Source organism: Papaver somniferum, chromosome 11, assembly GCF_003573695.1.
Source record: "Papaver somniferum cultivar HN1 chromosome 11, ASM357369v1, whole genome shotgun sequence".
Classification (NCBI taxonomy): Eukaryota; Viridiplantae; Streptophyta; class Magnoliopsida; order Ranunculales; family Papaveraceae; genus Papaver; species Papaver somniferum.
The window spans coordinates 13,557,614-13,629,702 of NC_039368.1; the positions used below are offsets into that span (position 1 = coordinate 13,557,614).

The 72,089-nt window shown below is 37.3% G+C and overlaps 1 protein-coding gene and 1 long non-coding RNA gene across 3 annotated transcripts; one reads left to right on the plus strand and one right to left on the minus strand.

Moving 5' to 3' along the window:
• Positions 1–12,251: 12,251 nt before the first annotated feature.
• LOC113323842 lies at positions 12,252–14,114 on the plus strand. The gene is made up of 2 exons (XR_003347878.1): positions 12,252–12,639; positions 12,763–14,114. It is a non-coding gene; the product is annotated as an uncharacterized LOC113323842 (long non-coding RNA).
• Positions 14,115–15,620: 1,506 nt separating this feature from the next.
• On the minus strand, positions 15,621–22,523 carry LOC113320730 (protein SCAR2-like). 2 transcript variants are annotated; one of them, XM_026568623.1, is made up of 10 exons: positions 22,133–22,523; positions 21,424–21,587; positions 20,861–20,984; positions 20,636–20,765; positions 20,449–20,510; positions 18,883–20,327; positions 16,565–18,840; positions 16,381–16,467; positions 16,162–16,266; positions 15,621–15,990 (listed from the first exon to the last, which is right to left on the minus strand). In XM_026568623.1, exons 1-10 carry the CDS (start codon positions 22,285–22,287, stop codon positions 15,937–15,939), a joined length of 4,602 nt encoding a protein of 1,533 aa, XP_026424408.1. In that variant the 5' UTR covers positions 22,288–22,523; the 3' UTR covers positions 15,621–15,936. The 2 variants fall into 2 exon arrangements, with proteins under 2 accessions (XP_026424408.1, XP_026424407.1); XM_026568622.1 differs by having other exon boundaries at positions 16,565–20,327.
• Positions 22,524–72,089: the final 49,566 nt, after the last annotated feature.

The window sequence follows — 72,089 nt, forward strand, 5'->3', positions numbered from 1 at the left end:
TAACTATTTGTGAACCAACTAGGTGTACACGTTTAGGTACGATTACTCAAACCTAAATTAATGCATTTAATTTGTTTGTGTGACAAGCTAAGTTTCGATATAACGGTTGAATGATATTAGCCTGGTTGAATCAGGTTTTTCATCTAACAATGAATATTGAATGCTTTGTTACCAAGGTAACTTAGATTGCAAACTCTGATTTGAAAACTATATAAAGGAGAAATCTAGCATCTGGAAAAACTAATCCCCACACCTCCTGTGTGATACTAGTTGGTTTGCTAGAGTCGATTATCCTTTAACCTTAGGTTTCTTCTCGAGACCCTGTAGATTAACGACTGAAAGACTTCATTGAGATTGTGAAGCCAGACGAAACTACTTTTCTTGTAGTTGAGCGATAAAATCTTGCCATTTTCTATCGTACGAGTTCAATTGAATAATTGGCTTGAGATTATATCTCCGATAGGGCAAGATAAAAAGAAATCACAAACATCTCCGTCTCATCGTTTTTGATTCCACAATATCTAGTTTCGCTACCATACGATTTAGATTATTATGAAGTGATTGATAATACTAGGTTGTTCTTCGAGAATATAAGACTGGTTTATCAATTAGTTCCTGTTAACCTTGATTTATCAAAAGACGGAACAAAAACTCTTGGGTATTTCTGTGGGAGACAAATTTATTCAACTCTATAGACTTTTCTGTGTGAGACATATTTGTCTACCAAGTCTTCGAATTTGGATTGTAGCAACTGTTAGTTGTGGGTGAGATCAGCTAAGGGAATCAAGTGTGTAGTATCCTGCTGGGATCAGAGAAGTAAGGAGCGCAACTGTACCTTGAATCAGTGTGAGATTGATTAGGGTTCAACTACAATCCAGACCGAAGTTAGTTTGTAGTAGGCTAGTGTTTGTAGCGGCTTAATACAGTGTGGTGTTCAATATGGACTAGGTCCCGGGGTTTTTCTGCATTTGCGGTTTCCTCGTTAACAAAATTTCTAGTGTCTGTGTTATTTCTATTCCGCATTATATTTTGTTATATAATTGAAATATCGCAGGTTGTGTGTTGGATCGATCAATTGTGAAATCCAACCTTTGGTTGTTGATTGGAAATTTATTGATCCTTGGATATTGGTCTTCGGTACCATCCAAGTTTATATCTCTTGTATTTAATCAAGACTCGCAGATTTTCTTGAGTAAAAATTAAATCAAGAGATAGAGATATAACATTCTTTGATATACTTTTCTATTGATTGAGTCTAACTGTCTAGTTGATTCTCATAAAAGTATATTGGAGTTTGTCGATACAGATTTCTAATCGAAATATTGGATGAGGTTGTTAGACCCCCGCTTTTTCAATCAAGCTAATGAATGTTTAACCCTAAAAGACCTAACCGTTTTATCTTAATGGGAGAGTGGAGTGAAAACTACTATATATAGATATGGTAGACTATTTTCTTGTTGCGCCCACACTAGCATTGAAAATATATTCTCTTCCTTCTGATAAATCTGTTAAGACTTTTAGGTATAAGAAAACCCAAGTAGTAAAATTATTTTCCAGTATTAGTATATTATTCTTGTTTGAAGTTTTGGTGAAAAAACATAGGAGCAAGAAGTCAAGGTTGGAATATTTGGGTCTTCTCAATTACTGCTAAAAAGGTAAGTTATTCAACCATGTTCTTTGTTTCATATGTATAACCAAAGTGGATGTATCTTCTGGTTTTAGGTAAAAGTTTTGAATCAAGTCTTCCACTGTATCTTTGATGTGCTTGTTTCCTAACAGCAACGACCCAAGAACTCGCACCACTCAGAAATTGGAACATCTGATCTTTTTCACTCATGCCACATACATCTTGATCCAATGCAAGGAAGTTTTCAGTATAGGTCTGTGGTACACCCGTCATCTTTAGCCGACGTAAACTTTCCTTGGAATACCAAGCACCATTGATTGGTCAGAACTGACATCTCAGTCCTTCTTTCATGTCATTCCAAGACACAGGATTGGTATAACCAGCAGCTTCACCTTCTTATAGCATACTTCTCTACCAAACCTTGGTATCACCACCTAGGTAATTGCCTGCGAGAGTTACCTTTTGTCCTACCCCAGTTCCATTTGCTTCAAAGTATGCTTCAACATCAAACAAGTAATTCTCAATTTCTCTAGCATTTTTGGAACCAACATAAATCCTTGGCTCGGAGACCCGGTTAGAGTTTTCTGCATTCATGTTTTCACTTGCAAACATGCCGTCACTGATTAACTTACGAAGACTTTCCATCTCCTCAGACATTTTCTTCGCATAACCTGTTAGTATGATCTTCATGTCACTGAATTTCCCCTACAATCCAGTCACTTCAGCATTGGTTTCGCAATTCAACAAGGTTGCATCAGACACCTTTTCCTTGACTACACCCACTCTTTCGTCAAATTCTTTGAACCAATTTGATGTTCTTTCTTCAAGTAATTCTATCCTGCCTTTACCTTCAGAAACAATAGGAATATCAAGGCCATCACAACCCATGTCAATGGTCATATTGCCAAGATTACCATACTCCTCTAATTGATCAAACATACCAGGTATTCTTCGTCGATCAAAGGGCCATTATAACCCATTTATAATGCGAATTCTCTGAATAGAACGCAACAATCACTTGCTCACAGGAAAATAACTTAAGAGAGAAAGAAGTACCAGCGTATTATCCAAAAAATACACTTGAACTGTGTACTAAACACAGCTCTGATACCCGAATTGTCACATCTTCAAATTCCCTAGATAAATTTATGCGAAAGTGTAACCCGACAGCACAGTGGTTTAGTGAATCAACCTTCACCCACCTGCACCTCAGCCTTATAAGTTTGCACCAATCCAAACAGCCAACTCTTCAATTCTACAATGGAAGTCTTTAAGCCTTCTTTATCTTTTCTAAACTTCTCAAATGCATCCCATAATACATTCAAACATTGTCATAAATTCTCAACAACAATCAGCCAACCAAGAACACTTAGAACATGACACGATTACTCACTTTTTATTGCATCAAAGGGAAGATATATAAAATTTTCCCACTTGGGACTTACACAGACTTGTTCCTCTTGAACCAAGCCTTAATCTTACGAAAACTCTCTCAATTTGAGTCTCACAATCTCCTATGTAAGCCTACTGATTTTCCCATGCCTTAGGACTATTTATACAGCAGCTTTCTTACCCAAAAACCGTGCACAACTGTTGCACATGCATGAGACAGCCATCTGTCCCATGGAGCAGTTCCATAACCGGCAATAAAGTGCCAACTAAGCCAATTTCTTATCTAACTCGCCTTAGCCTTCAACACCTGTTCCAACGCAGTTAGGAACACGCTCCCACGCTTATAAATTTCATTTATAACTGTCCTTTCTCTTCTTACACCTTTGGCACACTTGTGAATCCCGTAACCAACTCATGACCGTCACTTGAGCTGTATTGCACAATTGTTAAGCTTTATTGAATTGGTCCTTGATTCGATGCATAACCATCTTGGCCCTACATTCTTTTTGCTCTAAGCTAATACACATTCAATCCTTGTGCTTCAGTCATCAATGAAACTCTTTAATCTCACTTTAGTTATTCATGCGTCATATGCTTCACTTAGTCAATTTGCTTGGCAATAACAATGCCACTCTTGCATTACTAGCTTGTTTGCACTGTTCAAGCTTTGACCCTACCTTGAACTAATGCATAGACCAATTCTTGGTCTATTCTTCCTTCTTGCATCATCCTTGAGTTTGGGCCAACTCAATTCCATGGAAATGCTTTAATGCCAACATCGCATGTTGCATCTTGTCGCTTTGGCTTTGCCTTGCCTTTCCCTCAATGAAGCTTCATTGTGTTGGCCAATAAGCTTCATTACTTAGCCAAATGTCTTTATAGTGTAATGATACATTTGCGCTTCACTGGTCCTGTAGGGTTATGCTATTCTTAGCACTTGACAATCTATGTAGTGTCGCACAATCATTCTCAGACACTGACTTGGCCTACAACACATTAACGCGCAATCAATGTGCGACACTTGCCTGGCCGGTCGTAATCAGCCATCGACAGTCCAAGGTCATCGTAGTGGGGCAACGACCTCTCATAAATACATTTGGAACTGAAAATCAATTAATTCTTCCCACTAAATTTTCACAGCTGCATAAAACAATCATGTAAGATAGAAAACACTGTTCTGTATTTAATTGTGTTTGTCACCATTGATAAAGCCTAACAAAGCGTTGGAATAGCAGACAAGAAAGACTTTAAACAGTAGTATCTAAGTCAACGTGAAGTATCGCAAACTTCAATTCACTCTGCAAGTTACATATCTAACTATTAAATTCACTATACAATAGCAAATAGAATTTCCCTATATAGTATGAGTGACTGTATAGAACATACTAATAACTTATCTAGTAAGCTTTCTCTAGCTTGGGTTTATTCTTCCGCGTCACAAACAAACATTCTGTTGTTAATTTACTTGTAATCTGTAAATGGATATTGTGAGTCCAGTTCTCGACATATTCTCTCGTCTATGGACTTGTGGTGCTCATAATACAGATTATGTTCGCAAACTCAAACAAAATCTAAAGAAATTCGAGACTTCATTTAACTCACTGAGATGTCAAAGAGATGATACCATTAGAAGAATAGAGATGGCAGAGTCGAACCCACCTGAACCAGCAAAGCGTACAAATCTGGTTAATGACTGGCTCCAAAGAGTACAAGCCTTGGAGACAGAAGTACACAAGATTTTAGACGACAACGAAGCTATGAAGAATGTCGACCATGGATGCTACTTTTGTTGTTGGTCTCAACAAAATTGTTTCACAGCTTACGGACTTGGAAAATTAGTAGCAAAAAAAAAAAAACGAAAATGATATATGGCACCCATATATCGTGCACCCAGTGCACCCAACATTAGATGTCATCCACTTTGGAAGCCATCTCATCATCCCTTCATTTACTCGTTCTTTTGTTCTTCTTATTTACTTATCTCAATAGAAAACCTAAACGAAGATCATAAAAAATCTGAAGAATTTTTTATTGTGGCCTGAAATCATCAATATATGATCAGACTTGATTAATCAATTCCTTTAAATAGTGTTCAATAAAATATAATGGAAGATTCCTTTAGTTTTCTGTTTTAGGCTTATATGAAAGACGAATGTAGGGCTAGTTTTCTTTTCTTTTTTTTGGCTCGTTTGTATCATGTAATAGACAATCATCCTGATGAAGGAATCATACTTTGCATTTTAAAAACAGAAAACCAAACGAGATCAACATGAACCAGTCTTGATGAAGAAATCAACACCTTGCAAAATTGCGAGATATTCCTTATGTCTTTGAGAAAAAAATTGCCTATTCGATTAGACTTTATGATGACTGATTGATTGGTAGAAAGAAGAAGCAAATTTTAGAAAACGAGTTAATGATTTAATCATGATATATACAGCTTTTTAGAAAAGGAGTTACTGATTTAATCATGATATATTCCTTATGTCTTTGAGAAAAAAATTGTCCATTCGATTAGACTTTATGATGACTGATTGATTGGTAGAAAGAAGAAGCAAATTTTAGAAAAGGAGTTACCGATTTAATCATGATATATACAGCTTTTAAATGTATTTCACTAGGTGATATGATAGGATCAATAATAAGATTTTGCAAATTTGGAGATTGGAGTGATTAGCTTTCTCTAGTTAACAATATTAGTTTATCTCGTGCAGATTGGATAATCACTCCGATGACGAAAACGAAAACGAAAAGACAATCTCGAAAACCAGGTGTTTTCTATGAAATTAATTATTTATTCCGTATCAACGACACCTAATGTTGGGTGCACTGGGTGCACGATATATGAGTGCCATATATCAAGGTTGGAAAAAAAATGAAGGCCGTAGAGAATTTGTTGGATTGCGATTTCCTAGACGTCACTTATAGATGTCAACCGGATCCTCTTAACAGAATTTGTGGTTTCAGGTATGGCCGATAAAGTATTATCTATTATGAAGTTCATCTATGACAATCTAGAAAACCAAAAGTTGAAGTCATGTTTCTTGTATTGCTTGTTATACCAGAAGACTATTCAGTTTATAAACATGAACTTATTAGACTTTGGATAGGTGAAGGGTTGTTGGATAACGTCAATGATTTGGCCAAAGATCAAAATGAAGGTCACGATGTGATAAGATGTCTCAAGGATGCAGGTCTGTTAGAAACAGGTCTTATAGTTGAGTTAAAGATGGAAGCTCCGGTAAAAATGCACGACATAGTTCGTGATTTAGCAATTTGGGTGAATTCAGATCTTGGGAGGTACAAAAACACCTACTTAACATTACAATCAGAAAGCACACTGAAGCTCCATGAATGGGAGAAAGCGGAGAGGATCTCTTTGATAGATAATAGTAGGATCTCAAAACTTTGTTCCTTCAAAATAGTAGTATCTCCGTTATATCTGACTAGTTCTTCCGGTGCATCCCCATGATTAAAGTTTTGCATATGAATAACGTGAAGCTCAAGAAACTCCCAACAAGCATTTTTTCACTGTCCAAGTTACAATCACTGAATATGCCAGAATGTGATGAGGATGTCGTTCTAATACCCGGAAGTTTATCATCTCTTTCAAAATTGAAGATCTTATACTTATCTGAGTCGTGTTGTCACTGGGAAGTTGAAGGTGGAACAAGCATTTGTGAACTAGAAAGCTTGCAACATTTGATGAGAATTGTTAAGCTCTCATGATTATCAAGATATTAGAGAAACAAAGAAGATTCAGAAGAAGATGAATTGTATAATTGAAGAATGTTATCAAAAACTGAAAAGCAAAAACTAACCAGACAGCTATGTTCAGACACATTAAATACAGAAGAATTATAGTTGTCTTATTCAGACAGGACACAACATCTGACTGAGCTGACCAATAATACTCAAGTCAAGATTGTCTTGACTTGAGTTGACTACTAACATTCCTATTAGCCCACCTCAAACTGATAATGGAAACAATAATCAGTTTGAAGAGACAACAACACTAAGGAACAAAAAAAGAAACATGTTTAACAGCTGCCAAACCACAATTATTTCTTGAAGTAGAAGTAGTGAAACCAGTAAGTAATCATGCTGAAGCAGAAGTATTTGCTGATGTTGTTGAAGCAGAGACAGAAGATGCATGTGCATAATTAGATGAAGAAGGAATATTCTTTGAAGAATAAATCTGAGAACTTACTGAGGACACAACATCTGATCCAAGTAACTGATGCAGTAAAGAAGTAAATACAGGAGCACACAACCCTTTTGTAAAAATATCAGCCAACTGATTTTCTGATGGTATATGTTGTACATTGAGAAATCCACTATGTACCAATTCTCTGACAACATGATACTGGATTTTTATGTGCTTTGTCCTGTAATATGAGACTGGATTAGCAGACAAGTAGATTGCACTAGTATTATCACAATACAGTGAAATAGGTAATTGTAAAGAAATATGCAGTTCTGACAATAAAGATGAAAGTCATTCTAATTCAGCTGTAGCTACAGATAAACATTTATATTCAGCTTCAGCTGTTGATCTTGAAACTGTGGGTTTCTTTTTACTGGACCAGGAAATCAAAGAATTCCCAAGAAAACTGCATATCCACACGTACACCTGGAAGTTTCAGGACAGTTACCCCAATCTGAATCTGTGTAAGCTTTTAACTTATCAATATCTCCTTTTCTCAATGTTATACCATAACCAATAGTTCCCTTTCAGTACCTAAGAATTCTCTTAACCAATAAAAAGTGAACATCAGTGGGAGCATGCATAAATTGACTCACATAATTAACTCCAAAACATATGTCAGGTCTAGTTAAACAAAGATATTGCAGCATTCCAACTATGGTTCTGTAAATAAAAGCATTTTATAATAATTGACCTTCATGCACAGCTACTCTAGGACCTTTAGCAACTGGAGTAGAACAAGTATTACACTCTGTCATATGTGCCTTTTCAAGCAATTCAAGGGTATACTTTTTCTGTGTTCAATAAAATTTCATTTTGTGTTCTAGTTGCTTCAATGCCTAGAAAGTAACGTAAATCACCCAATTCTTTCATGGCAAAAGAAGAGCTCACATATTGCACAAGATGATCAAGCAAAGCATTAGAAGACCCAGTAAGTATAATATCATCAACATTTAGAAGCAACACCATCATGTCTGAACCAGCAACATATACAAACATAGAAAAATCTGATACTGTCCTAACAAACCCATAAGAGATTAAGGAAGAACTAAATTTTTGAAACCAAGCTGTTGGTGCTTGTTTCAAACCATACAAGCTTTTCTTTAGATGACACACTTTATTAGGAAACTCCTTACTCTCAAAACCTGGTGGCTGCTTCATATAAACATTCTCAATCAAATCACCATGAAGAAAAGCATTGGAAACATCCAATTTCCTAATTGACCAATTTCTAGATACTGCTAAACATAAAACCACTCTTATTGTTGTGGATTTAACCACATGACTGAAAGTTTCACCATAATCAATACCATCCTGCTGATTATATCCCTGAGCAACTAATCTGGATTTTAACTTATCAACTGTTCCATCTGACTTGAGCTTAACACGAAAAACCCACTTGCAGCCTAAAATATTCATATGAGGCTCAGGATCAACCAAATCCCAAGTACCATTTCTCAGTAATGCAGAATTCTCATCTCCCATAGACACAACCCATTTAGGATCTTTCATAGCTTCTTTAAAAAAAATTGGTTCAGAAGGAGTATTTTGAATAGAAGTAAAAGCAGAGGACAAAGGATGTTTGATAGAATGATGTAAAACATGATCTGGAAAAGATTTTGGCTTAGAAATACCTCTTTGAGATCTTGTGACAACTGTAGAACAAGGAGCAGTAGCTAATGGAACAGAAATAATATCTTCTAAAATAGGGGCAGAAGCAGAAGAAGTAGAAAAATAAAACTCATTTTCTGAAAACACAACATGTCTGGAAATATAAAGCTTTTTAGAAAGGGGATTATAACATTTATAACCCTTATGTAAGGTACTATAACCCACAAAAATACATTTAACAGATTTTGGAGACAACTTATCAGCTCTAGAGTGTCCCAAAAAAGGATAACAAACACACCCAAAAACTCTAAGAAAATAATAATCTGGAGAATCATTATATAAGACATGAAATGGAGATTTATCAAGAAGAATTGGAGTAGGAGTTCTGTTTATAAGATAAGTTGCTGCCAAAAAAGCATAATACCAATATTCCTTAGGACAAGAAGCATTAAACAACAAAGTATTCCCCATTTCAGTAATGTGTCTATGCTTTCTTTCAGCAAGACCATTCTGATCTGGAGTCTTTGGACAAGAGATTCTTAACAAAATACCAAAGTTATCCAAAAAACTTTTAAAAGGACCCTTAACTAATTCACTTGCACCATCAGTTTGAAAAGCAAGAATTTTATTATGAAATAAATTTTCAGTTAAACACTTGAAGTGTTGAAAACATTGTAAAGCTTCTGTTTTCACCTGCATTAGATAAATCCAATGAAAACGACTGAAATCATCAATGAAAAGAATGTAATATCTATGACCAGCAATAGAAGGAAATGGTGCAGGACCCCACTCATCACAATGAACTAGCACAAGTGGAGAAGAAGCATGAGAAGAAGATAGATGAAATGGAAGTCTTTTGCTTTTTGCTAACTGACAAGGTGAACACAGAGTAAGAGAAGCAGATGGCTTGACAATAATATTTTTATGATTATGAAGTTGTTGAACAATTTTTGAAGAGGGATGACCTAACCTATTGTGCCAAATATCAGTAGAAGCAACAAGAGAAGAAAAGGCATATTGGAGCACAATAGAGTTTATAGGATACAGATTATTTATCATTTTACCATGTGCCAACAGTTCATGACTATGAAGACTTCTTATCTCATATCCATTAGGATCAAAAGTAATATAGCAAGAATTGTCTCTAGTAAATCTAGCTACAAACAATAAATTGTGTCTCATATCTGGAACATGCAACACATCTTCTAATCTAAAGCTAGTTTTTGGTGTATTAATATTTGCACGACCAGTAAGAGATATGGACAAAGTCTTACCATTGCCAAGCATAACATGATCCCTGCCTTTGTAATTTGAAGTATTTTGAAGAATGGACTTGTCACCAGTCATGTGAGTAGAAGCTCCACTATCAGAAACCCAGATACTATTTGATGAAGAAGGATCATCATTTAATGCAGCATCATTAATATGCAATCCCGTAAAGGCATGCTGTGAAGTACCAGAAGAAGAAGCTGCAGTGTGAGAATTTGCTTGACCCTCAGAAGTAACAAAGTTTGACTGAGATCTCTGTCCACTTGAAGTACCAATATGAGGAGGATGATACCTAAAAAAGCATCTTGTTGCAATATGCCCATTCTTTTTACAAATTTGACAGAACATCTTTGAGTAATCCATAAAAGGACTTCTATCTCCAGTTGAGCTAGAGATGCTGACCAGTAGAAACATTTGAAGAAGAACCATCTTGATACTGACTGTTTTTATAGTTACCACTACTAGGATTCGTAATAGGACCACCGTTTCTCCTATTATTAGTACCATTTCTTGCATATAATGTTGTAGAACTACCGTCATCATATATTGAAGCATTATGTTGTTGTCTGTCAGCTAAGAACTGCTCATGAGAAAGCAATTTAGCTTTCACTTCTCCAAAAGTATATGGTACTTCCCTATTTTGTGAAGAGATGACAAACATATCATACTCATTGCCTAGCCCATTGAAAACAAACATTAACAAATATGTATCACTTACTCTTTATCCAATTGCTGCCAATGAATCAGTTATAGTTTTTATTTTCTGAAGATACTGAACAATAGACAGATTTCCCTTTTTAATACTATGCAATTGGTTTCTTAGCATGCTTTTCCTAGCAAGAAACTGTGTTCTAAAACTCATCTGTAGAAAATCTCATATTTCTTTGGCAGTAGAAAGTCCAAGAACATCACCACTTACTGTGGGTGTGAAGGTTACCTTAAGACATGTAGAGACAAATCTATCTAGTCTTTTCCAAGAAATCCATTCCGGATTAACAATCTCAATACCATCAACTGTAACTTTCTGAGATGGTTCAACTATTTCACCACTAACATACCCATACAAATCACAAGAAAATAGGAAACCCTCAAATTGATCTTTCCAGAGAAGATAATTTGAATGATCTAATTTCATCGAAACGAAATTTGAGATATTATTAAAAGGCAGAGGAGTATAATTACCAGGGGAAGACATTGTAGTATGATTGTGATGATTCTGTAAAATTTCCGGATCTGAAAAGATTCGTTCTTGAACTGTTGATGTTGAGATTCAAATTTGTGCTTCGATTACGTGTATTTTTATGATTGTTGTTGTTGTTGTAGGTTGTTCTTCGAGTTGCAACCATAAAATTCTTGCAAGAACCCTAAATTTTTGAACTTTGGGAAAAATTATTTGAAGATGATATTACCCAATTTGAGCAGAAAATTTGTTGATAAAAATTGTTATGCTCTGAAAGTGTGGAGAGAATCGTTACTTATCTGATACCATGAGAATTGTTAAGCTCTCATGATTATCAAGATATTAGAGAAACAAAGAAGATTCAAAAGAAAATGAATTGTATAACTGAAGAATGTTATCAAAAACTGAAAAACAAAAACTAACCAGACAGCTATGTTCAGACACATTAAATACAGAAGAATTATAGTTGTCTTATTCAGACAGGACACAACATCTGACTGAGCTGACCAATAATACTCAAGTCAAGATTGTCTTGACTTGAGTTGACTACTAACATTCCTATTATTTGATATCTTTAATTACAAATCGTAATTGGTAGTCTTGCTCTTCAAAGGTTGGTAACAAGCACAAAACTACAGTTGTGCACGGAATTCTTAATCATTAAATATTGTCCAGGCATTACATCTCTCACGTTTTTACCATCGTCGCCGCTTAGTCTTGTACACAAGATTCATCGTCGGCGCTTAGTTTTCAAAAGTTCTGCGATTTCAGCTAGGTAGGAGTGTTATCTGCCATTGAAAGGTAAAGTAGGGTTGTGAATTTGTGTTTTGCGGAAGCTGTGAAGGATCGGTTTCTAGATAGAAATCTAAAAACTCTGTAACTGATACCAACTAGTGTAGTACGATAAGAGAAGAAGGCAATACAGAGATTGCAGGTGTTGAGAATAGAAAAAAAATGATAAAAAACAGACGAACAATAAGGTTAAAAGATGAGAAAGATAAGTTTACTCTGGAAGAGTTGTTTTGATAATCTTACTATAATAAAGAAAAGGTGGAGTTTCAACGGACCGACAGGAAATGACCAGCTTACTCCTCCGTGGTGTTCTTATGCCGCTCACATTTTCAATGGAACGAGGAATGAATACGTATCTGGTGTTCATCTTCATATCTCTTTTCTTGACTTTCTCCCTTCCCAAATCGAGTGAAAGATAAAGATCGAAATCTAACTACAGCACAGTCCCAAATTTTGATTTTCATGGTCACACTAAACCCATCGGATTTCGATCTATTCAACTCTGGATTACTATTCAGCCATATAATGATCTTTACAATTGGTGATGTTTATCATGCAAATGTATTTTCTTTCATGTTTAACCCTTTTTCTCTCGATGTCAAGTTTTATATTCCATTGTGCTTTGTCATTTCAATTGTTGTGCAGTATAAATTCATAACAATTCTTTATGATTTTCTTAATCAGTGACCAAAGACGGGGGAAGAGAAGAGAAGCGAAGGGTTATGTACTGGTTTGTCCGCTTGAGTTGAGATTGTTGAGTTCAGTTTCAATTGTGTTTTTTGAATGGGTTTTCCTGGTATTCAATATTCCCTTCGTAATAGTTAATGTGGGAACTCAGTTGAATGCGGATATGTGTTAAGAATCTAATATTAGATTGCCATCCACGTATTTGTGGAAATGCCTAGCATAAAATGTAGTGATGTCTGATAAGTTAGGTGCAGAAATTGGCAACTCTAGGTACAAGTTCTTGTACTGTATTTTCTTCTAGGAAATTCACGACTTCTACATAGCTCTCTAATTTTGGATAATATATCTGATATAGCTTCGATTGTAGAGAGTCAAAATTAGTGCCTAAGTTTTCACAACTTGGAATTCAGGGATTACATAGAGGTCTTATACCAGCTATACTCGGTTAATTTCAAGGTTAAAGCTTTTTAGGCACTTTGTAATACAATATATGGGTAGTAGACTTGCATCGTACATCTGTGTGTTTAGGGTATTGGCTTTATTCCTTGGGATGGTTTCTATAACTGTTTTTTCTTTCGTTCTTTATCTTTTTTGAATGCTTACGGATTTTCTTCTTTATCTGCTAATTCTTCCGAATTTTGCAACACTGTATTCTTATATTCATCCTATAAGAAAGATGAGTAGGGCCAACTACATTGAGCACAGTTTGGTACTTTGATTCTCCGCTCTCAATTTTGGTTAACTATACGATTAAACTTCATGTATTGGTCTAAATTTATTTAGTTGTTCAATTATTTCAGTATCTTTATTAACTAAATTTTGTTTATTAACTAAATTCTTAAGATTTGATTGTAGATTTGTGTCCTTTCGTATTTGATCGTGGATTGTTAACTGTTTGATATTTCAGATCCCTGCACAGGTCCCTTGAGAGGAAAGGACAAAGAAACATTTTTCTTTGGTTTGTGACTCCCTCAACGACAGAGGTACAAAGGACTGTCCATGGGTATCCATAACGGAGGACATACAGTTCGAGCTACTAGCTTCTTTGAAAGTGCATTAGATTTTTGAGTTGCAGGACCAACATTCATAGTCAGAAGTCTCTTTCATTAGAACTGTTCACTCAATATAAGTTGTAGGTCGGATGCTAAAACTACTTTAGCTCACATCAGAAAATTATTCAGTACAGACCTTTTTTCTGGTTCATTTATGGAAACCCATTTCTGGTGGAGTTGTTCCTACGATTGAAGACGTAGATGACTTCTACCAACTGAAAGAATACTACCATTGGCGTGTGAATGTTCTGAAAAATGAGATCTGAAATCATCTATATGTCATCAAAATTTCAAATACCAATTTATATGTGGAGAGTTGAAAAATACTGAAGATCGAGAAGAACCAGGTAGTAGTTGGTGATTCTTACAATATGATCTGGTGAACTATTGTGGACTTTTTTGCCTATGTAAAAGGTGGCTTGAGATGGCCTTAAGAGAGTACTCTTTTGAGGGTAAATACTTAGTCCTAGGGGGGTTTATTTGACACTTGGAAATTTTTCTTTTTCTTTTCTGCAGACCAAAATATCTACCTTGGCCGTTTCGGGCAGCAAGCGCATCGCGTGCGATTTTATTAGTAATTGATAATAATAATGTGTGTTACAAGAACTTAATAAGCCTATTTATATAGGCATGATAAGAACCTAAAAATAGAAAAACTCTAAAAGAAGAAATAAGGAAACTCTAAAAGAAAAAGTTCTAGACTTGTAACACAAGTAAACCAAAGAATCAACTGTGACAGTTGATACATCGCAAAGAGATCAACTGTGAAAGTTGATACAACATAAAGGGATCAACTGTCATTGTTGATACGTAATAATTGGATCAACCGGGACAGTTGATACATTGAAAACAGGTAGATGTCCTACATCATGAGCTTACTTTGTTCACAACGTTGGAGGAGTTATCCATTTCCTACATGCCAAAGCTAAGGATTGTGTGGGATGTGCCGGGGCAATCATTCTGTCCCATGAACCTTAAACGTGTACTTATCAGAAGTTGTCCTCAATTGAAGGATGTCACTTGGTTGATCTATGCTCAGAATCTTGAGATACTTGTCTTGGTAGAATTGGATGGATTGGAAGAGATACTATCTGATGGATTTGCAACCGAAGAGAAGTTGACAAATGCGTTTTCTAGATTAAATTATTTGAGGTTGTATTCTCTAAGGAATCTGAAAAGGGTATGCGACCATAGAGTGAAATTCTTTTATTTGGAAAATTTTATAATCAGGGGGTGTCCAGAATTTAATAAGCTACCATTTAACACCAATAACGTGATCGGTCAGACTTTCAAGAAGATTCAAGGAGAACAGCAATGGTGGGAAAATTTAGAATGGGAAGATGAAGTCACCAAATCTAGTCTTGCACATTATTTTCGTGAACTGGATTCAGTGGCAGAAACAGGATTGAAAATTTAGGTGGGAAAACAGCAAACTCGGTAGGATGTGCTAAGAATTGAATTAGTGGGGGGCATTGGGGTAGTACCACTGGTTTTAGTCAGGTGAAGCCCCCAGCCCCCTCTGTAATACGGTAATACCACTTTTTTTTTTTAATACGAACTGCTAATTTTAGTTTGTCAATTCTATTTATTTTGGTTTCTCTAGTTTTTTTGTTCCATCTCAATGGTTTGATATATAATAATACTAGAAATTAAAATTAAGCACAAGTGGAAAATGGTACTGATTGTGGATTGTCCTGAAAGTCTTCTACAATAATAGACAGGACATGAAAATAAATAGGCCATCACAAAGAATAGGTTGTCCTGCTCCATAATGTTTGGATAGCAAAAGTTAAGCTAAAGACGGGGACAAAAGTAATAAGAAGATTATATATATGCAAAAACTGGTTCACAGTTTACACGCTAATCCTGGCGGTTTGGTCCGCATGATACACTATTTTCGATCCCACACTATTGTAGTGGGTAAACTACAACTATTCAACTACTGATTACAAATTTGCAAAAAAAAAAAAACTAAACGGTTATATTACAAGAATATGGAACAGGAGGAAAATGAATGTGGGGGTTGGTTTAAGACACATTCCAAAGTCACCTGGATCAAACCTCATTTGAGAGAGCCCACAGCATGCTATCAATAGAGAGCTAGAGAGCCAACTGGTTCTCAAGAATCACTCCAACTTTCCGAGTCATCATCCTCGTCGCTCCCAGCCAAGGCCTATTTGTTATTTTCAACAAAATGGTAAGAGAGTTTATACAGCCACAAAAGAAACTTCGCAGTATTAGAAGTTGTAAATACCACTTGTTATTAATAATATCCGTAATTTAAGTTATGATCCAAGAGAACATAAAAAGGTTAAAAACACAAAGAGTGATAACCAATTCTGACCTGGCGAATTGCATTTGCTTTTTCCAAAATGGCAGAAACTCTTAAGTTGCTTTTAGGAGCCTGAATGTTGGGTCTCGTTAAAACTGTTGGTTTCAGACTGAAGGACTGATAGAAATTGAAACATAAGAAATTTGCTTTATCAGAATCTTAAACACTTCACTGAAAAGAAAGGGTCAAAACAAACATGCAGACGACAGAAAAGGTTTCGTTAGTATTAACCTGTGCTCGTATCTGTTCTAGTAATGAATCCCTTTCATCTGCTTTTGTCTCAGTTTGAGGCTGAACTCGTTCCGAAACCTTTCTCAACTGCACAAAATATCAAGAATAGTCAAATTTTCAAGTTCAACCCAGTAGCTATCTCTCAAATAATGAAATGGAAATGAATGTGCTAAACAACAAGTACCGTGCTTTTGTCATGAGAAGCAACAGCCTGAATGAGAGGATCTCGTGGACGGTGAAGCCATGCCTTGCGAATTCCAATGGGCTTCTCCTCTTCCGTTGGTGGCATCATAGAGGAGAAATCCGGGTGCCATATCATTTCTCTTTCCAGTGAAAAGGAAGCATGTTGAGATTTCTCGTTTTGTACAACCCATGTTTGTTTCTCATCCTCCATCATTGATGGTAGTTCCTCATCCTCCCCAGATGATGCTGGTTTCTCATCCTCCACCGCTGAACATGGTTTGAACAAACATAGTGGCTGCAGCTTTTCTTCCTCTGAAGTCAAGGCAGCACAAGGCCTCGTGTCTTTTGTATCTTGTATTGCCGACGGTGAGATCAGTTCATCCTCTATATTCAACGAAGAATTTTCACCACTCACAACTGCATTATTTGGTGAAGGAGCATATCCGTGAGTATCTTGATATTTTTCTTCTTCCCTATCTTGAATTGATGATGGTAATAATGGGTTAGAATTATGCTCCACTGCACTGCTAGAGTTTAGGAAAGAAGGCTGAGCATTAACAACGTCATTACATGGTATCTGAGAAACCTCGATTGAATCAGCTTTTACATCGGAATTACTTGGCGAAGAAGCGAAATCACGAGTATTTTGAGATACATCTTGTTCTCTATCTGGTAGTAGTGGTTGTGAGTTGAATGTCTGATCCACATCTGCACTTAGGAAAGAAGGTTCAGCATTCTCAACTTCATTACTTGGTGTCGGAGAAAGTTCAATGCAATCAGCATCTGCGATACTTGGAGAAGGAGCGAATCGGTAATTATCTTGAGATGTCTCTTCTTCTCTATTCTGCACTGGTGATTGTGAGTTCAATCTCTGCTCCGCTTCATCATCTACACTAAGAGAAGAAGGTTGAACATTCTCAACTTCATTACTTGGTGCCGGAGAAGATTCAATGCAATCAGCATCCGCATTGCCTGGAGAAGGAGCTAATCCGTGAGTATCTTCGGACATCTCCTCTTCTCTATCCTGTACTGCTGCTAACGATTTCAAATTCTGCTGATCTTCACAATATAATGAAATATGTGGAGCCGTCAAATTTTCCCTACTAGGTATCTGAGAGAACTCGATAGAGTCAGAATGCACACCTAAATGAAGGGAACAATATGAAAAATTCTGCGACTCTGTGCCTGAGGATAAAAAGGGATTCAGAGGTTGTGCTACTCTCTCTAGCTTAAGGAACTCCTGGCTAATATTGTCATCCCCATCTGTCAATACTGGTGGTGAAAATGGATTCAGACTGGCAGTCCCCATATCTTTGTCCCTTAGGGAAACATCTAACAGCTTCTCATTGCTCATGGGTAAGAATGGGTTTAAAGACTGCTCCAGTTCGAAATCTAGTTCTGGCAAACACCACTGAGCTTTCTCAGAGAGTGTGGTTGGTGAGAATGGGTTTAGACTACACTGAACCGTTTCTCTCTCCAAAGGAACAGGCGGGTGTTGCAGCTTTCCAGTTCTCCACTGTATAGGAGGAAGAGGCGGAAGCGGTGGTATCTCAGTCACATTAACTTCGGGAACATCAGGGTTAGGCAATGATAAATCTAACAGTTTATGGATGGTAGATGGAAATGATGCATCGTTTGCACTCCCTGTAAGATCAGTATTCTGTGATTTTATTAGTTCCGACTCTTGGTCCCATCGCCTTAGTGATGTTGCAACCCCAATATCATCACTGGGATGTAAATCAGACTGGTCCTTGAGAAGCACCACAGAACCGAGTAACTTGGAAGCACAGGGGTCATAGAACTCTGGATCTGAGATCATAAATTTGAGTTCTGAAGGGGAAACTGGATCCGGAATTACAGCTTCTTTCTGTGCATCTGACCCAGTAATATCCTCTGAACTAAAAGGGTTAGGCATCTCCACTTTAAATTGACCAGAATCCTCGTTACGAGCAACACATTTGTCAGGGAATAGATCCTCAATCTGAGAACGGCATCCCTCTTGTAAATTTGTGTGATTCTCAGACGATAACGCGACCTTATCATAACCTACAACATTTTGAGTATCATAAGCTTCACATGACAATTCACTTTCTGAATCAGCTAGCTGCAAATGAACTTCGGTTTCTGATGCCTGATTCGGGGGTGGACACAGTGTACACTCAGATGACACCTTCATGCTGTTGAACGATCTTTCAATTTCTGAAGTTGTGGTGCCAACCATTTTTGATGCTGGGACCTTATTCGACACATCTGGAAAGTTTAATTCTAGAAAATCAGCAGGTTCCAATTTGTTTAGATAACTACCATAGAGTGAATCAGGTGGAGGTGCGATCGGAGAGCCAGTTTCCAGGTCTTTTCTTGTCAGATTATTGTGTGATTCTTCTGTAGGCAAACTAACAAAATGAGACACATTTCCCAACGAACTGCTATCATCAGAATATTCTTCACCCCGAATCTCTTTAAGAGTGTCATCACTGTCTCTCTTTCCAGGAGTCAGGTTCGAAACATTAACCGATTGCAGCAAATAACCCGAACTTTCATCATGGATCCCTCCATCCAGATACACATCTGGTAGAGCTTCACCAGATGTCACAGGGAGCGCATCATCTACCATATGGGACGGAAAATATGAGAAATCTACCTGATGTGATACATTTCGACTGAAGTTGTTATCTCCATTGGAAGTTGTGGATAATTTACAATCTTTCTGATAGCTTGAAGGAGATTCCACATAGTCAGATCTCACGGCTTTACATTTGCTCTCACTTTCTTTTGAACTAATTTGGGAGACGGTAAAACTTGAATTCGTGAGTGAAGATTCACGGGATAGTTCTCCGCGTCCAGATATGTAACTTGGAAATCCAGATGCTTCACTAGAGGCGCCAAATGAGACTCGATGCTCTGAAGGTCCAGTTCCTAAAGTATCCCCATTTTCACAGAACTTTGCAGAAGATAAATCAACAACTTCCCTACGGACGGTTTCAGTAGATGGGTCTGGTTTAGCCGCTACATCACCATCTGACAGCACATGCCCAGCTGAACTGCTCGGGGTATCGGAATACGAAAAACTAGATCTTCCTTTTCTGAATGAATTAGTTCCATCATCAGACACACTTGAATTTTCAACTGACTGAGAATCTGAAAACCCACCTTGGACCTCCTGTAGGTCTTCACTTTTGTTCGAACCCATTCGCATTCTCTCAGTGTGGAAAAAGCCTTGCTCATTCATTGTTCTACATTCAGTGTCAGTTTCCATTTCTGATTCCATGGTGGTAAGAGCATCCACATAATTGTCAACCTCACTGGTAAGATCATCAGATCGATACCCATCGATTTTCCCTTCACCTTTGTTTTCCTTAGAAACCATCACGTCTACCTTCCTATCAACCAGCTTGTTAAAGTTGGGCGTGGGTGAAGACAACTTTTTCAATTCTTCTTCAATGACATCCTCATCTAGTTCGTCCATGCACATTTCTAGTATTTTTTCGTGGCTAGTAGGAGATGAAACAAGATCTCTATCTCTTATAACCAATTGGTTGGCAGAGTCCTGAGTACTGAGCTCAAGCCCTTCATAACTTAATTCACTAAAGTTACTGGATTTCAAGCGTTCAGGTAAACGAGATTCAAGAAATCTTTCCATATAGCTTTTTCCGCTTATAGAATCGAAAAGAAGTCTATTGAATTGCCGCTTCTTCAGCTTTACACGGTTCGTTGGAAGATTAGTATCAGTCTGCTGGCGTTCCTTAGAGAACAACTGATGCAACCTGAATAATCAAAGTGGTAGTCAAGAAATCAACATTTTGCACCATAAAAGGGGTAAGAAGAACCGAACAACCACTACAAAGAATAGCTAATGCTGGCAAAGAAGAAGATCAAGGTCCTCACTTGGCATGGGATCTTGCAGATCCTTCTGCTGTTTCTCTAATTCTCCACTGTGAACCTTTTCTCTGCAAAACAAAATTATAACTGTTTTTTGTTATGAAACTGCGCCGACTGCTTAATGCTTGTTTTGCAGATACTCTCAATTTCAGCGGTGAAACCAAACAAGCTACTGTTTCAGTAAATGCCTTACCCTGATTTTGCGAGCTTTCTTTTCCTTTCGAGTATCCGCTTTCTTTGATTCGAAGGAACTTACCTCCGCTTTAAAGAACGATGGATCAGAGTATCGCTTTAAACAAGCCCCAAGACCAGCATTATCAAACCTGGAGGGAGGATAAGCATGCATGATAAGATTTAGGAGAGAGTTATAACGAGTAATACCAAAAACTAGGAAGCAAAAGTAATAAAGCAATCATACTTGTCTAACAGAAATAATCGAGGTGGACCACGGCATTCTTCATAAGAATCCATAACAGAGTGAGGTAAATCTCCAGATGTGATCAGATTCTGGCTCATTTGGAGATTAGGATGCCAGTCAATACCTGAAAGAAATCATGTATCAACAACATCAACACCTTCAACCAAGGAATGAATGATAACCGTGATAATCCCCAAAGGTAGTTACCATTGATTAAAATGTTTTTAAGAAATGGGGCAGTTTAGCTGCTTCTACCTTCAGGCTGTGTTTTATTTGGCATACATTAGTTTTACGATGTCGATGATCAAGTATATTACAACTCAACTACTAACTGCTGGGGACTTTCAGAGGTTTCCATATCTTTTAACTTATCAATGGTCAAAATTCAGCTACAATGATCCATTTCTCAGGGGGAAAAACACTATTCATGAGAAATAAAATGGAAAATTAAAGTCAACAATGATGCACACCATCGTGTTCCAATCCTTAATCCTCCGCGATATAGCATGTTATATATTGCTAACACAAATTTCAAATCAAGAATCTACAGGAGAACCCCTAACCTTCATTATAAAGTAATAGCGAATGATTAGTTTGAGAAAGAAATGCCTTCTCGACTGATGGAAATTCTGCCTCAAGTTGTTGAACACGAACCTTCAGCCTATGTCCCCTAGAAGCAGTTGCCATCACTTCTTCATGCAAGTCACTGAATATCCCTGCAGCAAACCTGTTGCACAAATTTAGGAAAAAGCAAACATTATAAGCAACATAAAAAAACATGTATATCCGAGTGTAGCGAAGAACATGATTGCTTCTTAAGTTCGTAGCCATTTCGAGAACAGATAAACAGCAAAATCCCAACCACAAACACATTTACTTCCCTCACTCAATACCTAATGAATTCACCGGTGTACCAGAAACACAAATTTTCGAATACAAAAACATAAAATATTGAAGGTGCAAACCGAACTCTTTAAGTCAACTAACACTTAAAATACCAAAGATAATTCTCAAATTTGCTTCCGAAGCCAACTAATAATCTAATGTTCAAGTTAAGATTGAATGCAAGTAGTACAGGAAAAAAGAAAAAAATTACTAATTAACTAGAAATTCTATAACTAGTATCATCAATTCGCCTTCCAACTTTTCAAAATATCTATTCCTAACCTAAATTTCCATACTCCAGATCCAAAAAGATGACCTAAATTTCAACATTTTCAGTTACAGAGTGAAGTAGATCACTGTAGAAGCCAAAAAGAAAAAAGAACTTACTCAGCAAGGTCACCCAACTGACGCAAGACTCCAACAAGTCCAGCCATGGCAACACCTTCAAGAAGAGCTTCAGGATCATTTTTATCTGCTGCTTTGTATAACTCTGGATCCGACAAACAAAACTCATTCCTCAACAAATACCTTGCTAGAGGCATTTTCCTTTCTTTCACCAAACCTAGAACAGTTTATTATTCTGTATAGTTTCTTCTTCTGCTAAACATTCCCACATGACATTGCCATTAAAATCTGTAAAAGTAAGAAGAAGAACTGGATATTGAATAGAGAGCCATTAATTAAAAATAAAATAAAAAAAAACTGATGAAATATTCATTTATTTAGTATTAAAATACGCCTCTGTGAATTCCAGCGCACATTAGCTCCGTTTTTTATGGTCACTGGACTTCTCTTCTTTTCTTGGTAACGTATATGAGACTGGACACAGAACTCGAGGAAAGACATACACTGTATAGTGTTCCAAGTAGTATAATAATGACCGCTTATCTTATTGGACCCCACATTAGTCTTTATCATCAACCGCTTGATTTATTATTATGATTCTTGCTGTATTGTTTGACTTCCAACTTAGAACCGGAAGGGTTTCCGGTTCACAGGCTGGGTATTTTTTGTGACCGGGTGAACCCAGTGAGGATAAGCCTAAGCGAATTGCTTAATTAGTGAAATGGATTTGATAAATGGGTTTTTGTGCAACTGAGAGAGGCTCAAATGCATGCATACAGTGGAGAGGATGGAAACAAATACAAGAAACAGGACCTCACCTTTCAACTGTATTTGTTCGATCATTCTGTTTTTTTGTTTGTGGACACTTGATGAATTCCCTAGTGAAGACGATCCCAAGAAAACGACTAAACAAAGACATTAACAAGCAGACAAATGTGATGGTGGTTTAACTTATTAGCCTGGATCATGTCCACGTTTGAAGGTCTAAACTAATCTAGCTGTGTGATTTAATTTCATCCTCAAGATAGCTCTAGCAGCCTTGTAATTTGAAGGACTGAAAAGATAATTCTGGTTAGCTAGAGACGTAGACTGTGGATTTTAATGCTGTGTACTGCTAATGAAGTTCAATGATTCCATCTTCTTTTTTGTGGGTACTTATCATTACTTGTCTTGTCCCCCCTACATTTGCAATTTGCACTGCCTTAAGCTGGTTTTGACAGCCTCATAATTGATCTATAATATGCAGACCACTTGTCGAAGAAATATCTACAGCTGCGAAATTGCAAGATTGCTAATGGTGCACGCAAGTTAGGGATCCGGAGCCGGGCAATGGTGGTATTCTACGAATTTTTATTTGAAACTTATTGAGTAAACTAGCTAGTGAAGATGTACTCATGATTTATTTGAAGTGTAAAAGTGAAATAAAGAGACATTGATTAGATATCCTAGTCCTAATCATCCAGAGATAAAGAGATTTGATATATCCGAATGATTTTGATGGATATGATTACAACAAATAAATGAAGAAGCATTTTATGAAATCATGACATCACACATGGAACTTACTATTTACTACAGTTCTGCTCTGCCGAGATATTTCTTTCAATTGCCTGATTTTTTATAGGTAAATTTTTTCTTCCAGTTCTGCATTAATTCTTTTGATTGTTCTGGTGGGTAAGAGTAAGAGTTTCTTTTAATTTTGCATTGATTATGTTAGTTTAACAAAAAGCTTAAAGCCCAAGCTGACAGATCCAGCTAGAAACTCTCCTGATTTCGCACATACTGTATATTTCTATCTGTGCTTCAGAAGTGAAAAAAGAATCCCAAGGAAAATGCAACTATCTTAATAAATAGACAGATGAACAAAGCTTTCGGTAAAATGAAAGTGAAAGTAATATGATTTGCGACGTCAATAATTTGATCCATTGTTTAATGCTTTACTGGAAAATATACATATCCCTGGCAGAACAGAACTGGCAGTATTCTCAACCAGCAACAACCCCAACTTAATGCTGCAGCAACTAGCCCAGGGTAGCTTGGTAGGTTCTCTGTGTACGCTTAACTAACTTTAAATACATACTCAAGTATCAATAAATGTACATTGCAAAATTGTCCAGACAAAGAATAATAATTTGGACCAAATTTTTTTTTGTTTTTTTTGTAACCTGCCATAAGGGGCGGCAGTGTGATAGTAATGTCCTTCTAGTTGGTTAGGGGATATCCTATAGGAGGTGTAAATTAACTAGATTACCCTCCCCATTTTTTAACCTAAATCAAAGCTAAATTGAAAATTTGTTTTCTTTCTTCTTCTCTTCTCCTCCTCCCATCAACTGTAACCTCCATTAAAACTCAAAATTTCATCGTCTTTGATTAATCGACGATTCGAAAATTAATCAAGTGTAGTGTAATGGACTTATATGAGGTGTGTTTTGAAAACTCAGTTACGATTTGGTTTACTTTGTTCGATTTAAGTTTAATTTCTATCGAAATTTAGGGTTTTAGATGAAAATTGAAATTGAAATTTCTGGGTTTATGTGAGTTACGGTTGATTTTAACTCAATTACGAACCGTAACTGGATATTTTGATGTTGTTACGGTTGGTAATAGTTCAATTACCAACGGTGTGTTCTTATATCTGAGAATTTTCTTCAGTTACGGTTGGTAACCATTTTAGTTTACGAACCGTAACTCAGTTACGGTTGGTATCGAGCATTTGGTTACCAACCGTAACTGGTTTTACGATTGGGTTTTCTTCAAATTTAACAAGTTACGGTTGGTAGTTCATCTTTTACGAACCGTAGCTTCGATTTACGGTTGGTTATGACTTATGAGCACAATTCCAACCGTAATTAGCTCTGAAAATGTAAAAAAGTTAAATTTTTTACGTACTTTAGATAACTTTGAGCAACAAAAAGCTAGTTGAGACTAATTTAGAAGTATACCCGGTCATTTTCAGGTCCTGGTTCTTCATTTTGTTGGTTAATTTCTTCAATTGATTGAGATTGATCTTCTCCTCTAAACTTTTTTTTTAACTATAAAAATCTGATTTTGATTTTGAGTTAATATACGTGAAATTAATCATTAACACTAAACTTGATTATCATCACTAAACTAGGTTATCAATTATGAGGGTTATTTTATCATTTTCAGTATTTTTCTTTTATAAGGGACACTTTGAATTATCATGTAATGACCTTTTTTGTCCTATTAGAATGTAGTCCCTCTGATGAGCCATGCCGCCCCTATAACGGGTTACATTTCTTAGATATATATAGAGAGAGAACCAAGTTCTATACGATCCCAGGGGGTTTGATTTCATTTAGGGCAACATATTCAGTAGCACAACATTTAGAAAGTGATGACAAGGAACATAAACTAATGAGAATGTTAAACAAGGAGTAAGTACACTTAGCATAATTTTTTAATATAACTATGCATTCAAATTTAGATGGATTATTACTACTTTATAAAAGTCTATGTTGCATTTGTGTTCAAATTGAACTTCATAGTAGGAGGATATTGTCAACGATAATACTAATAATTAAGTTCATAGTAGTTAAATCTTAATCTTAGTCAATCAGTTCAGGAGATGTTCACCTTATCTACAGGAATGCCCGAAAAATTGGCGACATTAAACTGTTACTAGTGGCAGATGTTTGCAGTTTCATAGACCACAATTCAATGAAAAACTATTCAATCAATAATCTTGGCAAATGTTACGGAGAAGGAAAGACAGCACCCAAGATATTAATGGGCTTCGTGGGCTTCAAAGGGGTTGAACTTGTGGTTGCCTTCTGTCATGCTTATAGGTGATACTGATAGGTGAAAATATAACAGGGATGCCTGCATGGCTGGACGATCTTGTATTTATCCTTCTGCTGGGAACTTCTCGACTCTTATATGGCCGCCTGATAGTTGGCACAATACAGTGGGTAGTGGTGATGGTGCTGCTGCCACCAAATGACTTCTGAATAATCAAGATGCATGTTGTAGTTGCAGGAAATCCCACAATTAACACCCCTTTAATAATTTCTAGATTTAAACTTATTTAACATGAAAATGAAGATAAAAATAATGGTAATGTAAAATAAGACCCAAAATTTACGTGGTTCGATCAATGTGATCTACATCCACGGGGTTAGGGTTCACTATGATTGTTAAAATTACATTTGGATTACATTGAGACTCCATTAATGAGTATTTGGAGCTCTAGGTTGGTGAAGGAATTAGAAGGATATAATAATAATACAAATTCTGTTTTCTCTCTCTACAAATGTGTCCTCCCTCTGTTGATAATACTTTCGCTCTCATACCTTTCTCTTTATATAGGAGTGGACGACATCTAATATGTAGTGGGGTACACCTAATATTCCCCTATTTTCAGATTTGACATGCGACACTATCGCACGCTCATACTGACGCTTCTCGCACGTACTTTTTATCCTGGCACAACTTTCATGCTTTATTTGTGAGTTGGTGACGTCATCTCTTGGCATGCTTTGTGCGATGTCTTCGCTTGATTGTGAAGTGATCATTTCGCTTAATAATAATATGTGCAATATTCTGCCCCTACATTTTGTCTCTTTTTTCTTGAATATTTCTTGAAGAGCGATCTTTAAGAAAAAATCTGTTGTTGTAGTAGTCTTTGATCTTTGTTGATGAAGGAACTACGCGAAAGAATACTTTTTTTTGTTGAAAAGTACGCACTTGCCTCTATTCTTTTGTGAAGTTCCGAAGCATTGAGAAGTATATATGAAGTATCATTTCTTGAAGTATGCGAAGTATGAAGTATCCTTGAAGAAGTATAAGAAGTACTAATCCTCGAAATATAAGAAGTATCCTTCCTTGAATTCGAATAAGAAGTATACGAACAAATCAAATGAAACTACTACTCCATGTTTTCTGCCTCATGCTATGCTAGCTTTAATGTGATTTGATGTTGTTGTCCATCATGCGAAACTGTTGTGTGTGATTTCTATTACATGTCTTCTATTTCTCTCACTCCATTGTTGGTGAGAATTCTTGTTATTCATGAATGAGCGTCTTCTTTGGAAATGGTTCTGACCGAGAAGATAAAGAACAAAAAATGTTTTCTTGATAATCCATAGTTGCCTCTGTTTTTTATCTATGAGGGAAGAATCCTTGAGAAAGTGTTAGATGAGCGAGATAATGGCTCATGCGGCATAATGGCTCTGCCTCTGCTCTTCACTCTTATCTTTCCTCTGCCTTAAGTGTGATGCGGTGGTATAATGTCTTCAAGTTGCTTATGAGAAATAATTGAGCGAAAACACTTGTGCGATGAAATGTGTATGCGATGATTATGCCATGTAATGCTTATGCGATGCTTATGCCATGAAATGCTTATGCGATGCTTTCATGATGAGAATGTGATGCTTATATGATGAGAATGCTTATCTATTGTTGATGCAATGTATAAATAATGTTGGTGTTACTTAGCTTATTTTGCCGCACTAATGTTGATGTTACTTCAAATTGCTTTCATTTTTCATTTCTTTGGCTTTGTCTTTAGTATAAGCGTTCATCTTCGCGCACTTATTGTTTCTTCTCTTCCTTATTTCTTTGGCTTTGCCTCAAGCACATTTATCATGCGATCTTCTTCGCAGCCTATCCGCTCTTTATCTATTCCTCTTATTATATGTCTTGTAAGAAACAACTGCACGTATTTACTTTTTCTACTTCTTTTCTGAATGTCCTGCAAAACAAATATTTAGTTAAACAAGCATATTTTTCTTTTCTCTGGAGGAATTGTGCCTTCCTAAGTAAAGGTCTTATTTTTCCTGTCTTTGATTTTTTTTTGCGACGAAACCGCGGGACGTCTTTACACCATAGTGTACCAACCCATTGATCTCGCCTTATCTTATTCTTGTATTATTGCCTCTTCAGGATATCTGGATACGACAATGCAACAGGCCTATGTCTCCCGTGAGTAGAAGCCCCATGACATTGCCGTCTTTTGATACAATTCATCTCCCTAATGGAGGGTGTCGTCCTTATCTTCCCCTTGGTTGCCCCTTCAAGTAAGCTTACCTCTACCGGGTTAAGGTTAGATCTTCCCATCCGGTAATACAGAAACCAGTTGATTTCGCAGTCTCTTATCCCTTCACCGATGAGGTTTATGGTTACGAGACCGCACCCTAAGTGGGGCACCTTCGGACTGAGTGCATCATAGTCAGGACTTGTCAAGAGTGGAAAGGTACGCTCCAGACGCCCCGGGCACTCTTGACTCAACCGTGTACCTCAACGCCCTGATCGAGTTTCTGCACTCCTTAGGAAAGATCTTATTACCCCAATATTTCGATTTAGGTGTCTTTCCTGGATGGGAATTTTCGTTTTTCTCACCCCAAATCTCCATGACTCAAGTTCCAGGATCGATGTAGCTTTCCCTTGAGTCATGCCGTTGATGGTGGGTTTTAGCTTAGGGTTAAAATTGTAAAACCCTAATCAGACAGTGACATCACAGAACTTGAGTAATAATGTATCCACCAAGCGCATTTATTGAACCCTTTAATATGTCTGCGAGAAAATTAACAGGGTACCTTTTTTAATGCTAATTAGGGTTTCGATAGGCCAAACCCTAATTTCCACACAACATGTGTCAATGGCATGCCGTGCCAGCCACATCTCCGTGCCAAGGCATGCCAACTATGCCAGCCGCACCACATGTGTCAATGGCATGTTGTGCCAACCAAATCTCCGCGCCAAGGCATGCCAACCATGCCAGCCGCGTCACATGTGCCAATGGCATGCCGTGCCAGCCACATATCCGCGCCAAGGCATGCCAACCATGCCATCCACACCACATGTGCCAATGGCATGCCGAGCCAGCCAAATCTCCGCGCCAAGGCATGCCAACCATGCCAGCCGCACCACCAATGGCATGCCGTTCCAGCCACATCTCCGTGCCAAGGCATGCCAACCATGTCAGTCGCACCACATGTGCCAATGGCATGTCGTGCCAGCCACATCTTCGCGCCAAGGCATGCCAGCCGCACCACATGTGTCAATGGCATGCCGTGCCAGCCACATCTCCGCGCCAAGGCATGCCAACCATGCCAGCGGCACCACATGTGCCAATGTCATGACGTTCCAGCCGCATCTCCGTGCCGAGGCATTCCGACCATGCCAGCCGTCCCAACATGCCATGCACGACGATGGCTGCCAAAACGAAAGGTTGCAATAATCAACGACTTCCCTTCCTTCTGAGATGCAAATCTCAGCCACACAAGTTCTCCACCTAACACATGGAAACTTGTGGCCCAAATCCAAACATCACGGTTCATGCAAACTCTAATTTTGGCCGCGCCTAACACATGCCAAAGCCATGCACGACGCTGGCTGCCAAAACGAAGGGTTGCAATAATCAACGGCTACCCTTCCATCTGAGATGCAGATCTCAACCGTCCAAGTTTACCACCTAACACATGGAAACTTCCGTCCCAAGGCCAAACATCACGGTTTGTACTAATCCCTAATTTTGGCCGCGCCTAAACTATGCCAAAGCCATGCCAGCCCTACCACATGCCGCTGGCTGCCAAAACGGAGGGTTGCAACAATCAACGGCTACCCTCCCATCTGATATGCAGATCTCAACCGTCCAAGTTTTCCACCTAACGCATGACAACTTTCGGTCCAAGGCCAAACATCACGGTTTCTACTAAACCCTAATTTTGGCCGCGCCTAAACTATGCCAAAGCCATGCCAGCCCTACCACATGACGCTGGCTGCCAAAACGGAGGGTTGCAACAATCAACGGCTACCCTCCCATCTGAGAGGAAGATCTCAACCTTCCAAGTTCTCCACCCAAGGCATGCCAACCTTGCCAGCCGCACCACATGTGCCAATGGCATGTCGTGCCAGCCACATCTCCGCGCCAAGGCATGCCAACCATGCCGCATGTGCCAATGGCATGCCGTGCCAGCCACATCTCCGCGCCAAGGCATGCCAACCATACCGCATGTGCTAATGGAATGCCTTGCCACATCTCCGCGCCAAGGCATGCCAACCATGGCACATGTGCCAATGCCATGTCGTGCTTTCCACATCTCCACGCCAAGGCATGCCAACCATGCCAGCCTTTACTTCACGTCGTCGGCTGCCAAAACGGAGTGTTGCAACAATCAACGGCTACCCTTCCATATGAGATGCAGATCTCAACCGTCAAACTTCGCCACCCAAGGCATGCCAACCATGCCAGCCGCACCACATGTGCCAATGGCATGCCGTGCCAGCCACATCTCCGCGCCAAGGCATGCCAACCACGCCGCATGTGCCAATGGCATGCCGTGCCATCCACATCTCCACGCCAAGGCATGCTAACCATACCGCATGTGCCAATTGCATTCCGTGCCACATTTCCGCGCCAAGGCATGCCAACCATACTGCATGTGCCAATGGCATTTCGTGCCACATCTCCGCGCCAGTGCATGCGAACCATGCCACATGTGCCAATGGCATGCGTGCCAGCCACATCTCCGCACCAAGGCATGCAAACCATGCCACATGTGCCAATTCCATGTCGTGCCAGCCACATCTCCACTCCAAGGCATGCCAACCATGCTAGCCGCACCGCTGTGCCAAAACCATGCCAGCCTTTACTTCACGTCGTCGGCTGCCAAAATGAAGAGTTGCAACAATCAACGACCACTCTTCCATATTAGATGCAGATCTTAGACGTCCAAGGTCACCAGCTAACGCGTGGAAACTTTTGGCCCAACGCCGAGCCCTAGTTTTGACCGCGCCCAAACTATGCCAAAACCCTAGTTCTTGGCCGCGCCTAAAATATGCCAAAATCCTAGCTTGGTCACGCCTAACCATGTTAAAGCCATGTCGGCCATGCTTTTATACCGCTGGATACCAAACGAAGGGTTGCAATAATCAACAGCTACCCTTCCTCTCAAGATGCAAAATCTCGACCGTCGAGGGTCACTACCGAGCTGGCAAGTCTCCCAAGCTCAACTTGCCAAACAGCAGCAACATGCTACATGTTTCCCACAAAAACACTCGAGACATCAACACATGTCACAAACTGGGGGATGCTCATTAGGGTATTGGTTTGGAGGTTTATAGCGTACGGCGTACATTACGCCCGTTACAAGAAAGTGTCATAAGAATGAGGCGGTTAGTAAATACAATGAGTAATGGTGAAACGTTTCCTTCATTATGGAACATCAATTCCAGGCGTTACCCATTACCGTTTCCTTCCATTTACTCAACCCGTTTCCAATTCTTATGAGACCAGAGTACGTTTCTGATAGACACATTTTTGTGATCGAATTATCCTCAATTTTCAGTATTGTTGGTACTCGATTTTCTACTTATTATGGTGTTTTATGTGTTTGTAGGTATTTTTGGAAAATAAAAACTTTTGGAAAATTCGGCTCGAAAAGTTGGTATAGGCACCCGGAGGACACATGTTATAAGGGGCACCCCAGTGAGCCAACTGCTAATCGCACCCCATTACTGGTTAAGGGGGCTCCATCTTCTTCCTTGATTTGAAAAGAAAAATTGGCGGGAAATTTGGTTTCAACGGTAAAGGATTTATTATCTTTAAGATAAGAATATCTTCTTGCCTTACAAACGTGAAGTTTTGAAGAAAAAGGAAGTTATCTTGTATTAAACAAGAAAGATATCCTTAGAAAATTTTATCTTGGATTTTATTCTGCGAATTAAAGAAGATATGGTTTTAGTAAAGACATATATAGAATAAAGAGAAGGAAAAATTCCTGAAGATATTTTTAATTAAAAAGAAGAAGATTTTGGAGTTATGGAAGAATATATTTGAGTGATGTGTATTTGTGTGTATAAATAGAGATTTAGAGAGCACATTTGGGGGGAGTTTGGGAGAGAAAAGAAAATCACTGCTTTAATAATTTTCTCACATTTTTATCATTTGTAAACCACTTTTTGAGCCATGAAAAAATATTTTAAGTGTGTTTTCGACGTGATGAGTTAATCCCCAACACTGGGACGACGGAGGAAGACGAGTGTCATACATGGGTAAAATTATTTAATTCTTTTTAAGACTTTTGCATTAATTTTAATTGAAATATGATTTGAATTAATTGGTTGTCATTTAATTTGATGAAGTATGCTTAGATTAAATGTTTTGATACATCATGCTTAGGATTTACAACTAAACTTTTGAGAATCTACCTTGGCAAAATCAGAGTCCATGTTAATTTTATTTATTGAGCTTTAATTGTTGAGAATAAATAAATCGAACCCTATGTTATGAATTCGACGAAATCCTAGTCCCAATAACTCTCTTCATCTTGTGACAATATTTTGTATATATTTTTCTTTTATTTTAGTTTATGAATTCTTAAAATCAATCTCAACAAGTCCGAGTGAACGACAACTCTATTTACCACTATATAAAATACGATCAAATTTTGGCGCCGCTGCCGGGGACTTGTTTATAGATTTTTTTTTAGATTTTATTTTTATTATTTTTTTCTTTTTTACGCCTTTTGGTATTTCTTGTTTGTTTTCAGATTTGGAGCTGAGCTAAAGAAAAAGGGAGAAAGTGCTGAAAACAAAAGCGAAACCAAAGAAGGAAAGAAAAGAGGAATCCAAAAGGAGTGAAGAAGAAGATTTTTTTTATATAGATATTTTATTTTATTTTTAGAAACTGTAAATAGAGAATTAATTTTTATAATTTTTTATTTTTGGACCTTTCGAACTTTATTTTTGGAACAATGGACATTATTATTTTTAAAACCCTAAGGAAGGGTTTATTTAAATAAAACTGCTGCAGGGAAGGACGACAGTTACGATACTGTCTCGGCCCCTCAGGTTCGTACACTGACATTGGAGTCGGTGGCCTGAGTCGACTTCAACGGTTCATCGCCCGTCTGGTACAGGAGGTAAGACTCTATCCACCCACGATCCCCTGTCAGTGGGTTTTATTTTTTGTTAAGAATGTCGAACTGGTATTATAATAGCCAGTATAACGAATATCCGACTGAACAAAATGGAAATTACTACTTTAACCATAGTGTGAATAGTGATTGGGAACATCAACCTATTGCAAGTTTCTCATACCATGGTGAGCCCAATTACTATTCGCACACCCCCAGGTTATACGAGCAAAACGATCCTCCTATTTCTCTAGAAGAGTCTCTTAAGAGTTTCAATGAGTCAACACAGAAGTTTGACTTATTTATGAAGGAGACTTATAATATTCCGCTTCCAGAAGAGTCCGTAGAGCAGTCAACTAAGATGTCTCTAGAAGAGTCCCTCAAGCAATTTACTGAGAGTACAAATAGGATTGTGGAAAAATTTGCTCAAGATAGTCTTAAATTCCAATATAGTGTTCCCAATACCACCCTTGAAAATAAGGATAGTTTGTATTCACATAATCAAGATGACGAGGTTAGAATTGGTAATACTACTTGTTTAGATGAGGTTCGATCATTTTCATATAATGATGATTATGATGAGGATAATATTGATGAAGAATCTGAAATATGTAGGCATAGTGATCAGGAATTTGTTACTCAGGTTGAGCTTTATAATGATAATATTATTTCTAGTACAAATCCAAATAATTTTAATAATTATTCACCTATTCAAAAGGACGAGGATTTGACTAGAAATATCCCCGTTTTAGACGATGTAGTTTTTCCTTTTCAGGAAGCCAACGAAGGTTTATAGGAACGAGTTTATTTTGAGTCTAGCGATTTAGAAACAATAGTCTTAGACAAAGAAAGTAAACTCGTAGAGATGAGTGAGGATGAACCTGACTTAGAAGAATCAATTGACCATTTCCAGGAATCTGATGACCTAGAAATTAGGGAAGTTGTGACTAGTCTTTCTAGAGACACTGAAAAATCTAAGTTTGGAGGTGATTATCATTCTCTGTGTGCTTTAACTCTTACAAAGGTCCCTCACTTGGGACTTGATATATGTGCCTCAACCATTGTGCCAGATTACCGTCATATTATCTCTCCCGAACCTAATAATGTCCAGGAAGAAGTTCAGTTGTTAGAAACCCATCCTCTGGTTGATGTGGTTTATCCAGGCTATGATACCCAGATTGATTTTTTTTCCCACCAAAAACTTTAATTCCAATTGTGGGAACGTTTGAAAATGTGTCAGTTATTGAGTTTTGAGACTAAACCTAATTACTTTAGGAGATTAGGGTCGACACATTTGTTTAAGGAACACCACCACTCTCATTTTGGTCAGATGTGTGAGTCAAATCCAATTGACTTAGAGGATCCCCAGTTATTCAGGTTATTATTATGTGCTTCTAAGTTTTTATTTGAGTTTTTCCAGACTCTAGAACCTGAACATTCGGATCTAACTTATGAGGAAATGCAACCCATGGAAATATTTTATCTAGACCCTGTTATAGAACCTGAACATGAACCACAGCTAGATGTAGTTGTCTTAAACAGGAAACTAGACAAGGTTGTGCTTTATTTGTTAATTTTCTTGGCATGTTGCAGATTCCTTTTACTTGTGATAGCTCTATTTGGTTTTGGTGATCCGCAATTATTCCGGCTATTACTTTATGATTCTATAAGGTGACTGATCCTTTCTTGGTCTGGCTGAAGACGTTAAACTTAGCACTTCTTAGGAGGTAACCCAATCTCATGCAATACGGTAATATCTTTCCTTAACTCTTTTACTTCAAATGGTGAAAATTTCTCCTTGTTCATATGCTTTTAATTTTATCTTTATAACATTGAGGACAATGTTAGATTTAAGTTTGGGGGTATGGGAGAAACTTTTTAGTTGCAATAAATAAACTCCAGAGCCTAGAAATTTATGTTTATTAAGGATGGCAACCAATCTAAGTGGATGGAAGCATCTTGGTTATAGGAGTTGAGGAACCAATCTGATTAGATGGAAACATCTAAAGAGTCTATTCATAAAAGCACAGAGCTCAGGTGTTAGAATTTTTTTAAAAAAAACATGGTAGTTTCGCCATATCTCGTTGAATCCTTTTCACCTTCTGTTTTTATTTTCTTATAAGTGATTGGGTGAAATAAAGTGATTGAGATACAAAAAAAAAAAAAACAGACCATCAGACCAACCGGTCGACCACTGTTGCCCTTATATATGCCAGTTGTGTTGACCCGCCGGTTCCCTTGTATATGCAAGCTGTGTTGATATTAGTCAGACCGGTATCTTAGTCCATTAGGATAGGTTCAACTTAGTCAACATCAAAACCATTTATGTTTTTCTCTACATCCATCTTCTTAATCTTTCCATGTGATTGGTTGACTCCGGTTATGATGTACAGAAACTATCTGAGTAGAGCTCTGTCACTTATATGAATTTTAGTATGCTTGAGTGCAAACTCGTGTACATCAATTGGAATTTCGCATCAGGGTACTTCCTCCTGTAGTCAATGAGAGTATGCCAACCAAGGAGATTATTTAGTGCCTTCCAAGGTTTTGTGTAGATAGCTAGGGTTCGGAGTAAAGGTTTTGTGGGTACACCTCTGGTAAACCCTCCAGAGACAACACTCCGCCGCTATGGCCACCTAGCGGTTTAACGACTTGCTGCACGTGCTCAGTGTAGTCATTTTTATTTTTCTAGATTATATTTGCTCGAGGACTAGAAAATAATAAGTTTGGGGGTATTTGATAGATACATTTTTGTGACCGAATTGTCCTCAATTTTCAGTATTTTTGGTACTCGATTTTCTACTTATTATGGTATTTTATGTGTTTGTAGGTATTTTTGGAAAATTCGGATCGAAAAGTTGGTATAGGCACTCGAAGGACACATGTTATTCGGACTCTCAGTTTTGGATAAGGGGCACCTAACTGATAAGGGGCACCCCAGTGAGCCAACTGCTAATCGCACCTCATTACTGGTTAAGGGGGCTCCATCTTCTTCCTTGATTTGAAAAGAAAAATTGGCGGGAAATTTGGTTTCAACGGTAAATGATTTATTATCTTTAAGATAAGAATATCTTCTTGCCTTACAAACATGAAGTTTTGAAGAAAAAGGAAGTTATCTTCTATTAAACAAGAAAGATATCCTTAGAATATTTTATCTTGGATTTTATTTTGCGAATTAAAGAAGATATGAGTTTAGTAAAGACATATATAGAATAAAGAGAAGGAAAAATTCCTGAAGATATTTTTAATTAAAAAGAAGAAGATTTTGGAGTTATGGAAGAATATATTTGAGTGATGTATATTTATGTGTATAAATAGAGAGCTAGAGAGCACATTTGGAGGGAGTCTGGGAGAGAAAAGAAAATCATTGTTTAATAATTTTCTCACATTTTCATCATTCGTAAACCACTTTTTGAGCCATGAATAAATATTTTAAGTGTGTTTTCGACGTGACGAGTTAATCCCCAACACTGGGACGACGGAGGAAGACGAGTGTCATACATGGGTAAAATTATTTAATTCTTTTTAAGACTTTTGCATTAATTTTAATTGAAATATGATTTGAATTAATTGGTTGTCATTTAATTTGATGAAGTATGCTTAGCTTAAATGTTTCGATACATCATGCTTAGGATTTACAACTAATCTTTTGAGAATCTACCTTGGCAAAATCAGAGTCCATGTTAATTTTATTTATTGAGCTTTAATTGTTGAGATCAAATAAATCGAACCCTATGTTATGAATTCGACGAAATCCTAGTCCCAGTAACTCTCTTCATCTTGTGACAATATTTTGTACAAATTTTTCTTTTATTTTGGTTTATTAATTCTTAAAATCAATCTCATCAAGTTCGAGTGAACGACAACTCTATTTACCACTATATAAAATACGATCAGCTTCGTTGCGACTTGTATAAATAGGTCTCACCTATTTCCACCGAACGACAAGTCTTGGTCAGGAGAATACAACACTCAGAAATCACTTGTTAGCTTTACCATCTGTTAGCTTTCCACTTTCTGGTACAAGTCGTCAAACAACTACTCTTCCCGAATCAACTATTCTGGTCTCAACACTCTCTTTGCTTCCCTCCCTAAAACAACCCTTCTCCTTCATTTTGTGACCGAAGCAAGTCTGGAACGACCATTTCTTGATTTAGGCCGGATTTGTACAGATTGATCTCTCGAATCAAAGTACTCCCTTGCAGTACATTGTTTAGGGTTTAGACTCGTTTCTCAACCACACACTCGAAATTACCGAAATCAACAGAAACTGTTTTCACCCTCAAACAATTGGCGATCACAGTGGGAGATTAATATCTCGGTTACAATATCAACTTTCAATTCCTGATTTCACCTTTCAAACGCCGATCTCAAGATGGTAGAAGCAAAAAAAAATCCGCTCGGGAATCAATGGCTCAATTATCAGCTATCACACGACAAGGAGTGATTGGGGACTTCTCGCGATCACGGCGGCACTTCCCACAAAACTTGGATTTTCACCCGGGAGATCCAGTTCTGTTAGGAGATCCAAAAAACCGAGTAATTCTTGTTGGGAAAAATACATGGTCTACTACTTCAAATCTTCACAGAGATGATAAAAATCGATAGCCATATTGTTCCCATGTTTAATTTCACGCTTTCTACTGTCGCACAACATTCACAATTCAATAGCTTTCCCGGGGTACTTATGCTACTTACAGTCATAACCAAAACAACATTATTCTAAAACAATTCATTCCAAAAGAATAATCCAAAACCCTCGTAGATAACAGTTATCTATCAATTCAAATAAAACCATAAACCAGGCGCTTTGTTAGCCTTTCAAAAAAAAAAAGAGGAGAGCCAACCCTTTTTATAGGCATAACACTTTTGGAATTTGAATAAGGAAAGGATTTCCTATTTGAGATACGTATGGAAAGAGACAACTGGGCCCGAAAGAACAAGCCTCACGGTGCCCAACAGTCCGCGCCACGCCAAGCCAGCGTCGTGCCAAGCCAACAATCCGAATCATGCCAAGCCAGCGCCGTGCCAAGCCAACATTCCGCACCATGCCCAGCCAAAAGTCCGCGCCATACCAAATCCAAGCCAGCGCCCATTCCAAGCCGATCCAGTGCCAGAAACTTTCATCCTTTCCAGCGCTAACAACTTGCGCCCTTCCAGCGCCATCTTCTCCGATTCACAACCAGCCAAAGCAGCGCCATCCTCACCCTTCGAAACAGCGCCATGGCTCCAACACTCCGTGATCAAAACCGCGCCATCTCTGCACGATACACCTACGATCACCAGAACCAGAGCCGCTTCCGCCACCTGACAAACACGTAAATGCTACATTTCATACCCATATTTATATTAGCTAGAACTCGATATTCAGGATAATAACATTGTTTTAAGTTGTTTCCAGGAATTACAAACAAATCCAAAACGGTGCAATAAAATGACGAAATGGGAGCTAAATTGACGGTTACGAGTGTGGTGCTTAATCACGGGAAGCATAATTTTCCAGTTAATTCAGTAACACACCATCAATACATGTCATCGTCTCAAGCCGGTAGCAGTCCAACAATATCACAGCCGAGATGGAAATTTATTCCGTGATTGGACGTGCATAAACCGAAAGAAATCAATTATGTCGTCACTTTGATAGTCCATGCAAAGTTACCTCTAATTGCTCGCACAAAATGATAAGGAAAGTCAAAGGCATGCATGCAGAGAAGGATAAAAAAAGGAGCTGACATATATGCGTACAAGGAAACTAATGAAGATACCATATTCGGTCTTTCCAAAACAAGGTGATACTCATATATATTTATTTTAAGGAAGTTGAAAAGGCACTTACCTTTTATTTGCGAGAGTAATAACATAGTGGATGAAGATTAAGGAAGTGGGTCCCGCGTATATAAAGATTTGGCTCATTTTGACGACACTAGATTGAAAAGTCATTGCTAAACTTGGAGTCTCAATGTAAAAGAAAGTGCATTACGACGAGAGAACGGGTTCTCGGTTGGGTCTGTTCGAGGAGATATAACAAGAGAGGAAGACGATCATTTACCGGGTGACAACGGTGATATCGGTTTATTATTTCTTTTTCTTGTAATTTATTTTTATGGGTTTTGAGAAATCCATTTCTATGGTGTGCTAGATTTTGTAACTAGGGTTCATGGAGAAAACTACTTTGAGCATAGATCATTGTGAAATAAATTGGAATTATTTTGGTATTAGGCTATAAAAATGAATCTTGAAGTTTATAATTTTGTTTATTGATTTTATTATAATATGAGTTGTTGCACACCGGCTTTGTATGATACATTAGCCTAAATTCATAAATTCATGTAGTTTGTAATTATATTTGTTAGTATTTGATAATTCATGCTTAGGTTAATCTTTTAATGGGCTATGCTTAGACGGAGCAAATAACAATTGTGAATCTATAAATTATGTTTTCGATAATTCTCTCGTCATTATAATTTGATAGGTCATGCTTAGAAATTTGATGGGCTATGCTTAGAAGATGCGAGTTTATGATCGGAGATTATATCAATAATAGGTGGTGCAATAGAACAAATCTATAAACATATATTTGGAATTAGAGTTCTTTTCGGTGCATAATTATAAATAGTAGTGGAATCCGTAGACCCTGGTTACTGACTCTCTTTCTCATTGTATTTAATTAGTTTTCTTTTGTTTTCATTCTTTTTAAATCCTTAATTCCAAGAATCCAAAAATATCATATCTTGATTGGTTAGTCGATTAGGAGTATTGATTGCAGTATTTCCACTGCTCCCTGTGGGTTCGACCCGTACTTGCCTCTGTCTACTAGTTAGACACCGTGCGATTGCGGTTATCACATATAGGGTTCTTCCAGAATCCCATCAATTTTTGGCGCCGCTGCCGGTGAGCGGTTGTGGAGTATTGTAATTAGTATTTTTGATTTTGTAAATAATTAGGTTTTTATTTTATTTTTGTACAATATTTTTATTTTGTTTTAGGATTTCTTTTTCCTTTTGACTCTTTTGGTGTTTTAGAGTTTTATTTCAGGCACCTTTTTGAGGATGATGAATACTTTGTACGAGACGTCATCTAAGATGACACTTGCAGAATATAAGCGTAGAAATTCATATTCTCAGGAGACATCTTCCTATATGACGCTTGGGGCATATATGCATAGACAACGGTATGGAGTTTTTGCTCCACATGTGGTAAGTGAAGAATCGCCTCTAATGATATATGAGAAGTATTACAAACACACACTTCCTAGTTTGGAACAAAGGTTAAGAATTCTAGCATGCCTAGAGTTATATGCAAATGATGATTTAGAGGAACCTGTTTATACAGAAGATATTATTATTGAGTCTAACGACTTAGAGACAGTAGACGTTCATAATGAGGTACCTTCTAGCAATTTGAATTGTGAGATTCCTATAGGTCACTTGGCTGCAGATGATAATGAGTTGTTTACTCATGATATTGTTGCTACATTGAGCTCCTATTTTCCTGGCCCATCTTGTGATTTCCTGATTGCTGATATGAATGTGGAGGCGATTGGTATTGGTCAGGTAACTGATGAATTTGAACCGATCTCTGTTTGTTTAGCCCACTTTGCTGATTCTGATGATCCTATGCTTATGGACATTGTCAATGCATTGTGCCCTCCAATGGTTAATAAAGGTAACTCAACAACGGAAGTTATTTTCGCGGACTTCGAACCAGATTTAGGAGTTACTGATTTTGATAAACTTGAACCATTAGATACAGGTTTAAACTATTGTGCCGAGTTTGACAATTCTTTGCCCTTTCACATTGTCAATACATTGCTTCATATGATTTCTGGTGAAGATAATGTGTCGACCGAATGTATTTCAGTTGATTTAGAACCTGATTTAGAGTGTGCTTATCGAATAGAAACTAATATACATTCTATGTTTGTTGTCCATGTGAGTGATTTATTTATCTCGACTAAGGACTGTTTTCTATTGGGAATGGATTTACACATCTTTTTGGAACTTTATAGTGTTTGCAGGTTCATATTCGCAGCTGACCTGATTTGTTGGATTGATCCCCAACTTTTCAGACTTTATATATATGCTTTGCTGCTTACTTTGGTGCAATATCACCTTGTTTGAAGTTCTTTATGTGCGCAAGCAGGGATACAAAGATTATGCTTTATGGGAGTCAACCCATCATATTTGTTTTCTTTCCTCTATCTTTAATTTGTTTGCTTGAATTTCCCATCTTAATTTTTACGTTGGATGACTCAATTACATTGAGGACAATGTAATGTTTAAGTGTGGGGGAGTGATACTTTCGTTAGGAATTATTGATTTAAAAAAAATGAAAAAAATGATGACCAACTGTGTAGCGGGTCTACAATATATATGTATATATATATTCAATGACCAGCTGTTTAGCGGGTCTTTTTCATTCTTTTTCATATTTTTATTTTATGACCAGCTGTGTAGCGGGTCTATTGTAGGGTTCTTATGACCAGCTGTAGAGCAGGTCTTAAAAAAAATGATGACCAGCTGTTTAGCGGGTCTTTCCGTCTAGCTGTTTAGCATACGTCTCTTCATATCCAGCTGTGGAGTAGATATATTCTTTTGTTTTGCTCGAGGACTAGCAAAATATTAGTGTGGGGATGTTGACAAACACGTAGATGCTACATTTCATACCCATATTTATATTAGCTAGAACTTGATATCCAGGCTAATAACATTGTTTTAAGCTGTTTCCAGGAATTACAAACAAATCCAAAACGGTGCAATAAAATGATTAAATGGGATCTAAATTGACGGTTACGAGTGTGGTGCTTAATCACGGGCAGCAGAGTTGGCCAGTTAATTCAGTAACACACTATCAATATATGTCATCGTCTTAAGCCGGTAGCAGTCCAACAATATCACAGCCGAGATGGAAATTTATTCCGTGATTGGATGTGCGTAAACCGAAAGAAATCAATTATATCGTCACTTTGATAGTCCATGCAAAGTTACCTCTAATTTCTCGCACCAAATGATAAGGAAAGTCAAAGGCATGCATGCAGAGAAGGACAAAAAAGAGCTGACATATATGCGTAAAAGGAAACTAATGAAGATACCATATTCAGTCTTTCCAAAACAAGGTGATACTCATATATATTTATTTTAAGGAAGTTGAAAAGGCACTTACCTTTTATTTGTGAGAGTAATAACATAGTGGATGAAGATTAAGGAAGTGGGTCCCGCGTATATAAAGATTTGGCTCATTTTGACGACACTAGATTGGAAAGTCATTGCTAAACTTGGAGTCTCAATATAAAAGAAAGTGCACTACGACGAGAGAGGGGGTTCTCGGTTGGGTCTGTTCGAGGAGATACAATAAGAGAGGAAGACGATCATTTACCGGGAGACAACGGTGATATCGGTTTATTATTTCTTTCTCTTGTAATTTATTTTTATGGGTTTTGAGAAATCCATTTCTATGGTGTGCTAGATTTTGTAACTAGGGTTCATGGAGAAAACTACTTTGAGCATAGACCATTGTGAAATAAATTGGAATTATTTTGGTATTAGGCTATAAAAATGAATCTTGAAATCTATAATTTTGTTTATTGGTTTTATTATAATATGAGTTGTTGCACACCGGCTTTGTATGATCATTAGCCTAAATTCATAAATTCATGGTTTTTGTAATTATATTTGTTAGTATTTGATAATTCATGCTCAGGTTAATCTTTTAATGGGTTATACTTAGACGGAGCAAATAATAATTGTAAATCTATAAATTATGTTTTCGATAATTCTCTCGTCATTATAATTTGATAGGTCATGCTTAGAAATTTGATGGCTATACTTAGGAGATGCGAGTTTATGATCGGAAATTATATCAATAATAGGTGGTGTAATAGAACAAATCTATAAACACATATTTGGAATTAGAGTTCTTTTCGGTGCATATTTATAAATAGTAGTGGAATCCGTAGACCCTGGTTACCGACTCTCTTTCTCATTGTATTTAATTAGTTTTCTTTTGTTTTCATTCTTTTTATTCTTTTTAAATCCTTAATTCCAAGAATCCAAAAATATCATATCTTGATTGGTTAGTCGATTAGGAGTATTGATTGCAGTATTTCCACCGCTCCCTGTAGTTTCGACCCGTACTTGCCTCTGTCTACTAGTTATCACATATAGGGTTCTTCCAGAATCCCATCACCACCACAACGTTTCTTCAAGTATGACAACTCCAACCGTCACCAGAGACGCTGCTACTCCACCATCAGGGAAAGACACTAGAAGAGCCGGAAGAAGCCGACCTCCTTTTACCACTGTTGATTTGATGGAATGACAAAAAGTTCTCGTAAGGCTCAGACAGACGTGTTTATAACTCGGAAAGAGATACCTATTTCCTCAAGACACTGACGGAGCGGCCACCATAAGAGTCACGTCAACCCAAGAGGGAGCTAACAAGAAATACTTTTAACATCCGGCGCAGGCACTTCAGCAGGACGTGTGTTTATAGATGAAGGGGTTCGCGTTGCTCTAGAACGCCAGTAGAAGGGAATCAGCAATCCAATTTCATCACACGTAAAGATCAGGAACGATTTCTCCAAAATCGAGGCAAAGGAATTCAGCAACTCTCCTGAATTCACAGAGACCCTCTTTCCGTCAGGAGATGCATGATTTCTGGGGACTTCGCCCACAAAATCGTGCAGTCTATGATGAAACAGTTATGTGAGATTCTATATTTCTCCAAGGCATAGCGTCAAGACATATTTGTATCCCTCAACCGCACTGCATCAGGAAAGCACCTGCTTCCAGCCAGGGAAGTCGTTCCCAAACCCCAACCTCTCCTGGAAAGCACGATCGATAGATGGAACTGGGGATTCCTAACCACTGTTCACTTGAGGGATGTCGAGTTTGACAGAACGCTGAATGACGCAGTCTCCGGCTTCAACATTGTAACTATCAAGGCTCTGAGAGTTTCAAGGCGCCGTTTCGACGTTCTCTCCAGAAGTGGCTCCGCTTTAACGTTCTCCAGCAGCGGCTCCGCTTCAACGTTCGCTTCTGCAGCCGCTCCGCTTCAACGTTCGCTCCTGCAGTCGCTCCGCTTCAGCGTTATCTCCATAAGATGCTCTAGGAACCGAAACAACATTTGGCTCATTAAGTTTCAACGTCTTATCCAAGAGCTAAAGCCGCTTCAATACCACTCCTTCCTGCAAAGGGTCGTGCCACCACACTCCTCATGTCAAGGATCATGATCGCAGCCATCCAATCTTCGTAGTCATGGCCACCTTTTGATCCATCCCGCCAAAACTCGTGACCATGGACAGTTTTCTCGCGTACGCATCTAACCAATCTTTTTACTTCCATGGATGCCCATACAATTCTATCCAACCTACTTTGTTCTCACGACAATGTAGTCTCTTCTGATTACATCTGCTACCAAGAACTGTTGCCGCTCATTTTTTGATACCAGCCAGAGCTTCACCGCAACAGCAATCACTACAAAGGTAACCCGTACTCCTCCATATTTTAGTTTCGAAGAAATAACAAAATCACCAGTACGAACGCACGATGGTGATGTATTTATCATGGTCAACCCACTGACCATACAAGATGGAAACATGTAAACCATACTTGGGTACTTAGGATCTACACGGAATCCTTGTCAAAGCTCAGAAGACATAGCAACCAAAAGGCCATAACCACAACAAGGTCATCTACTCTTCAAGGGTGTAGCGCAAGAATATCATCACCTTTCTGTCTATAAGAAGCTTTCAACACTTTACGAGGCCGCGGCGGATCCCAAGCCTGCTCAAAGGAAAAAAACTTCAGAAACTAAAGAAAAATGCGATTGGGGACTGCTCATCGCAGTCCATCCCGACGACCATCAAATACTCATGAGATAACTCCAGAGACGCGGATGAAACATTTTATTGAAGAAACATATGGAGCCACGATAAACAACATAACTCTCTCATTCTTGCCTCTTCGCTATCCAGAATATTTCGTCCATGTGCATCCCGGAGTCACATCCATAAGAGTACAATAAGCTTGTATCAAATCCCGTGGACATGAATTCAATGTGATGCGATGAAATTAGGCTACACATGGAGAATACCAGCATGAGACGCTTTCACTCCCCTCAACCTGGTTATTTCTGATTTCAACATCATCACTGCCGAAGTTTTACGAGCCGCGGGAATTTCTCAACATGAACTCGTACATGTGCATCGAAAACTCCAAAAGCATGCCACAAAGATACATTCACATATTCGGCCATTCCATCGGATCTAACAAAAATATAACTGGGGACTGCTCACCGCATCCCATTCCATACGATAGTCCAATATTCAGAAGCTGGTTCGAAGGATGTCTCTTGGAACAAAGTCTTTGAAGACTTGATAGCAGCACATCGGCAACAAAATGTCTCCCAACTCATCTATTTCATCATGTGTCTTCGGAATATTTCTACCATACAATCATCCACAACATATCAATCATCACGATCAGAAGGTCCAGACACTGAACAACCTAAAGTCAAGGATGGACCGACAACGCAACAACAATCTCCAAGATTAGCCCTGACATGATCGTTGTCGAGCATATATTTCATCCATCCATCCCAGGAATGCAGTGGAGTTTTGGTAAATTTTGGAATCCACTGGAGAGACACTGCAGGCGAAAGCACAGATCCAGACGAGCAACAGAAGAGGGTCGATACCTCTTTTCATGCGGACGGAGTTTCTAGAGTTTGAACTCCTTCTTTCTCCATGAACGGGAATAGGTGACTAGACGCGACTATGCCACCTCGGTCCTGCAACATTCCTCCTGAATTTTTCCTTAGTTTTACTGTCGAGCTGTTTTCACATCTCGAGCGAGCTCAAAACCTAAATATTCACTCGTGGGGAGATAGCAAATTCTTTTCCGTTCAGAATGGATGGGCGGACCGTCAAAATCCGAGTCCGTACGAGAATTCTACAGCAATTCTAGTAAAGGGCGCTAATTAGGGTTTCGGGATGCCAAGCCCTAATTTAGACAAAGTTGCCATCATTCCACAGAACTGAAGCCGGTCGTCATCCTTCCATGGAACTGAAGCCAGTCGTCATCCTTCCAAGGAACTCAAGATAGCTCCACTCCAAGTCGCGCAACGCAAGCAACTCCATTCCAAGACGACCAATGCTGACGGCTCCATTGCAAGCCGACCAATGCTGACGACTCCATTCCAATCCGACCAATGCCGACGGCTCCATTTCAAGACGTCCAATGCTGGAGGCTCCCTTCCAAGCTGACCAACAGTCTGCATCCCGGCTAGCAATCGTCTCTACTACTCCGCGGCCTAACCTGCAGTGCCACGAGCAGAATTTATGCAAAGCCGCCAAATGCAAGGATCACAGATTCTCCTTATTTCTCTAAAAATGTTAGACGAATCTTCCTGACCATATTTCATGACTTGAGTTTCGTTTCTGTCCCCGTCTGTCACCATCTCATGCTTCCTCGCAACAATGCCCCTATTCCGAGCTAAGCAGGAGACTTAATGTTGATGGTGGTTTTTAGCTTAGGGTTAAAATAGTAAAACCCTAGTCAGACAGTGACGTCACAGAACTTGAGTAATAATGTCTCCACCAAGCGCATTTATTGAACCCTTTAATATGTCTGCGAGAAAATTACCAGGGTACCTTTTTTAATGCTAATTAGGGTTTCGATAGGCCAAACCCTAATTTTCACACTACATGTGCCAATGGCATGGCGTGCCAGCCACATCTCTGCGCCAAGGCATACCAACCATGCCAGCCACATCTCCGTGCCAAGGCATGCCAACCATGCCTGTCGCACCACATGTGCCAATGGCATGCCGTGCCAGCCACATCTCCGCGCCAAGGCATGCCAACCATGCCAGCCGCACCACATGTGCCAATGGCATGTCGTGCCAGCCACATCTCCGCGCCAAGGCATGCCAACCATGCCAGCCGCACCACATGTGCCAATGGCATGCCGTGCAACCTTTCCATGCCAAGGTATTCCAACCGTGCCACATGTGCCAATGGCATGCCGTGCCAGCCGCGTCTCCGCGCCGAGGCATGCCGACCATGCCAGCCGTCCCAACATACCATGCACGACGCTGGCTGCCAAAACGAAGGGTTGCAATAATCAACGGCTGCCCTTCCTTCTGAGATGCAAATCTCAGCCACACAAGTTCGCCACCTAACGCATGGAAACTTGTGTCCCAAAGCCAAACATCACTGTTCATGCAAACTCTAATTTTGGTCACGCCTAACAAATGCCAAAGCCATGCACGACGCTGGCTGCCACAACGAAGGGTTGCAATAATCAACGACTACCCTTTCATCTGAGATGTAGATCTCAATTATCCAAGTTTACCACCTAACGCATGGCAACTTCCGGCCCAAGGCCAAACATCACGGTTTGTACTAAACCCTAATTTTGTCCGCGCCTAAACTATGCCAAAGCCATGCCGGCCCTACCACATGCCACTGGATGCCAAAACGGAGGGTTGCAACAATCAACGGCTACCCTCCCATCGGAGATGCAGATCTCAACCGTCCAAGTTTTCCACCTAACGCATGGAAACTTCCGGCCCAAGGACAAACATCACGGTTTGTACTAAACCCTAATTTTGGCCGTGCCTAAACTATGCCAAAGCCATGCCGGCCCTACCACATGCCGCTGGCTGCCAAAACGGAGGGTTGCAACAACCAACGTCTACCCTCCCATCTGAGATGCAGATCTCAACCGTCCAAGTTCGCCACCCAAGGCATGCCAACCATGTCAGCCGCACCACATGTGCCAATGGCATGTCGTGCAACCTTTCCGCGCCAAGGCATTCCAACCATGCCGCATGTGCCAATGGCATGCCGTGCCAGCCACATCTCCGCGCCAAGGCATGCCAACCATACCGCATGTCCCAATGGCATGCCGTGCCACATCTCCGCGCCAAGGCATGCCAACCATACCACTTATGCCAATGGCATGCTGTGCCACATCTCCGCGCCAAGGCATGCGAACCATGCCACTTGTGCCAATGGCATGTCGTGCCAGCCACATCTCCGCGCCAAGGCATGCCAACCATGCCACATGTGCCAGTGGCATGCTGTTCCATCCACATCTCCACGCCAAGGCATGCCAACCATGCCAGCCGCACCGCTGTTCCAAAACCATGCCAGCCTTTCCTTCACGTTGTTGGATGCGACCACCCTTCCATATAAGATGCATATCTTAGCCTTCCAAGGTCACCATCTAACGCGTGGAAACCTTTGGCCCAACACCAAGCCCTAATTTTGGCCGCGCCCAAACTATGCCAAAACCCTAGTTCTTGGTCGCGCCTAAACTATGCCAAAATTCTAGCTTGGCCACGCCTAACCATGTCAAATCCATGCCTGCCATGCTTTCATACCGATGGATATCAAACGAAGGATTGCAATAATCAACGGCTACCCTTCCTCTCAATATGCAAAATCTCGACCGTCGAGGGTCACCACCGAGCCGATAAGTCTCCCAAGCTCAACTTGCTAAACAGCAGCAACATGCTACGTGTTTTCCACGAAAACACTCGAGACATCAACACATTTCACAAAATGGGGGATGCTCATTAGGGTATTGGTTTGGCGGTTTACAGCGTGCGACGTACATTACGCCCGTTACAAGAAAGTGTCATAAGAATGAGGCGGTTAGTTTATACAAGGAGTAATGGTGAAACGTTTCCATCATTATGGAACATCAATTCCAGGCGTTACCCATTACCGTTTCCTTCCATTTACTCAAACCGTTTCCAATTCTTACGAGACCAGGGTACGTTTCGTTGCGACTTGTATAAATAGCTCTCACTTATTTACACCGAACGACAAGTCTTGGTCAGGAGAATACAACACTCAGAAATCACTTGTTGGCTTTCCCATCTGTTAGCTTTCCACTTTCTGGTACAAGTCGTCAAACAACTACTTTTCCCGAATCAATTATTCTGGTCTCAACACTCTCTTCGCTTCACTCCCTAGACCAACCCTTTTCCTTCACTTTGTGACCAAAGCAAGTCTGGAACGACCATTTCTTGGTTTAGGACGGATTTGTACAGATTGATCTCTCGAATCAAAGTACTCCCTTGCAGTACATTGTTTAGGGTTCAGATTCATTTCCCATCCACACACTCGAAATTACCGAAATCAATAGAAACTGTTTTCACCCTCAAACACATGCATACCAGGTTTACCCAAACTATAACGTGCTTTAGGTCTTACTTTTTGCCTCTTGCATGTATGCGAACTAGGTTGCACGACACATTCGGATGCCCTGCCTCCCTAATTAAAGTTTTTATCTCTGATGCCTTCTATTAAGTTCTTATTATAAGGTCTTATTTTTGCCTTCTTCTTTCTTTGCTTTTCTTCTTTGCATTTATTTCTTCTTGTTGGATCACTCTGTTTATCTTGATTTAAGTTCCCTTTGGTGCGAAATCTGCAAAAAAATATGTGTTGGAGGTGGGACTCGAACTCTGGATCTGTCGCTTGCATATTCCTTTTTAACCATCCGTACGAAATTAACGCACACTTGTTGAAACTTAACCTCCTCTGTGCGAAATCATCGCACACTCGTTGAAACTTGACTTTATCTTCCTCTTTGGTAAGGAACCTAAAAATATGCGTGAGGTGAGATTCGATCCTGCTATTTGTTGTGCGAATATTACGCACCTAACCAACTGTGCAAGCTCCTTTATGCGAAATACACACTCAACATTCTTATCTTATTCTTTTAATCGCTATGGGAAGTTCAAAGTGACATGTAAAAAGTATGAGTGAGGGGAGGATCGATCATGCGACATCAAGTTCCTTCTTTTCTCTCGTTACCAACTGTGCTGCTACTCTTGTGCGAAATCAACGCACAATATTAAAACTTGATTTTATATTCGCTCTTTGCTGTTCTGGAAAAAATATACGAAAAATATGAGTTCGGTGGTGAGAATCGATCTCCTGACCTCAATTTCGTACTCTTCTTATTGAACCAACTGTACCAACCCTCTTATGAGTAATAGCTGTGCGAATTAATCGTCAACTCTCTTCTGTGCGAAATATCTGTGAAATGTTTTTTCGTGAATGTTCGCAAGGTAAACGTATCTGTATCTTCGCTCTTAGTAAAAATAGTAAGAAGTGTGCATACGCTGGGATTCGAGCGCACGACCACGAACTCACACTCTAATGCCTTAACCAACTGTTCAACAACCTCTATGCGAAATTAACGCATAACATTTTTTACTTATTCTCCCTTGACACTTCATCAAAAATGTGCGGAAAATACCGCACGAAGGAAGAATCGAACATGCGACCTGTAGCTTGTTCTCTCGACCTTGAACCATCTGTGCTAATTTTCGATTGTGACAGAAACCACAAAGACTGCCTGTTATCCTGGTCTTTGCCTTCACTTCCTTCAATAATTTGCCTCTTCCTCTTTCTCCTGAACACCAAAATCTTCCACTTAAACTTTGATTTTTTCCTCTGAATTTTGTAGATTTGGTAAGATTTTTCACAGGTAGGATAAAATCCTTTACTCTCTCCCCATTTCTAGCGCTAAAATGTAGTTGCAGGAAATTCCACAACTAATACCCCTTTAACAATTTCTAGATCTAAACTTATTTAACATGAAAATAAAGATAAAAATAATGGAAATGTAAAATAAGACACAAGATTTACGTGGTTCGATCAATGTGATCTATATCCACGGGGTTAGGGTTCACTATGATTGTTAAAGTTACATTTGGATTACATTGAGACTCCATTAATGAGTATTTGGAGCTCTAGGTTGATGGAGGAAGAAGAAGAAGATAATAATAATATAAATTCTGTTTTCTCTCTCTATAAATTTGTCCTCCCTCTCTTGATAATACTTTCTCTCTCATACCTTTCTCTTTATAAAGGTGTTTACATAGTGGATGACAACTAATATGTAGTGGGGTACAACTAATATTCCCATATTTTCGGATTTGACATGCGACACTATCGCACGTTCATACTGACGCTTCTCGCACGTACTTTTTATCCTCGCACGAATTTCATGCTTTATTCGTGAGTTGGTGACGTCATCTTTGGCATGCTTTCTGCTATGTCTTCGCTTGATTGTGAAGTGATCGTTTCGCTTAATAATAATATGTGCAATATTCTGCCCCTATACATGCCGCTCTCACTAGGTACAGCCAGTATGATACTTCCGTATGGATTTTCTAATAGCACTTTTATTCCCTGAAATTCTTATTTCAAGTCTAAGTAAGAAACATGTACCAAGTAGGTTTGACAGTGAAAAGAAAATGACTTCCTCCGAGGTAAGAAATTGGATCTCTCCACGAAGAAGGACGTCTGCAAGGTTTTCTAGTTGCGCCACCAATCCAAAATAACGGTTTCTTGATAGGTTCCACATGATACATCCAACTTTCAGGATCATGGAAGTTGCAAATTTGCCAATTGAGCTTTAAACTATTTTGCAGTTGCTCCACGCTCAAGACTTGTTAGTTTCCTCGTGCATATTACCATATATGAGATCATATGACCATTGAGAATGCTTTTGCAAATATTAATTGGATAACACCTTATAAAGTGCACTGCAACACCAAGAGAGATTCGGCCTAATTTGGTAAGTTATGAGTCCAAAATACTGAGTTTTTGCTAATTCTAATTTCTTTAGCTAGCAAATCAGCTACCTCGTTAATCTCCTTAGGTACATGACTATATACACATCGATTACAAAACTTAAACAAACCTACAGTCACTGATAATGTTATTAGTTTCCAATTAATAATTCTTATACTGTCGTCAATAACATCTAAACAATCTTCTTCTAGATAAATATTGCTGACACGTTGATTCGAAGCTCATTTGGTTCCATCTAATGCATCGTCTTTTTCTACATCCCGAGTTATTATTAAGTAACGTCATGCAACCTGCGTTCACATGCATTATCAATTACCACAATACCAAATTTTAAAAGCCATCAATTTAGTTTCCATACAGAAATTAGTATCAAAATTAACTTAAAAGAAAGATTAAGGGGGTTTTGCCTATATCACTCGTAGTCTACTGAGCACTTGTGACTAGAGAAGGTTTATTAATGTTATACAAGTCAGTTCTAGACTGATAAGTTGGTCTCACAACACAGTCAATGTTCATCTGAACATTATCAAAGACTATAATGCACCTTAGATTCTGTATATGCTATATGGTTAACCCTACTAATATTATCATATCATTTTTTTTTAGAGAGAAAAAGGGCAAATTGTATTAAGAATTAACACTCATCAAATTGATGAATGCTAAGAGTACATAAAGGATAAAATGTTAGTTGTGACCAGTAACAGCTTCCCAATTACATATTAGAGTATTAAGAGAATAACCATCATTTCATTCATGTAACCTATTGAATCATTATATATTTAATACCAACTAGTTAACCAATCCACAAAAGTATTTTCATTAAGTATCCCTGCAAAATTAGGATTAACAGAAAACCAAATTTCCTTAGCAACATCGCATTCTAATAACATATGATTTATGGTCTCAGTTTTCTGTTGCACAAAGGACAAGTTTCAGTTATATCAGGGACATATCTAGTTAGTCATGCTCTCTCGTGTAAGCCGTTGTGAACACATTTCCACAGGAAATGCATAATCTTATGTGCAAATTTGTTTCCTAAAACTTATGCCAAGGAAAACTCACAGCATTAACTGAATTATCAGTCACAATGTCCATAGTATTAATAGCTCTACAAGCAGTTTTAACTGAAAGATTACCATTATGAGCAGGAAACCATCTCAACTTACACCATTCTTAGGTATTCCTAAATTTACATATTTCAGCAAAACTATGACTACCAAGCGAAGTATTCAGAACATCTATGTTCCAACACTTACTCTCATGATAATCACTTGATACACTGTTCTCATGTGAGAACATACAAAATCTGAAACATGGGATTATGATAATTGAAAAGGAGAGGGTACATAGTACACCCACCAACTTTTTCGTTTGGACTTATAAGATAAAACCTAATACAATTGCAACTTAATGACCATTGAACAATATGTATATACAGTTTATGTTTTTTGTATAATCAGTAGTTTATATCAAAGATCCGGGAACCTAATTGAGTACAAGAACTCTTGGACGATCTCGAAAATCAATATCCGACACAACCTAGTATGTATTGTAATAGTACGTGAATTGAATTCCAACAACAACAAGTCTTGTAATCTATATTTCAACATACGAATTCTCAAGAACAAGTCTTGTAGGTTTTTATGCAGTTTCAGTTAAAAACGGTCTAGGTTGATTATCGAATCACTTGTTTTTACTTTAATTATACCAAACACAAATGTAATGCGGAAGTAAAAATTTAAGTAAGGCACAGAGAAATTTTGTTAACAAGGAAAACTGCACCTCGAGAAAAACCCCGGGACCTCGTCCGATTTGAACATCGAGCTGTATTAAGATGCAACCGACACTAGCCTGCTATCAGACTTTGGATTGGAATGTAATTGAGACCGAATCCACCCACCACGAAATTCAGCTACAGTCGCGCTCTTTATGTCTCTTGAACCTCGCAAGGTTTTACACATTTGATTCCCTTAGCTGACGTGTTTTACATCCTAAGAGTTGCTTCAACCTAAGTGAAGACTTTTGATATTTTGCTTTCACAAATCACATGTTTGATTTTTCTTTAGATGTGAATTAAGGTTTTGGAATTCTTATGTTTGTTTTGAATAATTACCAGGTAAAAGTAATATCAAAACAAACTTGTCGAATTGAGGTTTATACTCTTCAAAACTTATAGAGATACCTAATTATTCTACTACAAGAACAATTAAAATAAATATAAAGATATATTTCCAACTAGTGTCGGTATACGATCTTAGATTGAAATCTATCAAATCTAGAGTTTATGATCAACAATTCTTGAATGGCCTTATATCAGAAGAGAATGACCTTAGAATATACAAGAATTATTGAACTAACCTAGATTACAAGTTAGGTAACTATCATATTAATTGCAAATAAGATCGTATCAATGGTAGTCTAATGAGCACCTATGATCACTCTTCTGACGATAAAAGGTTTATTAAAATCATACCAGTCAGTTCTAGACTGATAAATTTGTCTCACAATACACTCAATGTTTACCTGAACATTATCAAAGACTATAACACACCTTAGATTCCATATATTATCATATCATTCATGTAATCCATTGTATCATTAGGGATTGGATACCAACTAGTTAAGCAATCCACAAAAATATTTTCGTTAATTATCTCTATAAAATTAATATTAACCAAAAACCAAATTCAATTAATAACATCGCGTTCTAATAGCATATAATTTATGGTCTCAGTTTCACTGCTGCACAAAGGAAAAGTTTCAATTATATAAGGTACATATCTAGTTTTAAGTAAGGGACATATCTAGCTAAATTTGCTCTAACATGTAGGCAGATATTAACACATTTCCACAGGAAATGCAAAATCTTATATGGAAAATTTGTTTCCCAAAACTTATGCCAAGGAAAACTCACAGCATTAACTGAATTATCAGTCACAATGTTCATAGTATTAATAGCTCTACAAGCAGTTTCTACTGTAAAATACCATTATGAGCAGGAAACCCTCTCAACTTACACCAACCTTAGGTATTCTAATTTTACAAATTTTAGCAAAACTATGGCTATCAAACAAAGTGTTCAGAATATCTATGTTCCAATACTTACTCTCCTGAATAATTATGATCCATGGTTCTCATGTGAGAAGATAAAAAAAATTGAAACAAGGGGTGGAGACAATCAGGAATCCAAGTAGATATCTTACTACCATCTCATATCTCCTAATAATAGTGAATTCTGATAATTTCAAGACCTCTACATACATATTCTCTCTAGACCCATGATCATTTTCCAATCAGCAACATGATGTGATTATGCTCACGGAAATAATTATCCCTCATGATGGTAACCCAAACACTATTTGGCTCATTTAACATTCTACGAGACATCTTTCCCAGGAGAATATTCTTCATGGTCTCAATTTTCCTAATACCTAGATTGTTAGAGTACTGCTCGGTCGAACTCGCATGGGTTGCTATCTCAAGCATGTTTGTCAATGTTAGTGATCAAAACTATAAGTCTTGATTTCTAGCCTATTTATAGATGTCTCGGACTAGGACATAGATTGTGTAGTTGAACTTAATTTTCACGACGTTCATCACTTGAAGACGAAGAACTACTAAGGGGAGCTTGTGGAACTTCATCGACATAAGGTATGTGGAGACTTGAACTCATCTATCACTTGGAAAGTTTATTTCTACTCTATATCCTATATTGAGACATAAGTCGTATTATGATATAGTTTTCTATATATACATATGAGATTCGAGTTGAGTTTATCTTGTTTACATATTTATCGAAATATGTGTTAGCAAGCTTTCGCTTCGACCAAGTTCATCTTATATCATGAGAAAATTTCCGAGTAACATCTAACATAGTTTGTGTGATACAAACATTTGGTGTAGACTTGGAATGTTTCGATAATGATCATTTCAATATCTTAAAAATTGCTTTGATGCTAATAGTGTGTGAAAACGGCTATTGTCATCCTCTAAGAATGTTTCAATGATTGAAATAAAGAGCTTAGAATCATGTAAACATCTTTGGATATAAGCATATAGTGTGTTCGCACATTTGTGTATAAGTCCAAAACCGGGAACCAAATATATACAGACTTGTGTGTGTACGAATTGGTTGATGGAGACTGGATAAGTATGCGTACCCGTATGCATACTGGCGGAAGTTCACGTCCGTGAATTTCTGATGAGTTTGGAAATCAAAAACCAACTCAACCAGTTACCAAAATATGCGTACACGTACGCATACTGGCGGAAAGTTCACGTCCGTGAATTTCTGCTGAGTTTGAAAAATAAAACAAACTCAAAATCGGTTACTTAAGTACACGTACCCGCGTGCATACTTAAGTGGTTACTTTTTAAAATCGGTCATGTACATGAACCTAAACATTTATAAAATAAGGAATGCAATCTTTGCAAACCGTGGCTGTAATGTTCATGTATTGGTTCGAGTGAATCAAACGGATTTTGATTCAATTGTGTTCTTATATACTTCTATGAGAATATAGAAATTGAACGGTTCTTCAACTAGTTTCATTTGAGTCATTTGAACTAGTTATGGTTAAGATGAAGGAGGTTGATATGAGAATGATCATATCGATAACCTCGGTTAACTATTTATGAACCAACATGGTGTACACGTTTAGGTACGGTTACATAAACCTAAATGAGGGTACATTTCATTTATGTGTAACAAGCTAAGTTCGATCTAACGGTTGAAAGATATTATCTTGGTTGAATCAGGTTTTTCATCTAACGGTGAATATTGAATGCTTTGTTACCAAGGTAACTTAGATTTCAAACCCTGATTTGAAAACTATATAAAGGAGAACTCTAGAAACTGGGAAACCTAATCCCCACACCTCATGTGTGCTACTAGTTGCATAAATAGAATCAATTCTACTTTAACCTTAGGTTTCTATCGAAACCCTGTAGGTTAACAACTTCAAAGACTTCATTGGGATTGTGAATCCAGAGCCAACTATTTTCTATTGTAGTTGCGTGTTCTGATCTTGCCCGATTCTATTGTATTGAGTACAATTGAAATAATTGACTCGAGATTAATTTCTCCGATAGGCAAGATAAAAGTAATCACAAACATCTTAGTCTCATCGTTTGTGATTCCACAATATCTTGTTTCGCTAGTAGATTAAGATTATTGTGAGGTGATTGATAATACTAGGATGTTCTTCGGGAATATAAGCCTGGTTTATCAATTGGTTCCTATTCACCTTGATCTATCAAAAGATGGAACAAAAACTCTTCGGTATTTCTATGGGAGACAGATTTATTCAATCCTATAGACTTTTATACGTGAGACAGATTTGTTTATCAAGTATTCGACTTTGGGTCGTAGCAACTCTTAGTTGTGGGTGAGATCATCTAAGGGAATCAAGTGTGTGGTATCCTGCTGGGATCAGAGACGTAAGGAATGCAACTGTACCTTAAAGCAGTGTGAGATTGATTAGGGTTTAACTACAGTCCAGTCCGAAGTTAATTGGTAGTAGGATAGAGTTTGTAGCAGCTTAATACAGTATCGTGTTCAATCTGGACTAGGTCGCGGGGTTTTTCTGCATTTGCGGTTTCCTCGTTAACAAAACTTCTGGTGTCTGTGTTATTTCTTTTCTGCATTATATTTTGTATATAATTGAAATATCACAGGTTGTGCGTTAATACCAATCAATTAGAATACCCAACCTTTGGTTATTGATTTACATTGATTGAAACTTGAACATTAGTCTTTGGTACCGTTCAAGTTACTCCTCTTATATTCAATCGGGCTCGCAGATTTCTATTTGTTGATTGTGGATTGAATTAAGAGTTAGAGATATTAAACTCTTTGATATACTTTTCTCTAGATTGAGTTTGACTGTCTAGTTGATTCTCTATAAAGTATATTGGAGTAAGTCCTATCATATTTCCAAACGAATTGTTGGGTGTGGTTGTTAGACCCCTGCATTTTCAATTGGTATCAGAGCAGGAAAACACATTAAAAGACCTTATAACTCCGTGTTTGTAGCGATCTGATATGGACAAAAGTGCTATCTCAATAAATGCACCATAAGATCCAGGGATTTCTGAATTCTATTTCATGAATGATTTAACAAAATCTGTAAAAGAAATTCTATCTAAACCTCCACCTGGTTTAAAATCCCTTGATGTGTTTTCAGGTCTTGAAAAGAAACTGGAAAACTTATCTCTTGATGTTGAGTTATACCTCCAGAAAGAACAAGAATCCCTTGATAAGCTAAATCTAGTCATGATGAATAATATTCATATTGAGGTTGACATTGAGTTACTAATCAGTGAGAGCAATGCTCCTCCTATGTGTAATCCAATTGGTTGTAGAAAACTAAACGAATTACAAGAAGAGTTTAAGTCTAAGTCATCTGACTGCATCACCTCTAAACATGAATCAATTCATTAGTCAAGCCCTGATACAAATTCTCAAGATTATGGTATTTCCCTCTTTTGTGAGAAAGCCAGGATGTATATTTTTATCAAAATGGTTTCCTTGTGCAGTACTAAACATTATCTGCAAAGAATGTGGGTTATAAGTTGTAAACGGATAAATCAGGAACACAAATTATCTTGTACTCTTTTTATGTTCTTTGAAAACAGTCCCTTGGGTTTCTTTCAATACTGTAAGATGTAAGAGTAGTTGGAAAGAAACTATTTCTTGGTGCTATGGTGAGCAAGACATTGTTCACCTCAACACAACTTGATTGTGTTGTGCATCCTCACTAAGAAATGCCCTGCTGTATACGTGAGGGAAGCACAAGTATTGACGCACAAATTATGTTTGGTAAGGCTGTAGAATTCGATTGGATTCTTCTAAAAAGGTATGTCTATAAACTTGAGCAATATTTATGTTTTTATTTGCTTAGAGTACTTATAATGATACATGTACCTTGCTTATCGTTCATTTCTACCTAACTTGATCCGTGTTTAAGATTCTTAAGTGTTTAGGTTTGAAAATAGTAGTTCGGGATGTTTGGACTTCATGGTACACTTAACAAGTATGAATACCATCATTTAAAACCAAAATCCAGGGATTTTAGTACACATAACCATTTGCATACTGCTCCAAGTCACAAAAATTCGTTTGCAAACCCATATGCATACTGACCTGTAGACGTCGATATTCAGTAAACTTTTTTTGGACGTAAATTCTTCGTCCGAACTCGTAATGACCTCATTCCTTTTGCATCCTATTCCTCTTTGAATTATCTTCAAAATGGAGATGAAAATTACTGAATTTGGATGAGTTAAGATTGGTATTTATCCTGTCTCTTGTTTTTGAGTGTTTTGCTCCGTTTTGTCATACTTGTTCCACTTCTCTTGGACTTGGACACTTGGAGTAATATTCTTCTAAGCTCATTGTAGATTTTATAAGAATGTTTTTGGTGAATCACAAAGAAGGAAGTTCAAGAATGGGCAGTAGTATGCATTACTATGGGATTCTTGAATGTTCACAATCATCTTATGTGAACTATGATGCATGGTCGTTAATGATTTTGTATGTTCTTCTTTGTTAATAAAATCTTTTTATATGCCTTTGGTAGCTATTAATGGTGTAAATCCGTGCGAAAAAGATTGATTCTACCCTCTAAGGACAAACCATCTTATATGTGCATTGCGAGTTTGTGTTGATGACTAGAAAACTTCTTATGAGAATTTTATTCTTGTGTTTTTTAAGAAGGATAACTAGGGTTTGGAATAGCCATTATTGTGAGTACACATAGCTATGTCCAACGTTTTTCATCTTCATGTTTTAAGATTTATTTATTTAAATTCTAAGTTTTTTGGAAGATGATGTTTGCAATTTTAATCTTTATGAGTTTATATATTGCAAATTGTTATGTGATATGTTATTTACGTCCATGTACCTGTGACTGTCCCATACTTGTTCAAAAGTTATTTCTATTATGCCGGTATGAAAGTATTGATAAAAGTTAGAATGAACTTTTGACGTTACAAAGGTTAAAGACTTTTATGTCATTATTTGATGGAAGAAAGGATAAAACTTTTGTTTACAAAGATTATATCTATTGTATGTCATTATGCAAATAGTGAAGGAAAATAGAATGAATCCTTGTGTATTCCGCAGTATTGGTCGATCTTCGATCCACAAGTTTTGTGCATATACTATGTTTCTCCTTAAGTTCCCTTATGTTGAGCATGGCCAATTGAATTGATCACTTTTTGTGGTCAATTTAGTTGTGTATTCCGATTGAACTAACCATGGGTTCTCTTGTGGTTATTTCAATTGAATTTTTTTGATACAAATTCATGTTTTTCATGTGATTTGGTTATATCCAAAGAAATCCTTATTTTCTTGTAAAAGCAAGGTCGCCTTTGTTGTTCCTTCGGGAATGACATATTATGGGGGAGAGTTCTTTTTGAACTTGTGCTTAATTGCCAAATCTTTGTGGGGAGTGCGGCTGTGGAATACCATAGAGGTTATCTTGTATCTTTATAAACTCCTTGATGAATGCATTTAGCTTCGGCTTTATGATGGAATCTAAATAAGTTGGTATGGTATTCTCTTTTGGTCATGAAGTATCTCTATGAAAATTTCATGAGGATCCCACTAATTTTCGTACCTTTGCCAATTTTTATTGACAAAAAGGGGGAGAATTAATGTGTACTTTCATACTACAAATACATATGGTTTACGGATCATTATGTAAGGGGGAGTGATTTTTCATGTTGATATGAAGTATTTAATAATAGGGAGTGATACATATCACCATAGTATTGTTGTCAAAGTTGTGATACAAATGGAATTTGATGCTGTGTAATAATACTACGACACTGTATAACAATGATTGAGAGCATTTTGTTTTCTCATTGTTATCGTTACGGATCTTCAACAACTATGATGATGAGTTGAACACGTTTAGAATCATGGAGTACTTGGAAGTGACGAAGTTTTCGAGTCGTGTTGAATATGCCAAGGAGATCAAGTATTTGGATGAGAAGCTATAATTTTTATTTATTTTGTAATCCATATGTATTGATAGTTTTAGGGGGAGATTGTTAGAGCACTGCTCGGTCGAACTCGCATGTGTTTCTATCTTAAGCATGTTTGTCAATGTTAGTGATCAAAATTATAAGTCTTGATTTCTAGCATATTTATAGATGTCTCGGAATAGGACATAGATTGTGTAGTTGAGCTTAGTTTTCACGACATTCATCACTTGAAGACGAAGAACTACTAAGGGGAGCTTGTGGAACTTCATCGACAAAAAGTATGTGGATACTTGAACTCATCTATCACTTGGAAAATCTATTTCTACTCTATCTCCTATATTGATACATAAGTCGTATTACGATATAGTTTTCTATATACACATTTGAGATTTCGAGCTGAGTTTATCTCGCTTACATATTTCTCGAAATATGTGTTGGAAAACTTTCGCTTCGACCAAGTTCATCTTATATCATGAGAAAATTTCCGAGTAACATATTACATGGTTTGTGTGATACAATCATTTGGTGTAGACTTGGAATATTTCGATAATGATTATTTCAATATCTTGAAAATTGCTTTGATGCTAATAGTGTATGAAAACGACTATTGTCATCCTCTAAGAATGTTTCAATGATTGAAATAATGATCTTAGAATCATGTAACCATCATTGGATATAAGCATATAGTGTGTTCGCACATTTGTGTATAAGTACAAAACCTTGAACCAAATGTATACATATTTGTGTGTGTACGAATTGATTGATGGAGACTGGCTAAGTATGCGTACCCGTACGCATACTGGCGGAAGTTCACGTCCGTGAATTTCTGCTGAGTTTGGAAATCAAAAACCAACTCAACCAGTTACCAAAGTATGCGTATGCGTACTGGCAGAAAGTTCACGCCCGTGAATTTCTGCTGAGTTTGAAAACTAAAACAAACTCAAAACCGGTTACTTAAGTACGCATACCCATACACATACTTAAGTGATTACTTTCTAAAATCGGTCATGTACATGAACCTAAACATTTATAAAATAAAGAATGCAATCTTTTCAATTCGATTGTGTTCTTGTATACTTCTATGAGAATATAACAATTGAACGGTTCTTCAACTAGTTTCATTTGAGTCATTTGAACTAGTTATGGTTAAGATGAATGAGGTTGATATGAGAGTGATCATATGGCTAATCTCGGTTAACTATTTGTGAACCAACATAGTGTACACGTTTAGGGTACGGTTACATAAACCTAAATGAAGGTACATTTCATTTGTGTGTAACAAGCTAAGTTCGATCTAACGGTTGAAAGATATTAGCTTGTTTGAATCAGGTTTTTCATCCAACTGTGAATATTGAATGCTTTGTTACCAAGCTAACTTAGATTGCAAACCCTTATTTGAAAACTATATAAAGGAGAACTCTAGCAACTGGGGAACCTAATCCCCACACCTCTTGTGTGATACTAGTTGCATAACTAGAGTCGATTCTCCTTTAACCTTAGGTTTCTATCGAGACCCTGTAGGTTAACGACTTCAAAGACATCATTGGGATTGTGAAGACAGACCCAACTATTTTCTCTTGTAGTTGCGTGTTCTTATCTTGCCCGATTCTATCGTATTGAGTACAATTGAAATAATTGACTCGAGATTAATTTCTCCGATAGGCAAGATAAAAGTAATCACAAACATCTTCGTCTTATCGCTTGTGATTCCACAATATCTTGTTTCGCTAGTCGATTAAGATTATTGTGAAGTGATTGATGATACTAGGCTGTTCTTCGGGAATATAAGTCCGGTTTATCAATTGGTTCCTGTTCACCTTGATTTATCAAAAGACGAAACAAAAACTCTTGGGTATTTCTGTGGGAGACAGATTTATTCAATCCTATAGAATTTTCTGCGTGAGACAGATTTGTTTATCAAGTCTTCGACTTTGGGCCGTAACAACTCTTAGTTGTGGGTGAGATCAGCTAAGGGAATCAAGTGCGTAATATCCTGCTGGGATCAGAGACATAAGGAACGCAACTGTACCTTGAATCAGTGTGAGATTGATTAGGGTTCAACTACAGTCCAGTCCGAAGTTAATTGGTAGTAGGCTAGAGTGTGTAGCAGCTTAATACAATGTTATGTTCAATCTGGACTAGGTCCCGGTGGTTTTCTGTATTTGCGGTTTCCTCGTTAACAAAACTTCTGGTGTCTGTGTTATTTATTTTCCGCATTATATTTTGTATATAATTGAAATATCACAGGTTGTGCGTTAAGATCAATCAATTAGAATATCAAACCTTTGGTTGTTGATTTACATTGATTGGCACTTGAACAGTGGTCTTTGGTGCCGTTCAAATTACTCCTCTTATATTCAATCGGGCTCGCAGATTTCTATTTGTTGATTGTGGATTGAATTAAGAGTTAGAGATATTAAACTATTTGATATACTTTTCTCTAGATTGAGTCTGACTGTCTAGTTGATTCTATAGAAAGTATATTGGAGTAAGTCTTATCATATTGCCAAACGAATTGTTGGGTGTGGTTGTTAGACCCCCGAATTCTCACGCCAACATATTTAGGTTTAGCAATAGTAGACTATTTGATTAAATGATCTATACCAATATGTTTCTTACTCCATCAAGAACTTCTTTGAACACCATGCATTCAGTTTCTATGTCATTACTTTTGGCATAAGAAAGACACTTATGGAAATAGGCAAGGGAACCAAGCATAGTTGAGAAAGAACTGTCCTACCTAGATGATTAAGGTACTTTACCTTTTCACAAAGCTAGCTTGTCCTGAAAATTCTCCACTGGATAACTAAAGTTGTCCAGTGTTTCTTTTTATGAATTAAAAAAGTTACTCTAAGATATTTATCATGTAGATCCAGTCTCTAAAGTCCAAGAATATTTGCAACCTGTAACTTAATAGAATCAACAGTTTTGAGCTAAAATCAAGCCCAGATTTATCAAAATTAATGGATTGGCCTGAAAACATACTAAACATTTGAATAATTGTGTATAAGTGTTTAGCACCAGTGTTTATTGGTCTAGCGAAGAGCATACAATCATCTGCGAAAAATAAACGGATTACTGATAGGGTGTTCTTAGTCGCTTTTATACAATGAATATCCCTTTACTTTCAGCATCAATTAATAACCTAGAAGAGGACTCCATACAAATGATAAAAGGATTAGGTGACAAGGGGTCTTCTTGTCTAAGATCCTCTTTTATGATAGAAAACATCACCTGATTTTATATTAAGTAAAGTAGAAGTACAAACTGTGGATACACATTCACCACTCTATTTTTGACGTGTCAAGCTTGACTATCATATGCCATTTTTTAGCTCTGTAATTCCTCATTATGTGCACAATTTCATGATCTAAGAAAATGTTATCAGTTATTCGTGTAGAGGATATGAAGCCTTCTTGGAAAGGACAAATAAAGAACAAGAGCAGAACCAGAAAGTATTTAGAAAGGAAGAAACAAAACAATCCCTTGATTTATAAACCGTTTTACCAACCAATTGAATTCATATTAAGAACGCCATTAATTTTACAACTCCCATAAGAAAATTCCTCTTGAGTATTTTCTCAAACATACAAAAAGCAGTTGTAAAATTTCCACTTCTTTTTTTGCTCTCTAAAAACCCACAACTCAGTAAGCTCCACACAACACTTAAATCACACCAAACATAGGAAAAGGTAAGAAGTTTAATGAATCAACTGCCGAATGAACTTGATTGGATTCAGTAGAAGAGGAGGAGTGTCACAGTGAGCACAGGTCAGTGAGGATGTCTGATTATAAAAATACTGGCAGGAGGATTTAATCTTGTTGGGATCCTAAACTTACTATAGCCCTTTCTGTTGTTAGGTGGCTCTTTATAAAAACGACATGTTATCGTAATCAAGGGATTGTTTTGTTTCTTCCTTTATAAATACTTTCTGGTTCTGCTCTTGTTTTCTTTATCAACTGAGGATATGGGGTATATATTTTAATATAACAACAATTTTTATATATATATGAGAATATTTGGGTGATATAAATTTGGAAACATGAAAACTTTGTATTCACAATCAAAATCTAAAATTATTTCGTGTTACTTTACTTTGATATCACATGTATATATACATGTGATATCATATGTGACGCAAAACATATATTTCTTATTGCCTGATATTTTATTAGATTCAAGTTATATTTATTAGAAGAAACTGTCATATTTTTAACAAACTCAAAATACTAGCTTGTGTCAAAAAGAAACAAATTGATGGTAAAAGCTTTACTTTTACGTAGTTAGTTTTATTTTTATATTATAATATGTATCGTCTATATATGTTATTTTTTCCTATAAACAATGTAATTTTCTTTTTAAATCCCACAACTTTGATTTTTCGCCTAGAGCCCTTTAAAAGTTTGGTACCACTCTGCTTACTACCAGTATAAGAATACAGAACTTCTTAGTGGCTTATCTTTGGATAATGTAAAATCAAATCGGGATCATTTTTTTGTTTCTTAATCTCTTGGGTGTGCTTTCTTTTCCGGGTTTATTTTTTACTTGGTGGTTTAACTCGAATGACTCTTTGTAGAGCTTGTCTTGGGGTCAGTCCATCATAACTTTGATGGTTCACTTTGGTATTATGTCTTTTGACTTCGTTCGATCTATTTTTGATCTTTGTCGAGGAAAAAAGAACAAACAATATAGAACATAAAATTAAATATCTTGGCAAGAGTTGTCCTAAATCTGCACAATCTAGGAGTTCAACTACTAGATTAGAAGAAAAATATTTTTGACCTACCTTCAAAACAAATTAAAAAAAGAACTCAAAACAATTATAAAACCTCAAAACCGATGTTAGTTTTCAACGTCACCTAAAATATAAAATTCAAGTGAAAACGAAAGAATTAGAAAAACTACGTGACATTCAAGAAGAAATAACAAAACAAAAATCTAGAGACAACATAGTGACTTAAGGTGAGAAAAACAGTATATACTTTCATACTGCCACTATTCGAATGAGGAAATAGAATACAATAGAATGTCTCAAAAATGAAAATAACACTGTAATTTTTGATAGATTAGAAATCCACATGATGCTTATAAAATATTTTCAAACTCTATTTACTGTTGATCCAGTTGACGGGTCTAATCAAGACTTTCTCTTCCATAATATCAAGATTGTAGTCTCTGAAGAGGATAACTCCTCCATTTTAGTCATTACTTATAAAACTAAAATATTAGAAGTTCTAAAAAAAACGAAACCGAATAAATCCTTAGGGTCTGATGGTTTCCATGCTAGTTTCCAACAAAATTAGGACACAGTAGGGGATCAAGTAACTGCAACAATAATCCAAGACTTTTTCAAAAAAGTAATAATGCACCCTGACATCAATAGAACCTTTCTCTTTCTTATCCCTAAAACTAATCATCAGTTTAGACCAATAGGATTATGTAATACCACCTACAAGATCATACCAAAATTATTGGAAAATAGAATCAAACTGTGATCAAATCATTTCCCGTTTCCAAGATGCTTTTCATTTTCAAGACAAAATTTTAACAATATTATTATAGCTCGTGAAATCATTCATACTTTCAAAAAGAAATAGGCTACTGGAGGTTTGGGAGTTAAAATCGATCTGTCTAAATCCTTTCAGGGTAAATTGAGAATTTTTGCTTAAAGCCATGCAATCTTTTGTTTTCAACAACCGATTATGTAACCTAATCAAACAATGCATCTCCACTTCATCTATTGTTGTTCTTCTGAATGGATTTCCTGAAAGTTTTTTCAACTCTTCTATCGGACTTAGACAAGGGGACTCTTTATCCCCTTATCTCTTCACCATTTGCATGGAAATCTTTTTCCGTCTTCTTCTCAATCAAGAACATAATAAAAAATTCATGGTGTGGAACTTTCACCAAAAAGTAAAACTATTTCTCATCTCTTCTTTGCGGATGATTGTCTCTTATTTGTTAAGGTTGATCTAAAGGAGTGTACATAGATTCTCAAAATAATAGACATCTTTAAGCAAAGCCTCAGGGCAACTCATAAATTTTGATAAGTCTGGAGTGTTTTTTAGTAAAAAAGTTCACCCAATGTCTAAGCTTCTCATAATTTTCAAAATAGACATGTAAGACTCTTATTTAGGAGCTTCACTTTTCATAGACAAATCTAAGATTAAAACCTTTGATATTATAGTAGAAAAAATGGAAAAAAAATATCAAGGTTGGAAGCGTAAAACAATATCCCAACCGAGTAAAATGGTTTTAAATAAAGTAGTCCTCTCTAGTATGCCCGTTTTTCAAATGGGATGTTTTGTGCTTCCAAAGAAAGTGACCAACAAAATTAATGCTATTCAACGAGATTTTCGGTGGGGTATAGAACCAAAATCAAAGGCTACTACCCTAAACCTTGGACTTATCTGAGAAAATCAATAAAGGTGGTATCGGATTCATAGATGCCCATAAAACCAATTTGACCATGATAGCTAAAGTAGCATGGAGATTAATAAAAGAACCAAAGTCCTTACGGGGATCTAATCTTAAGGATAAATATTTCATAAAAAAAATCAATCTTCAAAACAAAAGTCTCTCCCACTAGTTCTTGGGTTTGGAAATGCATTATTAAAGGGATTACCCTAGTTGAACAGTTCAGTATATGGGAGGTTGGAGATGGAAATAATATAAATATCTAGGAGGATAAATGGATACCAAGTTTAGATCATACTTTGGCTCAATATAAAAACAACAACAACACTTTAACACTTGTAGTTGATCTTTTAGATCCAATTACGAAAAAGTGAAACTCTTCTAGCATACATTAATTCTATGTTTCCTAATCATATATAAAAAATAATACAAAAGATAAGAGTTTTCTTTTAACTCAGGAAAATAAGCCGAAACCAAATATTCTAAGAGCATCTCCAACGGATGCGCGGATTTTTTTCCTACGTGGATGTCATTGGAGGACATTCTTTGACGAGATTAAACCAAAATGTCCCTAGTTTTAGGAAGTTGAATGAAATTATCTCCAACGGGACTCTTTCACATTGAAAAATTAGGCCACATGTACAAAGCATATTGGTTGAACGTTTTTATTTCGTATCTGTAAAATTGTTTTCACCCGAAATAACTAATTTTTACACTTTTTAAAACATAAAAAAAATGAAAAGTGATTACTCACATGCTCAAGGGGATCCTTTAAAATCAGAAGCTCTGATAAAGGATGTTAGGTTAACCGTCGTCCAACTCATCTTCACATTCTCTCTTCACATCTCCGTTGGAGAGGAATTTTAGGTAAAAGTTGGATGAATCCTACGCGGCCATATATTTATGAAGCTAACACCCTTCCATTGGAGATGCTCTAAGATGACTTCTTAATATATTTATCAATGCAAACAACTTAGATATGCCTGACCAAGTCTAGAAAGATTTATGGGGTTAGACTTGTCCTAGAGAATAATTTTTTTTCTTGGAACTCCAAAATGCTTTGTCAACTAATTATATAGATTTCTTGGTATTGTTTGAGGCATTCTTCCTTGTTGTATTTTTGGTTGTGATGCAAATGAAACAACAGAACACATTTTCTTCCATTGTCCTTTTGCAAAACAGGTTTGGGCACTCAATCCTAATCCAGTTCAGTATCATTTTAATGATTCAGTTCAATTGATTGACATCTGCAAAGATTGGTTACAATCACTTAGTGTTACAGTTTACTTAGAATTAGTTCTGACAAAGATGTGGTTTATCTGGAAAGAAAGACGCAATAGAGCTTTTCAAGGAAAACAAAAGTTAACTACACAATTATCCATTGCAATAAAGAGACACGTTAATTTCTGGCACAATAACGAATATAAACGTAGAAAGAATATTCCTCCTAGAAGGCAAACGGTTGAAGAAACCTGGAAATTTTCAGCAAAGAATCATTATAAAATTAATGTGGATGCAGCCTGGATAACCCATGAGAGACCATCTGGCTAGCACTAATTTTAAGAGATGATGCAGGGAAATTTGAGAAAGGAAGAGCATGGCCATCCACAACAGCTGAACCAGAAGAAGCAGAAGCAGTAGGAGTGTTGTAAGGTGCAACATAGGCAAAAGAGAAGAATCTATCCAATTTCAGCATTGAAGGAGATTGTAAGAACCTTTTTGATTTTTTACAAGGGAAGACTTGTACAATTTCTTGGCAGAGTCGAGCTGTATTAATAGAGGCTGGCAAGATTGCTAAAACTTTTCACAATTTTATCAATTTTTTCTTTATTCCTAGAATTGCCAGTAGGGCAGCAAGACCTATTAGCTAAACAGGCACAAAAATTTAACTGTATTGTTAACCGAGACAACGTCCCACCAACTTGTATTACCTTATAAATTTCGGTTGACAAATCTAATAATAGGGATAAACTTCTAGCTCCCACATCTTATGGCTCCACTTCTATGTACCACGAGTTCCGTTCCTAACACCTCAAGTTAGTTGTTTGGAATGTATTATAAATAAAAATGACTGCATTTCTGTTCAGGCGTCTGAGAAATAGGAAAACTTTTTTTTTTTTTCTTTTTTGCAAATAAGATAATAGCTCTTGATTCTTCGTCATATAAATCACGTGCTAGTATTATTAACTTATTGGTTATTGCCAATAGAGAGTTGTCAAAGCATCCACTTATCAAGGGAACCTCTTGGCCAACTAATTAATCTTACAGGTATGGCCGGGGACCAATCTAGCTAGGTATTCTCTGCATTGATCAATTTTAAATCGGTACATGAACTTTGCTCATTCATACAAATAAATAGCTTCAAAGCTAATAAACAAAGTTTCAGAAAGATGTACTTTAATCGAGTTGTTGCCATTTAAAAGAACAATGTGGTACCATATTCCCCGCGACTTGTTAAGTTCTTCAACATTTGTACATAAAAGAAGCAATTTGAAATTTATCTACAATAAGAATAATTAAAGAGGTTGCTTTGATATTTTCATATTTGCACTTTAGACCCATTAAAGCTAGTTTAGATCGGGAATCTGGAACAATCTTTCCGTATCCATGCACGAAATATGATAATAATATAGGCTGGCAATTTTGTGATGAAAATTTGATTGCCAAGTTGATACAGTATCGACCGAAAGTGGTACTGTAGTAGGATAATATTGTTTCCTATAGCTACAGTGGAAATTATGATCATGAAACATCAATGTCTTTTTCTTTTATGGTACTACTAGTTCTGATGAATGATGATCATCAAGATTTAATAACTCAACACTTATTCTTGTCTGGACAAGATTTTTGAGGTCGTACGTATCTATGATTGATACGAATATACGTATAATCTAACCATGTTACGCCAATTTATCATGATCTAGCTAACCATGTTAGGCCTAAGATATGCAATCTAGCCAGCTACTAGGCCTTCGATATGCAATCTAGCCAGCTGCCAAGGCCTCAAGTATGCAATCTAGCCAGCTACCAAGTACCAATATAATACTCCAAATTGAAAGTTGCTGTCGATGGAGAGTAACATAACGTAATCTGGCGGCCGATTTCATGGTCATAAAAAAAATGGGGCATTTTCCAAAGGAGAATAGATAGATCGAGCAAAGCATATAATGTGAACAATGACTTGGAAAAGTGCTGCGTCAAAATAAAAGAGGATTACAGAATGACTCAAGTCATGGTTGGACTTGAAATTCTTGCGAACAAAATTAATTAGGATCAAAATTTAAGTTGAAGTTCAAAAACCAGCTGGCTGATGGGTTTTCGTGATCCTGAAACTAGACACAGATATCAAGTTAGATTTTTGGTGTACTAAAATAAGTACATTTTCGCCTACGATCTAGTGACTAATAATTCCAATCGTGCAAGATTATTAGTAGATTAGAATAAGATTGCCCTATAACCTAGCTAGTTATTTCCAGCTTGTTCCGAAATTAGGTAGGCAAGATTGAAGGGTTGAAGATTACGTTGGTTAATGCTCAAGCATGAGGCCCTATTTTGTAGGTTTGGGTCTCCGGACAAGTTGGTTGTCTGGTCATTTTAGTCGTGTAGAGATGTCCAAAAATGATACTTGCCCCTCATTTTCCATTTTCCTTCCCCGTTACAGGTAAAAAGTATGTTGCGGAAAAAATTCACTACTAGTACTTAATATTGTATGACGCACGAAAATATCTCAGATGATGCACTAAACCTTAAAATTTAAATAGTTTTTTTTTTTGAGAGTTTTTGGTGAATCCAGAAGATAGTATAAGTAGAATGAACATTTAATATATAGATAGAGTGGAGTTTTGATGTTTAGTTCTGGTTCATCAATTTGCTCTTGCGTGTACAATATACCAGTTATAATCCATACATACACGGATGCATCGGTATAATAATTGTCTAAAAGACTTTAAATTCCTAACTTCCTGGTATCATTGGATATTTGGATGTGGATGACGGAAATATTTCATCTATTCCTAGTCATCCCAACGCAACAGAAAGATATACACAATCTTCATTTCTCATATAAATTGTGTTATTTGAGGGAAAAGAGAGTGAGAATGTGAGATGTAAGATTGTATGGACTAAGAACCAAACACTTACAGTTTTATTACACAATTATTTAATTAATTTTTTTTCGTTAATTTTTTATGGGAATTTGGAGGGGATAAATTTTTAGTTTATGTACTTGTCAAAAAAAAAATAACCACATCGTAGCTGGGGCGTGCAGTTTGGAGTCCCAAATTAATCAATCTTAATCTTTTTTGGTTATTCGAATAAACATATGTTTAACATTTGACTCCTTCAAAAAACAAAAGAAGAAAAAGGGATCATCGTGCATTACCCCCTTAGAGAAGATTCATGAACCAATATAAGGTGGAAAGTTACTACAACTTGTTATACAGTACTAAATTAAATTTTGTTGTTACCGCATTACCAACAATGGAAGTTTGGAAGAGTAATTTATCCTAGTTATACAGCACAGTTTGTTTAATCGCCCACTTTATATCTTAGATTCGGGTTCTTTATACTCGAAAATGACATGGCTGCTGACTTACTCCCTATTGCGCATGCTTATTCAGCTATTTGCATGCTCAACTGTTTTTCTTTCTCAAATGTAAGGGCATATGAATAAGGAATAATGTGTTTTTTTCACTTTAATTAAGTTCTTGCACATATTTTACATGTTTTTTTGGACTAAAATTCTTTCGAATTTCGTGTATCTCCTTTTATTTGTTTCTATGTCTTTGCAGCATCTCAATTATCAATGGAGAAAGACTCATTCTTTATTGGACCGAAACAATAAGTGTTTTATATTATTACTATCTATGTTTTCAGAAAAGATTTGCTATCATTTTTTTCATTTTGACACGAGAATATGTTAAATTGGAAAAAAAATTATAGTAACTCTTTCCTGAAAACGGAAAAAGTAACGTGAAATGTAATTTTTAATTAGTTGTGCCGTCAAACACACAGTTTTATGTGTATTTTTTTGTAGATAACATTTTAGTCGCCAACTGATGGCAATGGGTTTAAATGAAAGAAGGTAGAAAA

Excerpts from the sequence above, each read along its gene's own strand:
- LOC113320730 (XM_026568622.1), bottom strand. The coding sequence starts at position 22,287 with ATGCCTCTAGCAAGGTATTTGTTGAGGAATGAGTTTTGTTTGTCGGAT. Across the intron at positions 20,985-21,423 it reads GCTATTACTTTATAATGAAG|GTATTGACTGGCATCCTAAT; the intron begins GTTAGGGGTTCT and ends GATTTCTTTCAG. Across the intron at positions 16,468-16,564 it reads CTTCTCATGACAAAAGCACG|TTGAGAAAGGTTTCGGAACG; the intron begins GTACTTGTTGTT and ends TATTTTGTGCAG.